This window comes from Suncus etruscus, chromosome 7 (genome assembly GCF_024139225.1).
Source record: "Suncus etruscus isolate mSunEtr1 chromosome 7, mSunEtr1.pri.cur, whole genome shotgun sequence".
Lineage (NCBI taxonomy): Eukaryota > Metazoa > Chordata > Mammalia > Eulipotyphla > Soricidae > Suncus > Suncus etruscus.
In genome coordinates this window covers 1,105,566-1,177,654 of record NC_064854.1, presented here as the reverse complement: position 1 = coordinate 1,177,654, position 72,089 = coordinate 1,105,566, and the positions used below count along the sequence as shown (strand labels likewise).

The window sequence follows — 72,089 nt, the reverse complement described above, 5'->3', positions numbered from 1 at the left end:
TATAGGCCCATTTTAAGTTTGATTGCTTGGGTCTCTTTAGTTTATTGTTGTTGACTTTGGTTTGAATATTTAATTCTGTTCTTTTTGAACTCCACAAATGCACCTGATACCACTTAAACCCTGGCCCCATGATTTCAGTTGTTTTCCTTCTTCACTCAATTTCTTTTCTTCTCCTTGCTATACTCTGGGGTCAACTCCCATTGCATTTCTTCATGCAGTTGTTCTAAATACCACATATTAATGATATTATTCTGTATCCTTTTTCTGGCTTACTTCATTTAGCATAATATCTTCCAGTTCCTTCCATATTGCAGAAAATTGGATGATTACATCATTCCTTACAGTTATGTAATGTGCCATTGTATATATGTGCCAAATCTTCATGATCCACTCATCTGTTTTTTGACATCTTGGTTGATTCCAAGTCTTAGCTATTGTTCCGAGTGCTGCAATGAATAGCAGTGTCCAAATATTACTTTAGATGAATTTTTTTTCTTTTTCTGTCATAGTGATAAATACCCAAAAGTGGGATTGATGGGTTGTATGGCAGCTCAATGTGAGTTTGGTGAGAACCTCCTCTATACTGTTTTCCATAGGGGTTGGATCAGGCAGCATTCCCACCAGCAGTGGATGAGAGTTCCTTTTTCACCACATCCCCACTAACAGAGATTGTTCCCATTATTTTTGATATATGCCATCCCCACTGGTATAAGATGATACCTCATTGTTGTCTTGATTTGGATTTCTTAATCAGTGATCATGAGCATTTTTTCATCTGCCTGTTGGCCATCTGTTGGTCTTCTCAGAGAAGTGTCTGTTTATTTTCTCTCTATATATATATATAAATATATATACATACATATATATACATATGTGTGTGTGTGTGTGTTACACCCAGCAGCGCTCAGGAGTTACTTCTGGCTCTACACTCAAAAATTGCCTCCAGCAGGCTTGGGGACTGTCCCGTCCTGCAGGACTCCGTTATTCCGTGAGTGTATTATCAAGGTCTCACTTTATTGAAGAGTACAGGCTCTTTTAAGCACAATTAAACAGGGGGTGGAGAGGAAGCAAAATGGAACAGCCAGCATTACAGTCAGTCTCCACAGGGAGCATCCTGTGAATAAACTTTGTATGCTATCTTTACACAGGAACCATTTTCACTCTAAGATAGTAAAGCTTCAAAGATGTCTCAAGCTTTCTGGAATGTGCAACTGATAGAATGCTGTGGCATTTCTTTGAGCTCTTGGGCTAGTTAATAGCTAATGCCTTAGGTTACTCATTCAGGCCACAGAGTAGCTTGTCCTGCAGAATTCCATAACAGGGTTTGGTCTCTGGCAGTCTCTGACAGGGAACCATATGGGATATCAGGATTTAAACCACCGTCCTTCTGCATGCAAGGCAAATGTCTTACCTCTATGCTATTTCTACGGCTCCCTTCTCCCCATATTTTGGTGGGATTTTTAGGTTCTGTGGCATTAACCTTTGTATTTCATATATGCTAGATATTAAACCTTTATCTGATGTGTTGAGTGCAAAGATTTTCTCCCACTCAGTTAGTGTTTTTTAATTTAGCGGCTATACTTTTACCATATAGAAACTTTTAAGTTTTATGTAGTTCTATTTATTCAGGTTGAATTCTATAGTTCTTGCCATCTTGAAAGCCTCTAACAAGCATAGTGCCCCTTTCTACTGATACTACACAGCTACACCTACATTCTAAATAGAATAGGAGAAAAGAAAGATCACAAGACCATTTGTGTATTTGGATGTAAAATTGTGAAAACATTTTTATCGTTAGATACAAATTCATGGGCTTCATCTTTCTGATTTTCTGCAGTTCATTCACAGTACACCTATTGAAGTTATGTTATTTTCTCAGACATTCCCCCTGGGTAAAACTTTTAAAATGGCTCTGGATTGACTGTTTATTCATAGCATACATTATCCATGAGTTTCTGTAAGGATGGACAGCTGTAATTGAAGTACAGTATTAAGAAGTAAGGAAATTTAAAAAAAAGGATATTCAATAATCATAAACATAGGTAATAATAACTTAAATATTTGATAATTAAAATATGTATCATATTGATATAAGATTTCAATAATTCTGCAATTGGGTAAAGAGTATATAGAAGTTCATTGAAGTATCATTAAGTCTTCATGTAAATCTCATTTATTTCTAAGGAGTTATTTGAAATATTTGAAAAGATATTATATTAAAAACTATATAGTGATTCAGGAGAAAGCCCTTAGCACTTTGTATGGCATCAAAACAAAATAAAAGCCATGATAAAAACCCCAAATTCTGTAAACTTTCTAAAATATGTAATTGTAAAATCTCCATAAGCCATAAACCCACCCCAGGGAGATGAGGAGAGTGTCCCTGAAAGGAGTAACCCAAAGCAAGAAGATGAGTGTGAAACAAACACCTGTGATCCAGGAATCTTCCACCTCAAGGAGCAAGAGGAAATGGGGCTCCCAAATAGGACAACCCTGCTGTAGGCGCTTTCTGTCCTACAGCCATCAGTGAGATTTTGGTGAATCCACTTTAGGAAGAGTGGGTTGCACGGATGGCAAAATATGAAATCTAAAATAATGAAACCACACACAGAGAATGTGGGGTCAACACGTTTTTCTGGCAGGAGTGCGACAAGTTTGATTTTTTTAAGCAGGGGAATTTATAGGGTTAAAATTAGCCAGAGGTGAAGAATAATTATAATCACAAAGCATAGTACAACAGTAACAATACCGAAGCTATGGGTGTGACTGTAAAAATTCTAGGTTACGAAGGTAACTTTTAGCAAGCTTACTTTAAATGCAAAATTAGGATTTAGGAGGGAGTAGGAAATATCTAGGAACTTGATCTTTACTGGACTGGACTCTATTGTTTTAGAGGTTAAGTAAAGGGAGGAGCCAAATACCCAAAAATGAGTTTCCTTATTTCTAAAGGAGGGTCAGTAGTCAATAGCCAGGATCTGCATTCTGGTTATGCCCTTGATTACCAGAAAATGCAGCTGCAAGGACATATTTGAAAAAGAGAGAAAGAGTATTGTCTTTGCTTTTAGGGCTGGCTATTATCCAGAAAAGGGGTTCTCAAATAATCTTTGGTGCTGGAATTTCTGAACCAAATTATTTGATAGAGGCCATAATTTTGCCTGATAGTTACAAAGGAGAGTAGCCAAATACTGACTGAAAATGTAATGCCAAGCATCTCTTTGGAAATTCCTCAACCATCCACGCAGGGAAAAAAGGCATCTACAACGGACCTTTTGAGGAACCCCATGGGGGTTAATTTAGTTCTCCCCACCAGGAAAATCTGAGGATACATCTGGTGGGATGAGCCCCCCTAAAAGATTAGGTATGCCCTGGCACAACCCTATTGGCAGGGGAAGTAAAGGTTAAAGCCTGTCTGGAACTTGTCCCATCTAGGTGAATCTTTGACAAGTAAAGAAGGCAGGGAAAGAGCTTTTAAAGGTGAAAACCGTATGCTTCAAGAATGGAGAAACCCTGAATCTCTTAGGCCACGGGAATTCCCTTTCTTCCCCAATGCTTACTGTGCCCATGCAAAAAAAAAAAAAAAAAAAAAAAAGTGGAGGGAATGCCAAACCCTACCACTCCAGCACCCATACTTTTTCTTGTTTTGTTTTGATTTGTTAGTTTTTTACTTTATTTTCCTTCTCTTTGTTCTTCCACTTTTCTCTTTCTTTTTCACTCTTGTAGTTATTATTTAGAGATTTATTTTTATTTTTATTTTTATTTGCCGGGTCCATTTTTTTTCTTTTTTCTTCCATTTTTCTTTTCTTTTTTCTCTCTCTCTCTTTTTTCTTTTTTTGGTAGTTGTCACCAAATTTTTTTCTCCCCTTTTTCTTATCCTTTTTATCTCCAATGATGGTGGAATAGATGCTCAATCTACAACAAGCTGTAAAGTGGAGACCAGTTGCACTAGCATTCTGGGGGGTAGAGGAAGGAGATATGGGATGCATACTGGGAACAGGGGCGAAGGGAGGACAGCACTGGTTGTGGGAATGCCCTTCATTCATTGTCACTATGTACCATAAATGATGCAGTGAAAGATTTGTAATGCACTTTGGTCAAAATAAAAATTTTAAAAAAAGTTGAAAACCGGCTATAACCCCATATATAATTATTTATGATCCATAAATAAATATAACAACTAGTAATTATACTAGTATTTGTTTGAAATTTTATGACTTATTTTACTCTACTTTATGTCATAATTTTTTTCAACTTAAACACTTTTTTATGTGCAATATTTTTTTTTATTTTTTATTTTTAATTATGAGAACAAAGATGCAAAAAAAGACACAAGGTAAAGTTACAGTGGAAGGACAATTACCCATAAACAGAATTCTCAGAAATCCCCTTGCTGATATCTGAACTTTGAACTTTTAGCCAAAAAAACATTAAGAAAAATAAAACAGACCCCATGTAAAATTACTTTGTCCTACAAGTCCCCAGATTGTAATACATAATATTTCTTAGCAGCACACAAAGCAATCTAAAGCCATAAAACTTATGTAACTCCTTAAACATTGAAGGCAAAGTACTTTTTTACATTTCCATGCACATGCATATTAGTTTAAGTTAACCTCAAAAGTTTAAGTGGGTTGTTTTTCTTAAGGATTAGAGTCAAAGGAGCACAGTAAAAACAGTGTTAGAGTGGCAATTATTATTTGCATAGGCCCATCAAATTATGAGGGACATGGAAAGGAAAAGCTTTGGCCTAAATACAAGGAGACCCTACCCCTGAAGTTTCCTGGCATAAGACCAACTCTAGGCTCCAGGCAAACTACTTTGTCCAATCCAAGTCATTGTCTGTAGTGCCAATACACTTGAATTTGCATATCCTAAATTGAAGTCAGGATGGTAGAGTGTCCTCTAGTTTTACCTCACAATTAAAGGGCAATGCAGAGAGCCCTGTCCTGTAAGCAGGTCATTGTTGTTGTCAAGTCTTCTTATTGTTAAGGGAAGTCTCTTTTTAGCAGGTCCATGTCAGAGCAGTGGTAGAGTCTTCCCTGGTAGAAGATTGCTTCCAGGTGTTGTTATAAAAAACCTTGGATGTTTCATAGATAGCTTCCCTGGTTCAGGGGTAAATGGAGGATGTCCATTCTTCTGAGGCCTGTGCCAGGTCATTATATCAATGTTCAGGGTGTAAGGTCCTATTACACTACAAGATTTTTGTGTTCCAATCTCTATTAGATAAGAACTTATTTTATGTATAATATTTTTTCACTTTAATGTGCCTATGCAAAAAAGGAACAATGCCATATGGCATTATCGGTGCATATGAGAGCCATAAGAACAAGTCCAACAATCCCCATGACATGGTTCAATCATAAACTGAGGGACTCTTTCACCAAAATTCCATATTAAACAGCTCACAAAGAGAAGAAAAGATAAAAAGTGGGTAGAATCGTCACAGTAAAAGAATATTTAGTAGAGTTATAGCTGTCAAAGAAAATACACATAAAATATTCAAAAGACATATGTGTCCATTTTATGTCTTTTGAAACAGTTGGGGGTTGTTAAATCCAATGCACGACTTTGGTCTGTGATTAGGACTGTGTAGTACTGAAGTTAAAAAGAGTAAATGTGGGGTACTGATGGCTGGGGTGAGAGAGTTAAAGAGTAATAATGAGCTTTGTAGGGATGTGCGAAAGGGCAGAATCTGTTGGGCAGGAGGTCAGTCTTGGTGCCTAACAAGTCAAGAACTGAGGGTAAAGAGGTTTAATTGAGGGGAAGATAACGAATCCGGATTGGGATATGAGGGAGTAGAAGAGGCTCTGGTGTGTGGGGGGGCAATATATCAGAGGGGCTATATGCATTGTATAAATGAATTGTTTATGGATTAGGCTTGGCAGTCAGAGAGGACCACTGTATAGGAAGTCATGTCTACATATACACTGATTTTAGAGACCTATTTGAATGTTATCCTCCAAATCTAGAGCATTCTATTTTCTTTTTCCTAGAAACAATGAAGAATTAAGAACATTTTTGGCTTTCTTTTCCGGAGGCTAGCTCTAGCCGGCACGGGATCTGGGGAGTCCCAAGGCCAAAGGCTCTCTCCCTAGCTTGGGCATGCTGGGAGCCTTGGTAGGCCCCAGCCGTCCCCTCTCCTGCCCCCCCCCGGCCTCCAGGTCTTCCTGAGGTGGCAGCCCAGGTGGCCAGACAAGGTGGGTGTCGGGTGGTCCCTCCTGGAGGGGGTCCCAAGTTTTCCCCGCCCTTCCCCCAGTGAAGAGGGGGGAGGGCACAGGGAGGAGGGCGGTTTTCAGTTCTCTACCGAATTCTTTCTTGATCTGGAGGCTAGCTCTAGTGCAATTTCTTCCCAATATACATGTGCCCCCATGATTTAATAGTATATCCCATCCTTATGTTATATTTTGTGTATGTAGAATGTCCATATGGTATTCTGCCCTTTCACGCACCCCTGTAAAGCTCATTTTCACTCCTTAACTTTATCACCCCCAACCATCAGTACACCCCATTTACCTTTGTAACTTTAGTACTTCACTGTCCTAATCACACATCAAAGTGGTGCACTGGACTTAACCCCCAACTATTTTAAAAGACAAAATGGACACGTATGACTTTTGAATATTTTATGTCTATTTCCTTTGACAGCTATAACTCTTACTAAATATTCCCTTATACAGTGAAGATTTTCCCCACTTTTTATCTTTTCTTCTCTCTGTGAGCTGTTCAATATGGAATATTCTGTGAAGGAGTCCCTCAGTTTAATGGTTATGTTTAACCATGTCATGGGAATTTTTGACTTGTTCTTGTAGCCCCCATATGGGCCTATAATGCCATGTGGCATTGTTTCTTGCTTGCATAGGCACATTAAAATGGAAAAATACTATACATACAAATAAGTTCTTATCTAGTAGAGGCAGGAACACAGAAATCGTGTAAAGCAATGGGTCCTTACACCCTGAACATTGACATAATGAACTGGCACAGGCCTCAGAAGAATGGGCATTCTCCATTCACCCCTGAACCAGGGAAGCTAACTACGAAACATCCAAGGTCATTTATAACGTCATCTGGAAGCAATCCTATACCAGGGAAAACCCTACCACTGCTCTGCATTGACCTGCTCAAAAGAGACTTCCCTCAACACTAAGAAGACTTGACAACAATGACCTGCTTACAGTACAGAGCTCTCTGCATTGCCCTTTTATTGTGAGGTGAAACTAGAGGATGCCCTACACCATCCTGACTTCAATTTAGGATATGCAGATTCCTGGATCTTTACTACAGAAACATGATATCAGCAACAGAGACTGTGTGAAAAATAAAAGTGTATTGGCACTACAGACAATGACTTGGATTAGACAAACTAGTTTGCCTGGAGCCTAGAGTTGGTCTTCTGCTAGGAAACTTCAGGGGTAGGGTCTCCTTGTATTTAGGCCAAGGCTTTTCCTTTCCATGTCCCTCATATATTGGTGGGCCTATGCAAACAAAAACTGCAACTCTTAACACCATTTTTATGGTGCTCCTTTGACTCTAATCCTTAAACAACCCACTTAAACTTTTGAGGTTAACTTAAACTAATATGTATATGCAAGGAAATGTAAGAAAATACTATGCCTTCAAAGTTTAAGGAGTTACATAAGTTTTATGGCCTTAGATTGCTTTGTATACTGCTAAGAAATGTTATAATGTACTACAATCTGGGGACTTAAGGCACAAAGTAATTTTACATGGGTTCTATTTTACTTTTCTTAATGTTCTTTGGCTGAAAGTTCAAAATTAAGGTATCAGCAAGGGATTTTCTTCTAAGAATTCTGTTATGGGTGATTGTTCTTCCACTGTAACTTTACTTTGTCCTCTTTCTTTGCTTCTTTGTTCTCACAATTAAAAAAAATTATTTAAAAAAAGGAAAAGAAAGCAAAAAAATGAACATTTTTGGGTGAAGTTAAAACTATATATGCTTTTGGTCAGTCAGCATATATAGTTTTTAACTTCACCAAAAAATGTTCTTTTTTTTTGTTTTCGTTTTTTTTTTTCCTTTTTTTTTTTAAATAAATTTATTTTTAATTGTGAGAACAAAGAAGCAAAGAAAGAGGACAAGGTAAAGTTACAGTGGAAGAACAATGACCCATAAACAGAATTCTTAGAAGGAAACCCCTTGCTGATACCTTAATTTTGAACTTTCAGCCAAAGAACATTAAGAAAAGCAAAATAGAACAAAAACAGGGAGCAAGTGTTATAGAAGACTGAACACCACAACAATGATGGATAGGAACCTCTAGAACCTAGAGACTCTATCCTAGACCCTGACCTATAACCTGCACAAATACCAAGATCGCTAGCTACAGTGGCTTGATTTTCTCACACACAACCCAGAGGAAACTTTTTTGGCATCACAAGAAAGCCTTTGGGATGGGATAATGAGTATATATGGAGCCAGGAGTTGATCCCATGATGGTATGCTTCAAGGATGGAGAAACCCTGAATTTCTTAGGCTACAGGAATTCCCTTTCTTCCCCAATGCTTACTGTGCCCATGCAAAAAAAAAAAAAAGTGGGAGGAACACCAAACCCTACCACTCCAGCACCCATACTTTTTCTTGTTTTGTGTTGATTTGTTAGTTTTTTATTTTATTTTCCTTCTCTTTGTTCTTCCACTTTTCTTTTTTTCATACTTGTTGTTATTATTTTGAGATTTATTTTTATTTTTATTTGCCGGATCCATTTTTTTTCTTTTTTCTTCCATTTTTTTTCTTTCCTTCTTTCTTTTTTTTGGTAGTTGTCACCAAATTTTTTCTCCCCTTTTTCTTATCCTTTTTATCTCCAATGACGGTGGAATGGATGCTCAATCTACAACAAACTGTAAAGTGGAGACCAGTTGCACTGGCATACTGGGGGGTAGAGGAGGGAGATGTGGGATGCATGCTGGCAATAGGGGTGGAGGGAGGACAGCACTGGTGGTAGGAATGCCCCTCATTCATTGTCACTATGTACCATAAATGATGCAGTGAAAGATTTGTAATGCACTTTGGTCACAATAAAAATTAAAAAATAAAACTATATATGCTTTTGAAAATAAATACTAGTAAGAAAAGAACCTCTGAATGAGGTCCAGCATATATACAACAGGAGTTTGTTTCCCCAACCCTCCCCACCAGGGCCCGATTTACCAGGCCCAGCCCTGAAGACCTATCTGGCGTGGGGGGATCTCAATCCCCTGGACTAAGTGGTCAGCCCAGGGAGACTATGGCTAGCTGTCCTGACCAGATCCCCCAACATACCAGTGGAAGACACCCAGAAGTCCTGGCATGTGGAGTCTTCTGAGTGTAGCTCTTGCCTCTCCTTAATTTTAATTTTAATTGATCATTTTTATTATTACTTGAATTCACTAAATTTTCCTTTTTTTTTCTTTTTCTTTTTCTTTTTTTTTTTGGTTACACCAGGCAGTGCTCAGTGGTTACTCCTGGCTCTGATCTCAGAAATCACTCCTGGTAGGCCATACAGGACCTGCCATAGCGGACCAAACGGGATGCTGGGGATTGAACTACCATTAGTCCTTGGTCAGCCACGTGCAAGGCAAATGCCCTACAGCTGTGCTATCTCTCTGGCCCTTGATTTTTTTTTAATACAGTTAGTTTATCATTGTTTTGTCTTTGAAACCTATTCTCTCTTCTTCTTTTTACTCTTTTTAATTTTTTTTTCTTTTTTTGGTTTTTGGGCCACACCCGGCAGTGCTCAGGGGTTACTCCTGGCTGTCTGCTCAGAAATAGCTCCTGGCAGGCACGGGGGACCATATGGGACACCGGGATTCGAACCAACCACCTTTTGGTCCTGGATCGGCTGCTTGCAAGGCAAACGCCGCTGTGCTATCTCTCCGGGCCCTCTTTTTAATTTTTTAATTTTTAATTTTCTTTAAATAATTTTTATTATGATCAATGTGAATTACAAGTCTTTCATAGTAGAGTGTTCTTAACTCTAAGTGGCAAGTACTCTTAATTCATGGAACAATTTTCAATCTCGTTTGAAGCTAATATTTCATCTTTATTTGGGAGAGGTTGAGCCACAAGTAATGGAGCTCAACGCTACCTCCTTCCTCCGCATTCATAGATCACCCCTTAGCAGCACCTGGGGACTGTATGCAATGCTGAGAATTCACCCTAGATCATGATGTTCAAGGCAAGTGTCTTACACTATATACTATAGCTCTGACCCATAGTATCTATCACAACATGAGAAAGAAAATATAAGTATTTATCATATTTTAATATTTAAATATTTATTTGATTATAACATTGAAACTATTGTTTTATAAAATAGAATTTTCTATGTTACACAATTCCTCTAATTTGTACTTATTTTTAGTGAACAAAACATTGTTTCCATAATTTCCAAGATTCTCTCTATATATCTTTAATTTTAATTTGTTTATTTCTATGTAATTTGTTTTCAGAGAAGTTTTTTTAAATATATATACCTTAATGATAGAGAGAAACTGAATTGATCACGAGTAGTTCAGCTATTTGAGACTTAAATTTGGATCTTTAGTTGTCAACACTATATTTATTTAATTTTATTTATTTATTTATTTATTTTTGTTTTTTGGCCACATCTGGTGACACTAGGAGTTACTCTTGGCTATGCACTCAGAAATCGCTTCTGGTTTGGGGACCATATGGGACCCCAGGGGATCAAACCATGGTCCATCCTAAGCTAGCACACACAAAGCAGATGCCTTACTGTTTGTGCCACCAATCAAGATCCAAAACTGTATTTTAAAAAGATTTTCAAAATGATACACATGTCATTATTCAACATATTTAACATTTCCCTTCATACAACAATATAAGATGCAAGGGGCAGTGGATAATTTTTATTTCTGGCTCTAATTACAGTCCAAATCTCAGTGTTTACATTAGGATGTAAGACTAAAGGTAATTCCAGAAGTTTCACAGTAATAGTAAACTATATTAAGAATTTGTTAAAATATTTAAAATGGTTATCTTTTTATTCAATAAAATTAAATACCTTGATAACATTTTATTATTTATGATTTATGTGATTAATAGGCTTACACATATGCACTTTGACTCTTGACCTTTTAATTTCTATTCTTCCAATTTTATTATAAGTCCTATAGAAAGTCCTAAGAAGGCTTTGTGGCTGCCAAAATATCAGTAGGATTACTCACCTACACTCCTCAAAATCTTCCAAAACATCAAAGGAAAAAAAATCCCTCCTAACAGCTTCTATGATGCAAACATTGTTCTAATACCAGGAGGTATTATTCTAATACCAGACAGAGATTGCTGGATCCTCACACAAGGCCCCACTTGCTAGATCTTAAGAGTAGTTCACCATAACTGATGGATGAAAAGGCTAGACCTGACATCAAAAGTCTGTCTAAAGAGAGAGCACTAGTGGTTTGTACATGCTCAAGGGGCAAGGCAGCCTCTAACGCCTCTTGCTCACCGCTTTTATTGGTTATAATTACAAAGGTGCAGTTATCCGGTAAGCAGGATAGAGAGACCTGACTGAAATTGGGGATGATAAATAGAAGGTTATATTCTAGACAGCTTATAGTTAAATAAATTAGGAATTTCTAGGGGAGCTTGGGCATATCCAATCTTATTTTTAGTGCAAGTCAGGCCTTTGCTATTGTGGCTTATGAATCATAAGTCTTCCAGTCATAAACCCTATAGCTCTTTGTAACACAGTATTTCTCAGCTCACACATATTTCCTTTTGTTTTACCTAAGGAAACTGTGGGTTTCAGTAAGAATAATACAAATAGGCTGTATATGTAGCCTTCACAGCAATGTTAAGCCCTCTGATCACGTTTCAGGCCTAGCAAACTGAATTAGGAGCACTAGAACAAAAATGTGACAAACAAAAACACTCAGCATTGCAGTCAAAATAATGTGTAAATTGAGGTCACCAAAACATGTTCTTGGGCTTAACTGTTGCATATTGTTATTGTTATCATTCCACACACTCAGTTGAGTTTTTCTCTATAGGGCAGCCCACTGATGTCTTAACAGTTATTGCGATGCCTCTACATCAGAGGTCAGCCAGAGAAACTGAGTGTCATTTAGCTATTTTTTTTGCCTTTCCCTAGGAAACCTGGGGCTGATTTCACTTGGGTGTGACACAGATACTTATGTGTTGCCAATCACAATTTAGGGTTTGATGAAAAAAAGCCATTATACCTCTCACTAAGGAATGCAACTGCTAACTCCAAGCTTCATAGCCTGGATAGTTCTTTGGAATCAATTACACTTTGCTAGGTCATTTTCTAGCTGATTAACAAAATGTGATGCTTGGATGTGTAAGGCAAGGGCACCGGTGGCAGAGGCTGCAGTAGTTATGCAACAGAAAGAATAAGAAGGTAATTAAGGATCCTGTGAATTCTCTTAGGCCTCCATTGTTGCAGGACTGTTTTAAAAATTTCTAAGTTAAAGGATCTCTCTCAATATCAAGTTAAATGCTCTGGGATCCATAGAGAGGTCTGTCCTCTGAGAGTAAAGAAGGAGCTAACATCATGATAAGTAATTGCCTTGAGTAATGCAATTAGCATATATAGCCCCTTCGCCTGGAATAATGGTATAATGTATAGTAAGAAAACAGTATGCTTAGAAATAAAACAAAGGAATAGAAGGTCCATATAGTAATTCACATAATGATCAACTATAGTGACCCATAGTCGTGGGATGGAGATAAAAAGTAATATATTATAATTTCCTGTTTTACACTACGCGTTGTAATGCATAGTTACTGAGGATAGTAAGACAAATATATTCCTGCCATAGGTATAGACTCAGTCTTCCTTTGTAGTTTTATTCATTCATTTGTATGGAGTCTATCTTTTAGTTAGTTTGTTTTGGGGCCACACCTGGTGACTCTCAGAAATTGATCCTGGCTTGGGAGACAATATGGACACTTGGGGATCAAACCGTGGTCCATTTTAGGTTAGTGTGTGCAAGGTAAATGCTCTACTGCTTGCACCACCACTCAGGTTCCTGGAGTCTATTTTTATTGTCTTAAAAAACCTCATCAAGGTGGAGAATGTGGAGAACTATACTTTTGGCCTAATTTAGCTTTTCAGATATAATATTGGATTGGATATAATATCCTATAATGCATAGATTTGACTATTCTGAATAGGCATCTCCTGTTGGCTAGAAGTGAGGTGAACACAGGATCTTAATTGGAAAGAGGGAAATCTCACAAGGGCCTAGCTATAGGCTCACTTCTCCTATAACTTCAAGCCTATCTTGTCTAATCTCAATTTGATGTAGTTGGAGGGATGTGGGCATTTACTTTTGAATTCTAAAAAGGTATGTTAACAGCAAAACTCCTGTTACATATGAACATGAGATTAGCACAGCAGACCTTCCAAGTGGGGATACTGTTGAGAGCCTAATAAATAGTTGTTGGGCAAGGTGTAGAGGGTCTTTTGGGCAGATAGCTGGCAGCCTCTGGGCTTTAGGGGTTGCTAGCAGGCTGACAAAGGGTTCTGCATCTGACCTTCTCACCTTTTACCCTCCTGTCTGTGTGGATTATTTGCCACAGACAAATATTACCAGGATTGTTTTCCAGTCCTAGGGAATAGGGGAATGGGAATCTCTTTCCCGCTCTGGGAGCTCTTTGAGGATCTATCATTAATCAGTCTAGAAGAAAATATAACCCTACAAATGGCACCAGAACAAGCTGAACCCCAACCTTTAATAACTGTAAGTGAAATGCTTTATTGGAAATTTCCCTTAGTGATCTTTGGATGGCTTATGTGGTTAGTCCAGTGGATTGTACCGCCTTGTTTTAAACAGAATGGTTCAGAGATATGGAAAGTTTTTGCTGTATGGTGGCTGTGGTCTGCATTTCAAACGAAAATTTATAATCACATATCTGCCTCTCCTTTACTAGTTCCATCCTTCATAGTCTCTGGAATTACAATCTTGGCTGATATCATCATAGTGAGCTTATTGATTGGCTGGTTTTTAGGAGATAGAAAGATTAGAAACAGTGAATCTAAAACCACTACAGACAATAAGGGTCTTTTCTAATGAAGACTCAGGCCACAGTGCAGGCTGGCAAATCCAACCCCGCCACAAAAAATAAAGGCATTTATCCTGCTAATACTAAGGTTCAAGACAATACTTTAGAAACTCACAACCCGTCCCTACACCAACCACTAGTGAACAACCTCCATTGCTAAGTCCACAGGTGGATCCTGCTTCTGTTGACATAATTGAATTACATAACTGCTGAATCAGAAGATGAAACACCAAATACATGTCTCCATGCACTTAACTCACAATCCAGGCCTCAGAGCCCTATTCAGAGTAATTTTGTTCCCCTGGGCTCAGCCCCTTTACCTGAAGTAAATGTTTCATTCTATGAATCCCTTGAGATGGAAGACATATATTAGTTTAAAAAGTCATGTAAAGATTACGGCTCAGCATCACAATACTGCGTAGGGTTACTAAAATTTTGGTGTCAAAAACCAGCTTGGATTCTCCATGACTTCCAAAATTTACCACACATATGCTTATCTTCCACTCAGAGAGTTCAGTGGGAGATGTTTTATGCAGAAGTAAAAGCAAAACTCTATAGACTGGATGGAACTAAAAAAAATGGGTGGCAGGGGTCACTCGTATGAATTATTAATGGCAGAAAATCAATACGCAGATGTTCAAATGCAAGCTGCTTTACCTAGGGAAGTCTTAGACATAATTAAGGATACTGCATTAACCTCATGAGAAAAAAATTGACTCCACAGGAAAATGTTCAGGAACCTTTTTAAAAATCACCCAGGGCATCCTTGAACCATACGTAGTAGAGTAGGTGGGAAAGGAAGCAGAGAAACTGATATTGAAGAGAAATATTATAAAGATCTCCATATACCTAACAACTAGTGAGTGCTTAGAGATATAACTACACTGACAACTATCATGACAGTAGTAATGAGTGAGAGAAGTAGAATGCCAGTATCACTCATCTATGAATTTTAAGAAAAATAAAAGACATTATTGTAATAACACCCAGAGACAATAGAGATGAGGGCCAGAAAGACCAGCCCACAATATAAATCTTACCACAAAGAGTGGTGAGCGTAGTGGGGGAAATAACTATACTAACAACTATCATGACAATGTTAATGAGTGAGAGAAATAGAATACCTGTCTCGAATGCAGGCAGGGGGTGAGGGAAGAGGGATATGGAGGGCATTGGTGCTGGGAAGGTTGCACTGGTGAAGGGGGTGTTCTTTTTATGACTGAAACCCAACTACAAACATGTTTTTAATCTTGGTGTTTAAATATATTAATTTTAAAAACTGTCTGAGACATAATATTTATGTCTCACATTTTTGCAGTAAAAATTAGCAGATACAATTTAAAATTGTTCACCTGTACTCCTTAATCTCTTATAAGTAAAAAAAAAATGAAGTTAATTTGATATTTTAAGGGTCCTTGAGAGTTATTGAGGCATCTAAACAGATTGTTGCGTCAGTTTTTTCAGAAATGTGAAGTTTCTCTTTGCAGTTGCAAAAAGTCATCATCCCTACGGTAGATATTACAGTTTTAAAAATAGCATAGCATAACTTATAAAGATTGTGATTTTTAAATTTGTTAATTTCAGCTAGAAGTTGAAGTTATATTAGCTCTAAATTACTTAGAGCTCTAATGTAGGAAAGAAAAAGATGGAGGAAGAAAAGTGATCCTGAAAAATTCTACAGACTAGCAGACATACGTTTTAAATGAGACCACTTTGATTACTTGTTATGAAAATATGTAATTCTTCATCTAACTATAAGTTATACTTTCACTTTCTTTCTCTCTCTCTTATGTTTACTTCACAACAAATATATATTCCATCAATCATTTTTGTAGGACAAATTCAATGAAGATTATCAGAACCTAGAAAAATATTTTCTTTTTTTTGTTTGTTTTTGTTTTTGTATTTTGGGCCATACCCGGTGATGCTGAGAGGTTACTCCTGGTTATGCGCTAAGAAATAGCTCCTGGCTTGGGGACCATATGGGATGCCAGGGGGTCGAACTGTGGTCCTTCCTGGTCAGCCGCATGCAAGGCAAATGCCCTACTGCTGCACTGTCACTCTAGCCCCAGAACCTAGAAATTTAAAATTATTTTCTTCTTAGTGTTTGGGGGTTTGGGTGTGTAATTATTTTTAAGACGTCACTTTTTTTTAGTATAACTGCTAGAACCAAGACTAAACCAACAATTAGTTTGTTTACCTTAAAAAGTTTAACCCCTTACTACCTTTCCAAGAGCAAATGGTTTTCTAAGTCCCATTTCAGTAGTGAGTTCACTCATTTTACAAATATATGTTGTATACATACATATATATATATATGAATATTAAGGAGCTGTTATCTTTATTATACTTTAATTGTCCTTGACTCTTATCTTTGAAAATGTGACTGGTGAGTTTGTAAATCTTTTATTACCAAGATATTACTTATGTAATTCAATGGAAAACAAATGTTAAAAGTTTATCTTTCATTATGCTAATGACTTTCTCTTGAATTTTATTTTCTTCAGTTAAAAATAAAATTTTCTGTGAATTTTCTATACTACTTTCAAAGTTAATGTCTGATTATTTTATTATCTTAATGGGAAAAATAAGCATGAGGTTGCAGGTGAAAAACCTCTAGACATCTGAAATATTCCATGATACCTAGTTCTGGCTACTTCATAAAACAAGTTCAAGTGTACATTAGAATGCCCTTCAAGGTTTTTTAATAGAAAACCACATGCTGTCAATTTACCTACTAGAGAAGCAAGAGAGCATGTGTTCCACTTACCTATAAAGATAAGTTTCAGTTATTGTAATTGTAAGCAAGACACATAACCCTTTGTCTTTCAAATATTAGAACATCATTAAAATTTTTGTTGGCTGCATGGGTAATGGGTGATACTGGATTTCTGGATTCAGTTATTTATCAGTTATTCATTGTTAACAATCCTGTAAATAAAAAATAAATTAACAATTTTGTTGGGCATGTAACCCTCAATTTAGAACAAATTATAGACTTGAAAGTCATGAAAGTCATTTTATTTTGAGCCTCTGGGAGAGAAATAGTATACCCTCTCAAGACCAGAATGTGCTTATACCCAATCCCCTGAAACAGAAGTTCTCTTCTCCAGCATCTCTTGGTTTTATCAATAGCTCTGAAAGATGTATAAATAGTATAAAACAGAATTTAAAGCACAAAGTTAATCATATGTTTATATACACATATATGTATACACACACATATATATATGAATAAACCAAATAATGTATCAAAGGAAGATGATGGAATGAAATAAAATAGGTTAAATTTTTCCAGAAGCAGTAATTTATTCAAATCAAGTATATTATAAATTTAAGGAAAAATCGTTGTGGTAATTCAGACCTTTAGGGTTTCTTGTTTGATTGGTTGGGTTTTAAGCCATACCCAGTGGTGCTTACTCTTGGTTCAGCTCAGTGATCAATCTTGGTGGAACTCAAACCCACGACAGCTGCATACAAGGCAAGTGCTTTATCCACTGTTCTATCTCTCTGACCCCAGATACTTTGTTTTTTAAAAAGACTATCTAACTCGATGGTCCAGAAAATATAATAAAATCATTTTTTATTATCGTAACATTAGTTCATATATTCATATGTATCCAATATTGGAATGCAGATGAATTATCTTTCCCCATAAACTGTATAACAACATATAGAATATTATAGAATAATACAGAATATACAGAATAATACAGAATATTACCATGTCATACAGGATTTACCAAAACCAGAGTCACATCAATGAATATTGAGTATGTACATTTTTCTTATTATTTCTATACATAGAGACATTTTATCTTAATAAGGCACATGTTCCAAAGGAGATGATATAAGGTTTTTTAATAAGTATTATTTACTTTCTGTAGATTATATAATAGAAATGTAAAATGCATTGTGGTTCACATTGACAAAACTGAAAAGAAGCTATTTGTCTAGAAATACAGTATAAATCCTTTAGTTCAATGTTGTTTCTTCTTCTCTCTCTCTCTCTCTCACTCTCTCTCTCCTTCCTTTCCTCTCTTCTTTCTTTTTCTTTAAATGCTTATTACATGATGATGTTCCAAGTACCTTCTCTTATCTGCCTATACGATTTTATTTGTACTTTTATGTGCTTCTTCAGTTGCAGAGATTAAGTTCCCCTTAAAAACAGTTGAAGTGTTTTGCAAAACTCATTAGGAATCACCCTGACTTATAATGCATGCCCTTTTATTTTTACTGGAAACTGTTCTAAAACAGATAACCTTGAAGTATATGTCATTACCATGACATATAAAGATTGTGTTTAAATGTCCCAAAAAATCCTAAGAAAGTTTGATTATTATTTATCTCATTAGGCATATAATATAAAGCTTGAGATGACTAGCCTTTGAGAATCTAATCTGATCAAAGTTGGGTTTCCAAATAATGCCTAGAATGGGGTCAGTGTCTTCACTTGGCTTTATTATCACATTCCCAATACATTGTCCATGGGCAAAAAGATACTTATTTGTATCATGTGTCATATTTCAAAACCTTTCACTCAATAGGGAAAGCATCTAGAACTACTAGTGAAATATCCTTCATGACTTATATTTTGACTTTTCCATAGAAGAAAATAAAAATGCCTTCAGAAAAAAATCTATATTATTAAATTACAATATTCTCATTTTCTAAACATTTAAGTTACTACATTCAGCAGTAGAAGGATACATGGTTTAGAAAATTTTGACAACTATTTTAAGGAGTTTGTATTCCAATGAAAGAAATAATCAGTTTACTACAAATTCTTTATAAAAAAAATTAAATATATATATAGCATTGGTTTTTTGACAGCATTGTTAAGACTGACTCATATTTCCAACTAACAGTGACGATTTGTGATAGAGTTGCATAGAAATAATGAGAAAAATATCTGGATTTCTCCTCAGATGATAAATAATTTAAATGCTGAAAAAATTAAATTCACAAAACTTATAATGGTTGGACTTCATAAGGACAAGTAAAGCCATTAACGTGATATGTATTGTTTTTAGATTCTTAAAAATAAAATATGAGATTGAGAGTGACCGATGTTACTCAGTCCAGTTGTTGAATTCTATATTTAGATTTCTTTTTCTTTCAAGTTTCTGTGGTTGAGCTTAATGATTTTAGTGCATGTGAGTAAGAACAGATGATTGTGCCTATTACATTTAAAAACCTATAAAAATAAAAATAAAATATGCATCTCCCATCTTTTACTGGGCAGATAACTATATTTCTTCCCAATTCAAAAACTTCCTTACTGTGCTTTTGGTTCCTACAACCATATCCTTTGGTTTATATAATCCTAGACAATATTAAATTGTCATGGTGTTGTGCAAAAGAAAGCAAATAAAACAAATAAACAAGACAAGCCAGGGAGCCCTTACTGGGGTTGGAAACCCCTCCCCCATTCCAAAATACGGAGAAGTAGAGGCAGGGAAGGAAGAGGAGAAGAGAGAGGGTGAGAGTGTGTGTGTGTGTGTGTGAGAGAGAGAGAGAGAGAGAGAGAGAGAGAGAGAGAGAGAGAGAGAGAGAGAGAGCGAGAAAGAGAGAGGGGGGGAGCTGATATTTTAGCAAAAAAGAATTAAAAAGTAAGCCTAGAATGATCAGCTTTTCCTTTTCTTTCTGGAAAATTCTTTCATTGAGAGAGAGAAGGACGGGGTGGGGGGGGGGCTGTCATTTCTGTTTGCCAGCAAGAGCGGTGTGTCTCCTTGCTGGAGGGAGCGCTTGCTTCTCTGCTACTGGGGGTGGGGTGGGGTGTCTGTTCAGTAGTAAATTCCTGCAAAAATCATAGCCTGGGATCTTTCTAGTTAGAGCAGTTAATAACTGGGTAAGCTACATGCCCCACCAATGAGTGTTTCCATCCCCTAAAAGTAGTGTCTCTCAACCCATCCGAACCCGCTGCACACACACACACACACACACACACACACACACACACACACACACACACACACACACACACACAAACTTGGTCCTCCCTCCCCTCTCCATCCTGCACCGTTATTCCGGCGCTCGCTTGCAACCTGCCCTCTGGGCTCTGCGCTCCTCGCACCCAGGCGTCCCTTTCCTCCGTGAGGACAGACACAGTCGCAGTCGTTGGGGCCAAACAAGAAACCCGAGGGTCCACAGAGGCCGTCGCTGCCCCTCCTCTCCCGCGGGACGACGTGCCGGAGCCCCCGCTCCATCCATCCCCAGCATCCTTGAGCTCCCTCTCCAGGAGAAGCCTCCTGCGCGCTCTGCGCTCTGCGCCCTGCGTTCTGCGCCCAGGCAAAGTTGCCGGCGGAGTGGGGCCGGGGGAGCTGCCTCGCGCCCAGGCTCGCCTTCCTTCTCCCCAGCTCCGTCCCCAGCGTCGTCCCCAGCCCCAGCCTGGCTGGGCGTGGGGGTGGGGGGCGGCGAGCACGCAAGGCGAGCGGCTGACGTGGACCAGCTGCAGGTACCACGACACTCCCCGCGCCCGCCGCAGCCGGCTCTGGACTCGAGTCGCTGCCTCCATCCAGCAGCTGCTCCCCCTCGGCGAGGAGAGGCGAGGAGAGGCGAGCGAACCCCACTTTCCCCTCCCGGAGCCTGGGGGGTCCGAAGAAGATTGGGGATGTGCAGCGCTGAGACACCTCGGTAGAAGTGCCAGCCTTGCTTGGAGGGGCTCTTGGTGACACTGATGTGACCCCCCCCCTGCCCGTTGATTTTATTTTATTATTTTTTTTTGGAATGATGGGGATCTTTTTGGCATATGTTGGATTTGTTTTCTTTTCCGTTTTCTACGTGCAGCAAGGGCTTTCATCGCAAGGTAAGTCTTCCCACCGGCACAGAGAGACATTTGTGGATGTGTTTGGGTGGGAGGGTGGGTGGGTGGGTAGGTGGGTGTCTGGACGTGTGTGTGTGTTTGCTGTGTGTGTTTCTACCGTGCAAGGATGTCCAGACAGATGTCATGAGGGAGGCTCTCAGCAGCTAACGGTTCCACAGATGATGCTCTCTTTGGGAATTTTTTTCTTTCTTTTTAAAGTTCACAGTCAGCAAACTAGATGTGGGGAAAAAAACAGTTTAGTTGCTGTCTGGCAGTGAAGGGGGTTTCTTGGCAAGTACACACAGAAGGGCCTGTGTGTGTGCTTTCATATATGTGTGTGTGTGTGTGTGCGTGTGTGTGTGCTTTCATCTGTGTTCATGAACGGTGAAGGCTCATGCATGCATAATCATCCCAAACAAACAAGCCCTAGGGATGGGGCCTCGCCATTGCCAGCCCTCCTTCTGGGTTGAAGATCGAATGAGCCCAGAGTTTCTTCGCCTCGGGTTCCCGTGGCTTGGTCTTGCATGCGTGCTGATCCAAGGACAGGCTCCTTTCCGAACCCATCAGCTCGCACGAGTTGCATAGGACCAGCAGCCTGCTGAACTGTTCTGGACTTCTCCAGCTGCAGTGGTGGTTTCAGCACCAGGAACAGATCAGATCTCTGCTTCCAACTGCATCACTTCTCTTAAGCAGAAATGCATTCCCATCCTTTCAGCAGAACAGAAAAAAAAATTCCTTTTCAGATCAGAATGTCTTCTAAAGAAGCCCCCATTTCCTTTCCATGTAAATTCAGTTTCATTCAGAAGAGACTATTTGGGGGAATTTTATACAGTTTTGAAAAGAGGCAATGCTGGTGTCTCCTTAAAAAGTGGAAGGGACTGGAGGGAGGAGGCATGGGGGTGGAGGGGTGGGGGGGTTTATCCACCCTAAATCAGTCCTGAAGACCCCTTGCCTTCCTCTGCAAAACTGGGCATTGTAGCTGTGCTCCTCTGCCAGCCACAAATGTCTCCAGGACTTTAAGGAATGATCAGTTCCTCCCAAAGTGCCCCTCAGACTGGACAAGAGCAAGCCTCCCAAGCATTCCCTGGTAAAGAAAATGCCTCTAAGAGCAAGGAAACGTCTTATTTTTGTGAGCCTGGGCACGACTCCATGGATCTTGCAAACTAGCAGTGTCAAGACTGGCAATGGCTGTACAAATTCTGACTAATACATGCAAAACCCTCTAATCCAAACTAAATTCAAGTATGTCATTCTTCCATTCTGTTGATTATGACCATTCATAATGAGAAGGTTTTATGGGGGGGAGATAGGGAGGTTCGGTTGAAAAGAAAGAAAAAAATATTCTTTGAGAGTGTGCAACTTGTTTTACTGCTGGAATCTTCAGTATTGTTAACAATTTCTTTGATCAATACAGATTATACATTTTGCCAAGTAGTCGTGACCCATTCTGCATCCCATAAAATATTCACTTTGTCGTGGACTGTTTAGAAACTAGGAGGCAGGAGGTCTTTCATAGATCAAATTTAGACAGATGTGTCTAAATTAATCTCACTGGATTCCCCTGTATGTTAGGGAAAAGACTGCAACTGCACCCCCACCCAAAAAAGTGCCTGGCTCTACCGGTGGGCAGCTTGGGGCCCAGAGAGGATTTCTTGGCAGCCTCCTTAACCTTTCCTTTCTCTCGTTTTGATCAACAACCTGATTTAGATTTGGGCAAGGTCCCAGAATAGAACAGGAAGAGGGGTTTGATGTGCCAGGAGAAGCCCCGGGATTATATAAAGGGTCTTTTGTCCCAGTTTCCTAAAGTCCGAGAGAATGTGTGGCGTGCCCCCAAGGAGAGAGAGATGCTTTCCTTGGCTTGCCCAAGGAAAGGCGAGCGCTGGAGCCGCTTCACAGGGCTCGCTTCTGCTTTCAGCCAAGTTCACCGAGCTGCCGCGGAACGTGACTGCGACCGAGGGCCAGAACGTGGAGATGGCGTGCGCCTTCCAGAGCGGCTCCGCCTCGGTGTACCTGGAGATCCAGTGGTGGTTCCTGCGGGGGCCCGAGGACCCGGAGCCTGGCGCGGAGGTGGCCGGTGCGCAGGTAGCGGAGCCGTGCCGGGGGCCGGCCGAGCGCCCGTCTTCATCCCCGCGCCCCCTCCTCTCTCTGGGCCTCGAAGTGGCCCCCAAGGGGGGATCCTGGGGGGCGAGCCCGTCTTTGTCTGCGCGTCCCTCGCGTTCTCGCCCTGCCCCGGGCGATGCCACTCGGGGTCTGCTTGGCATCCAAAGTGGTACCTGGGGATGGCCCCTGGGGGAAGAGGTGCTCAGGGGACGCTGGGGAGTGGGCCCGTCTCTGCGCAGGCCTCGCGTCCTCTCCCGACCCCAGGCGGACGCCACTTGGGTCTGCTGGCATCTCAGTGTGGTCCCTGGAGTTGCCCCCCTTGGGGGATGCTCAGGGGACGCCGGGGGGTGAGCCCGTCTCTGCGCGGTCCTCGCATCCTCTCCCTTGGCATCTCAGCGTGGTGCCTGGGGACTGACCCCCTTGGGGAGGGGGATGCTCAGGGACTCTGGGGAGTGGGCCAGTCTTTGTCGGGTCTGCTAGGTGAAAGTCAGAGCGAGGGAGCAGAAGAAAATCACTATTCTTCCCCGTCCGTCCCCCCCTGCAAAGAAGGAACCCATCTATCTCCTCAGATCCCTGGCTAGTGCCAACGACTGATGAGAGCCCGGCTTGTCTGTCCGGCTGGCCTCGCGGGAAGCTGTCAGGACTGATGGGGGGGGCAGACATTCAGCCGAGTTTCGCCCTCCCGGGAGGCGAGTTCTCGGGTTCCCAGGCCAGAGGGGAAGAAGGGAGGAAGGCAGAGGGGAGGGGGCAACCGGAGAGAGGCTTGCTCACTGGATCACTGGATCACTGACCAACCGGATCACTGATCCCTTGACCACTGCTGGGGACACGGGCTGCCGTGGAGGCGAGGACCAGGCCCAGCAGAGAGCGGAGGTCCAAGGAGGCCAAGCGCACCCTCGCCAACTTGTCCCCGGGCATCGCCCCTTGGCACGCGCCCGGGGGGGGGGGGCTCCCATCCCACCCCAAAGCCCCTTCCTGCGCCCGGGAAACTCCTGGGGGGTTCACCCTTGCCGAGCAGCCTTCTTTCTGGGCCCCGGGCCCCTACGAGCCCCCCAAGGTCGGTTCTCCTGAGCCTTGCGCACTCTGCCTCCTGACCGACTCCAAGCAAGGGAGCGCGCTGCAGCCGGGCGGGCCGGGGTGGTTCTGCGGCGGCTTCGCGCGCCCCCTGCAGCCGGCCGCCTGCCCGAAAGGCCGGGGAGTCGCCTCCCAGCAAATGCATTCGGTTCCGCGCGCAGAAATCGCTCCTGGCGAGCTCGGGGGACCTTAGGGGACTCCGGGGCTCGAACCCGCGACCTTCCGTGCTCGGCCGCGTGCCAGGCGGACGCCCAACCGCTGCGCCACGGCGCCGGAGCCCAGCCATTGCGTTCTCGCCCTGCAGGTGGAGCTGTTGCCCGAGCGCGACCCCGACAGCGACGGGACCAAGATCAGCGTGAGTATCGCCGGGACGCCGCCAGGGGGCGCACCTGCCAGGCACTGGCCAGGCCTTGGGGGTCTTAAGACAGGGCTGGGCTCCTCGTTGGAGATCTTTGAGGATTTTCTTTTGTAATGGGCAGTCTTTTGTATGGGCACTTCTTTTGTATGGGCACTTCCCTAGAGGAAGTGATTTTGCCAAATTCGGGACACTAGTGGACTCTAAGCTGAGCTGGGTGGAGAGTTGGTATAAGGGAATTATATTTTTCATGTTTGATTTGAATAACCACTAGAGAATTATTTTGCTGTTTCAAAATTTATAATTTTCTTGCCCCTTCTTAGTGGCATCATGGTAAAAAGAAGGGCTTTCCCTGCTAAAATCCATTCATAGTCAGAGAAGTCATCGTTCTTTAATAGGAAGTAGAAGGTTGAGAGGCAATAATTTTGTAATGCACAATTATGTCAAACATTCAAACAAGATATTGATTAAGTATAAAAGCAGTTTAATTATCAATTAGTAGCATGTATAACGCACACTGAATTATTAATCACAGTGTTAAAATAATAGAAATGACAACTACATGACCAAAAGGCTATCTCAATATAAAATGAAGATAAGCCTGTTGAAATATAGGGATATATTTTTTCTCTTCTGGTTATTAATTTTAATCATTTTGTATGAAATTAGAGAATATAAAAATCTTATTTTTAACAATGTCTCAAATAAAGCCATGCAAATCACTTTATGTTGATAAGTCATTTAGATAGTAAATATGTTTCCATTGCTTGAAATAATTTTACAGTAAAGCACATATTTAAAATAATGGTAAAATGAAAATGGAGTGTAAAAGGGCAATTACATACATTTTTAGAGAAACTTAATCTGAAATTTTTATGACGGCAGAGAGTGATGTAATTGGGGTTGCATCATAGTTCAATGTGAGAGTATGTTGATAGGATCAAATTTTGTGATCTTGATAGTTAATCCCAGATTTTAAGAAAAAAAGCAAAAATTTGATATAAACCAGGAACTCTAATTTTTAATTTATAAAATTACTGACCTTTAGAAATTTCAATTGACTTATTTTTATGTCAGAAACTATTATTTCTAGGCATTGTTAGAAACATGTATACTGGTAATATCCATAAAAAACAGTATTTTCTAACTATGTGATATAATTGTTTGTATTTATACTTCTTAAATATTTTACATAGGTGGAGTGGGTAGGTTTGTGTTGACAAACCAGCTTTCACACTTCACTCATTCCGTATCCTCTAAAGTAATAAAATAGGAGAATAACTCTAATGATCCTGACCCAGGAGAATTCTCAATCTGATACAAATTTATATCCACACTGCTTACCATATTTTAGACCAATAGTTGATAAAAAATATGCAATAAATTGGAGATAGTTCTAGATAGAAATTAAAATAGAATGTTTCTCATTTCCTGTGAGCTGTGTGATTAAGAGAGGCAAATTTAGTGTTCCTTTATAAATCCAATTTTCTAACTGTTCTAAGCAATAGTTAGGTTCAATAACCCCAAAATACTATAAAATATAAAAATCAAGAGTAACCATGTATACAGGAATACAATGAAATAATAGAAAAAAATTAATTTAAAATTTGATCTATAGTAGAAGAAATTTTATTCATTTATTTATTTGTTGGTTGGTTGGTTTTGGTTTGGGGCCACACCCAGTGGTGCTCAGGGGTTACTCCTAGGTCTGTGCTCAGAAAATCATCCCTGAGAGGGACAGGGTACCATATAAGAGACCGGGAATTGAACCTGGGTAGGCGACATGCAAGGCAATGCCTTACTCACTGTGCTAACACTCTGGCCCCCAAGAGGCTAAAATTTTAATTAAAAATAATGCTCTTACAAATAAAAAAGATTAAATAACCTTATCACTTCACCTCAATTCACTATAAACATTTAATAAAATATAGATCTAACCTCACATTTTATTCAGATAATAAACTTACTTTTAATAATTATATTATTTCAATAGTATTTGTATTAGATATGCAATCTTAATGGAAATTAATACATACATGGTTCAAATATGATACACATTTTGTGTACAACTATTACAATTTTCCTTTAAAAATTACCATTTCCTAATTATTTATGACCATTTGAAAGGACAAGTTCAGAGGCATAACATTTCACTCTTTATCTTTATCTTTCAAAATAGTTAAATCTTTAAATTCTGAATTCCTTATCATTTTCTTAGACTTAACAGTCAAATCTATCTCTAATAATAAAGAGATCTAAGGATATGTAAATTTTTGCCATTAGATACAATCTTCTAATCACATGTAAATAGAAGATTGATATTAATCTAGCAAATGACTACTACTAGGAATAAATAAATAAATAAATAAATAAATAATAAACCAAATGTATTGATGGTAACTCAAGATTTAGTACCTTAACATATAATTTCACAGGGTGTGTGTGTGTGTGTATTCAAAGCCAAAAGACTTCAGATAATATAAAGCTGAAATTTAGAACATGCCATCTTAAGACTATAGTCTACACTGCACAGAAAACATGGAAACAAAAAATCTTTATTTTCCCAGTCTATTTTGTCAGTGTATTTAGTAATCACTTCAGCATGAATCTAAAAACAAATTCTCCTTTAAACTTGAGTTTGTTTTCAATGACCAGAATATTTTGTGATCTCTCAAAACTGTAGCCTGCAGTTAAAAAAAAAAAAAAAAAAAAAAGGTGTAAACGATAGAGTTGCTCTCATTAGGTCTGTTTAATTGATCTGAGCTAAACAAGCCAATCCCTGATTAGAAAATAGCAGAGTTGGTATCCAAACGTAGGAGATCAGGACCACACGGGTAATGGAATTTGGTGCTGACTGGATTGAACCAATTAGTCCATGATTTTGTGAAGCAATTGTTAGTAGATTAGAGTCAATTAGATCTGTGTTCTGATTGCTGAGAAAATAGAAAGCTCTCTGACTGTGCCCAGTAGGACCCTCTAATTTCCAGCATTAGTAAGCTAAGGATAAGGTCTGAGAACAAAATCAGGTGATGTAGCACTTTACTTTTTTACCTGCAATTTTTCAGACAGTGAAAGTCCAAGGCAATGACATATCTCACAAGCTTCAGATTTCCAAAGTGAGGAAAAAGGATGAAGGCTTATATGAGTGCAGGGTGACAGACGCCAATTATGGAGAGCTCCAGGAACACAAGGCCCAGGCCTATCTCAAAGTCAATGCCAACAGTCACAATCGAAGGATGCAGGCCTTTGAAGCTTCACCCATGTGGCTGCAGGACATGAAGCCCAGGAAGAACGTCTCTGCAGCTGCCCCCAGCAGCCTCCACAGCTCAACCAACCAGCGAATGCACTCCACCTCCAGCCCTCAAGTGGTAGCCAAAATCCCCAAACAAAGTCCACAATCAGGTATGGAAACTCATTTTGAGCTTTCATTTCCCACTCACAAACCTTCCACAGGAAGATCGGTCAAGTAGAGCAGACAGATTTATGTATGATGATGATTATTTTTTTTTAAAGTTCAGTTGAAGTAATGGTGTGCTGACACAGAGAGACCCAAGCTGGCCTTCATAAAAGGATGTGAGTTGTCCATTAGTCATTGGCAGTGCATCACGTTCAGGAGCTCTAAGAGCTGGACTTTTTATTCTTTCTGTATTTATACATTATAAGAACAATAAATCATGTCACGCTGGTTGCATTATAAATGCAGGTTCATTTCCTTACAGATTTATGTATCCTTAATGACCCAAATTAAGAGACTTTCACTTAATCAAAATGTAAATGCAAAAAGACACCATATTTTCAGCGACCCATAGCTTACAGCATGAATATTCTCCAAGGGCTTTTGATTGTGAAGGGAAAGCTTCAGCTGCCTGTAATGAAAGTGATGATGAGAATGGAAGGAAGTAAGGGAGGGGGGTTTGCAAAGCAGTAAATAGTGAAGAGATAAGGCAACTCCTGTAAATGTGCCTTTGGTGCCAATTTAGAAGCTTTAGTCACACATTTCCTAAGTCAGCTGTGCAAGTTAAAGCTGTTCTGAATAGCATTAATTTATGCAATCATTCAGCCAATGGAAGCTCATTGGCGTCTTAACCTTGGTGTGGGATAAAGGTCTCTTAGATGAGCAGTACCCAAAATGAACCCGTGAATATTTTCGATATTTTGCTCTTATTGCATACACTTGTCATTTTTTGGATTCAGAAGACATGAACATATTTAACATATTGTTTTCTCTTCATATTTTTATCATTGGCCATTGATGCTACTATTGCGGATACAAACCATACTGCTGATATTTAAGGTCTCAAAATATGTGTTTATTTCATTGAGGTGATTTCCAATATTTCATATATTATGGTTATATTTGCTTGTGAACAACTTTTAAAAGAATGGTTTCCAAACTTAGTTCCTTCTTTATGCTTCATATGCTAATAGATATTATTTGTTGGAAACTTGTCCTAGGGGTCCTCTGATTTGCTTGCCTTTAAATGGAGTTGCAGTATTGTCTTAGCATGTTTTTGTATTGGAAGTTTATGTCAGACTAAGAAATAGCTAGCTTGACTTTTCATAAAACCAATTTGCGTGGCTTTGTCTTATTTTCCTCATAAGCACCTATTTTGTTTCCCAAATTAAAGAACACAGAGATAAACAAATTTGTATGCACCTCATCATAATTTTTGTGACCATTAACGGATCAGAATCATTCATTCCTTTAGCATCATTGCTCTCTCCCTTTCTTTTTTTTTTTTGCTCTCTTCCTTTCAATCTTACGAAATTATCTAGACTTAGAGAAAAAATTATAGAGTCGCATCAGCAGATAATTTACATAATAATAGTTAAGAACTCCAAATTATGTCAGTGAAATTATTAGCCTACAGAAGAATATCCAAGCTACATATCATAAGTGTGTTCTATGAAATAGGAGCAAGTTGTTTCAAAGGAATAAGTAAAAGCATAAAACACAATATTCTATTTATAGACTATTTATTCTGGATTATGTAATGCATTCTAAAATACTTATTTGATTTAAAAATCTTTCTTCGTATAGGGCTGAATCACTGGTGGATAACTACTAATAATTTTCAAATGAAAATCATTGCTCATTTTCTATCTCTCCACCAGCCTCACTGATTTTCCCCAGAGTATGAGAGAAAATTATGCTGACTCATGAAATCTTATTAAAAGTCCTTTTCATTAAAAATTGTCAGTTTATAACAAATATTTATCTGAAACAGATCAACCAGTGAATACTGGAAAACTTTATGTTTGCTTAATATTTTCTAACTTTTAGAAATATACCTTTCAGACCAAATAACCCATTTCATCCATGTGTAAGTGTATGTTTGCTCAATTGTTTATAGATCCTTGGAAATGCAACTTAATATTATGGATAAACCAGGTTCTCAATGACATCATCTCATTCAATGTTGGCCAGTTTTCCTTGTTTCTCATCTGTGAAATATGTAAATAGCTTGAAAACAAGTTCTCTCGGGATCTGCTATATATGATACTGTATGTGATAATTTACTACCTCTGGTACAGTATCTAAAATGAATATTTATTATTTTCACTGTAATACATAATACTGATTTATATTTCAATTTATAAGTTTTAGGTTAAATCAAATAAAATTTACTTCATACTCATGCTTCATTCATTTATTCACTCTCCAGGTCATTTACTCATTACCCAGTTTGTTTATTCATTCATCCATTCTTCAGGTTATAGGTCATATATTCATTCTCCAGGTCAGGCACAATCACACCCCAAAATTAGCATGCTTTCTAAATTGGGATCAACATTTATAAATTTGATTTGTCACCCATCCATTTTATTCTATTAAACCTCGGGAGGTTGAAGAGAAGATACGAAAGATGTTGCCTTTGGTGCTCACATTTTCCTTGACCCCACTCAATTCTTACTTGATGCAATGGTACTACTTCTGCTAGAGTATGACTGATACTAAGTGAATGACATCCCATGTTTGTGATAATGTGGTATAATTTGCCTTTATTTTCATCATTCTCTTTTATGCAGTTGATTAAGTTTCATAAACTAAATAAGAACAATGAAATTTTTTTTTTGGTTTTTGGTCCACACTTGGGTTTACTCCTAGCTCTTTTCTCAAGGATCACTCCTAGGAATATTCAGGGAAACATTAGTGGTGCTAGGAGTCAAATCCATGTTGATTGCATGAAAGGCAATCACCTTTTCTGTTCTACTATTCTCCATCAAAAAATAATCAGTCCTTGGCATGTAAGTTGCCTGGATATATGATGCCAAAGCACATGTACCCTCGTCTCCTTTCTTGAGACCCTCATTTCCCCTCTTGAGATCTGTGCTTTCCTGCTTTTATGCTGGGTTGTGTACCAGGGCTCTCTGTGCCTTTAAAGAGGCTTGCGCTCTATCTTAAGTATTTTACTTCTTACTGTCTCTCTTATCTACTCCTTCCCCTTCCTCAGTCCCTCCATATAAAATCTGTTTTTACTTCAGAATTAAAAAAAATCAATTCTTAGTATTGCTATTTTACTATCAAAGGCTTTCTTTATATGTAGGAAAATATGAAACATAGTCAATTGCTATCTATGTATTACAAAATAAAAATAGCTATCATTTGATATTTCTATTTTCATATATCCTAGACATTTTTCTAAAAATCAATAAGTTCTCTATTTAAATTTTTAAATCTTTAAAGCACCTTTGATTAAATTTTTTATTCTACCACCATTTTGTAATCAATAGCGATAAGCAAAATAACGAATAAAAACTATAAACCTGACAAATTAACAAAATTTGGACTTTAAGTTAGTTTTTTTTTTGTACTTTAAAAAAATTGCCTTTTTTGTATACTCAGCCAACATTGTTCACATCGGTGTTGTCCACAGATTGTTCACATCTTTTTTTGTCTGTTCTGTTTATGCAAAGTATAGAAAGAGAGGGAAAATTAAATAAATATAATTGATTAAGACTTAAAACTAGAATTTGAAGAAATGCTCTGTGTATATTTCCTGAAGGGAAGAATTCTGAATTTGGTCTAAGAGAAATAGACACACACCTGAAGAGAGAGCAGAGGAGGCAGCAAAGAGGGTGCAGAAACCACTAGGAGGGACATATTGCCATAGGAACTCAGCATCTTCGTGCAGCACACGCCCCTTCCTTTCTTCGATCCACGAAGTCTTCACTCCTAACTTATCCCAAAATCCCAATATCCTTACAAAAAGCCATGAAAGGGGACTGAAGCCATTGGTTCTTGCCTACAGCAGCAGACACAAGTTCAATTCTGGCCCCCTATATTGTATCCCAAATCCTCCAGGAGTGATTGGATTGATCCTAGCTAAGTAAAAAGCCAGAAGTTAATCTTAGCCTAGCTGGGGGTGCCAGGCAAAACCTCACAGAAATCAAGTGAAAATGTTTATAAAACCCTATCTCCCCAGACTGGTACCACATTCCTCAAATTTTGCCCATCCACTGTTGACTTCCTCCAGAAGCTTAACTCTCTGTTCCCAGCCCAGTCTCCATCAGGCTTCCTTCTCCCTGTCAGGGAGTCTTCTATCCTATGGAAATTCTCTCCTGCTTGTCATTCTTCTCCAGATTTTCCAGTTACTGTGCTTCTGGTGTGTACACTCAATTTCTAAGCATCATTTGTTCAAAAGCCTCTCCATGAATAATTGAGCCTGTTAGCCTTCTTCTCTCTGGCTTTTACTCCCTCATTCCTCTGAAGTGCAGCTTCCCCATTCTCAATAACAGCTGATCTTCTCACCTAGTTCAAGGGTTTGACTACAGATTTTCCTATAGGAAACCTCCAGTCACAGTTTAATGTGCAGTTTCTCTCTGAAGTTTCAACTAGGCTTCATTCTTTTTTCTTATGAATTTTTTAAATGTAATTGCTTTATTTAAGCATTGTGGTTACAAATTTGTTCATTATTGGGTTTAAGTCAGACAATGTACACCAGTCTTCTTCACCAGCAAACGCTTCCTGTCACTGTCACAGATGTCTCATGTTTCCTTCCCACTCCCTCCCACTGCCTTGCTCTGGGGCAGGAAAATTGCTTCTCTCTCTCTCTTCCTCTCTCTCTCTCCTTCTCTCTCTCTCTTTCTCTCTGTCTCTCTCTGTCTCTTTCCCACTCTCTTTCCATTTTGACACTTGGTTTGTGCTATTGTTAATAAAGGAGTGCCTTGCCTGTTAATTTCTCCCCTTTCAGTGCCAAGTTTTAGTCCAGAGCAATCAGTTCCATCTACATTATCCTAGTAGACTCTTGATTGAATCACTATAAGATAGACAGTTACAAAGTGGTTCATGATTGAGTTTCAGCCATAAAATATTTCAGCACCATCCCTTCACCAGTGCACATTTCCTGCCACCAAAGTCCCAGTAACCCCCCCACACACACTCTACCAACACCTGCCTCTATGACAAACGTTTGCCTTCCCTTTCTCCTATCTTCTCTTCTTCTTCTCTCTGTCTCTATCTCACCCACTTTTGCTTTTACTTATAGGCACTGTTCTGCAGTGTTGCTACTGAAGGAGTAATATACATAAAAATCTTGTCCCCTGAGCATCACTTCACATCTCTCCCACAAATAAGAATGTATTGCATGAAGATGACTGCACACTGTCCAAAATCACTACAGAGATGTGATGAAACCTGTTTTGTCTCTACCCTAGAGCCCAGAAAGGTCTATGATCACTTTTCTAATAGGCACCAATAATGTTATGCAATCAGTGCAATGCCAATTCTAGGCTGAGCCCGCAACCAGCAAGCACAGGAATCCTAAGCAGGAGCCTCCAAAATAGGAACAAAGAGACCTTGGGATCACATTCGGAGACCAAGCCACCCACCACCACCAGCTTCTATCAAGTGGCAGCAGTAGAGATGCCACAACCAGGTCTAACCAGTCCAGAGCCCCAGAGAGAAAGCCGAAAACATCACACACTAGGTTATCAGACACTTTGTTTCATAGGTCACACTCAAACCTCGAAGAATGGATTTATTATCTTTATTTTTCTCACAAAAAATAAATAAAACTCTTCCTCAAAGGTTTCTCAAATTTTTTTAATAATGACCTCACTTTTATTGTTATCTGCAAACACATAGATAGTATTGTGTTCTTCTCTTTGTCATTGAATCATTCAGTTCAACTGAATATCTCTTCAAAAATATCCCTTAAAAACTATGCTTTTGCTATCCACCAAAAATGGCATGGCGTCTCAGAATTTTCCCACCTATCTTTTCTCAACTTGCATAGCTCTTGAGATTTTTCTCAGCTTCAGTTATGATTCAATGAACAGATCATAGCAAAGCAAGTACTAAACAGTTACCATCTTCCAAAGCATGATCATTAACTCTGATTGCCTAATTTCCTTCTCTATAATGTTAAACTTGGATTGTCTAATGTCCTTCCTTAATCCTCATATGAATCTCCCTGCTTTACAGATTTTTCTTACCTCAGCTTTGTCTAAGCAGCTTAATTTGCACATGTCTTGACCTATCTGTTGAGTTTCTTCACTAGTTATTTTAGCAAGTATTAGAACTGTTTGTTCATTAAGGTCTCTTCTTGGGAGCCTTTATTGTACCTTGCACTGCAAGAGATGTTCTGGTAATTTCATTCTTTTCATCTTGATTTTTTTTTTGCTTCTTTGTAATTGATTTAATAATTCTGTAAAATACTATCAAAGTATTTGCAGGGGCCGGTGAGGTGGCGCTAGAGGTAAGGTGTCTGCCTTGCAAGCACTAGCCAAGGAAGGACTGCAGTTCGATCCCCTGGCATCCCATATGGTCCCCCAAACCAGGGGCAATTTCTAAGCGATTAGCCAGGAGTAACCCCTGAGCATCAAACGGGTGTGGCCGAAAAACAAAAACAACAACAAAAAAAAAGTATTTGCATAGTACACCTCATCCACTATAAACTGAGTCCCACGTTCTGGGAGTCCTGTCATCTTAGGGATCCTCTTCAAAGGACAGATCATGGCTACAAAGACTACTCTTGGATCTGCCTTCCTCCTCCTAGTGCTTATAACTGATGGAATGTACCTTGGGAGGAGAAGCAAAAGAGAAAGGGATATGTATTTTTGCTTTCATCTTTTCTTATAATATATTTCATAAGTGCATAATAATTTCAAAATCCCAAGCCAAGCAAAACACTTAAGCTATTTCTCTAGTCATGAAGTATGGATGACTTGTGTCAGACTCACCAGTATTGTCAAAAATTCACATTCAAAATTAAGCCTGCTTGCTAGGGAACCACAATTTTTGGATGTTGAACCAAAAGAGATATTTGATTATGAGCAATAAATCATAAGAATCAATAGGTCTAGAAATCTTTTTGTAAATGATAAATTAGCATTTGTTATACAATATAGGCATGCATGTTTTATAGATGTTGTTTGTCTCTTGGATTTTTCTTGGCCTTAGGATGGACTTTTACAAAAATTTCTCATCATTTCTGTGAACAGCTGGCATTTACAAGAAAACTGGCCAGTGTTAGGGTGTAGTTATGTTTCCACACGTGAAGTCTATGGTTACACAGCAGGAATGCTAGTTCTCTGGACTCCAAAATATGATTATTGTGTTTTCACCATGATGTGAACCTGAGTGTTGAGCGGCAGCTGCTGCTACAGCTGCTGGAATCCAAGAACTCATGGAAGCCCCTCTGCTGTGGATAAACATGGCAGATTTCCAATATGGCCAGATTTGCAGGAAAAACATTAGCACACAGGACTTAATGCTGGGAAGAGAGGGTTTTCCAGGAGATTGTTCTATGACTTGATATGAGTAAACAGGGCTAATGTCTAAGTCAGCTATATAATTGGGGTGGGGGCACACGCTCAGGGAGCATATGAAAAACTGAGGGGGTTGAACCCTGGTCAGCTGTGTGCAAGACTAATGCCATATCCACTCTGCTGATGCTCTAGCCTCGCATGTTGATTTTTCCTTTAAAGAGGCAGCTTGCCTACTTGTTTACACAGGTTAAATTAATTTGATTGTCTGCATTCCATGACTTAAATAACTGCTCTGTAAATTGAAATGTTTATTAGATCCAAAAACAGATTTGAGGCAATGGGGTCAAGGAAACTTTAAGATAATGCAAACCAAGGAAACTTCTAGAATCTATTTGACCTCAAGTAATATAGATTAAAGAGTCTATTCTGGTTCAATTCTCTTACAAAGCAACATTTAACTTAATTCATTGAAATGATGTAAATCGCTACCTCCAAGAACCAGGGCTAGTGTCATTTGTAGGAAGGGCTGTTCATTGCATAACTGACACAGCAGTTGACTTGGAGATGGATAGTTATGGTGACATGGCGTACAATTGCTCGCGTTGAAGTTCTTAAGCTAATACTTTAATGATTCTGAACATTTCTGGGCGCTTCTGCAACAGCAGGTTTTTAAGATATAAGACTAGAGGAGTGAGAAATTACTTTAAAAAACAGGGGAAATAGTACAGCAGGTATCAAGTTTCCTTGCACTCGACCTACCTGGTTTGATTCTGGGCATCCCATGCGGTTCCCTGAGCATGATTTGAAGTAATTCCTGAGTGCAGAGCCAGGAATAACCCCTGAAGTACCGCTGGATGTGGCCCCAAAACCAATGAACTAAAAAACTCTGTTGGTCAGTTAAGGCCTAAAAACAGAAATACTTCTTCCAAGGAACTCTGCTGCCACCTAGAGCCTGACCCTGTGCCTTCAGCTCAGTGGCAAAGGCAGAAGTAAATTCGTTAAGACCTCTAACTCTGCCTCAGTCATTCGAATTCCAGGAGCGGAACTTTCCACTTGTGATGTTCACCATTATCTGCTCATGGATTTGGGGATTTTTTTTTATTAGATGGAGCGAATATCCTCAATGAGTACTAAGGATAAATAAATTGAAATACATCAATGGTGCCTGGTATTGAACAAACTCAATAAATGGTTACTAGCTGTTGTCTGAGCACGACTTATCATGCATGCTTATGCATTATTATTATTATTATTATTATTATTATTATTATTATTATTATTATTAGCATTAGCATTAGCAAAAATGATGTGGAAAAATTCACCTGGCTCCCATGGTGAATATTTTCATTCTTAGTTGATGAGTTAAAGAAGGAAGTGCAAGTCTTCATTCCTGTTTATCTTCTGCTGGTTACAATTTTAGAACTTTCTTGGGTTTTTTTTATGTAACAATTTATGTCTAATTTTATTATTACCAAAACATATTAGCCACCAGCTGTCATTCCCAAGATTTTGTATCTAGATCCTTTTTTTTTTTTAATTTTTATTCATTTACTTATTTATTTTGGTTTTCAGGCCACACCCTGGAGTGCTCAGGGGTTATTCTTGGCTCTGAGCTCAGAAGTCACTCCTGGAAAGCTCAGGGGACCATATGGGATGCCACAGACAAAACCTGGGTGGGCCACATGCAAGACAAATACCCTCCCCACTGTGCTATTGCTCCTACCCCCATATATCTAATTCTTAATGTGAAAAATAATGAAATTTAAAAGTTTTAAGCTTACGAACATTGTACCATGAATACAGAACACATATTTGGAAACCACAAATTTGCAAACTGGTTGCTATTTAACTTAAATTCAAGGTTAAATAAAAAAGACAACCAGGGCTTGGAAAAATAGTACAAGATTTAAGGAACTTGCCTGGTACAAACCCACATCAATTAGATCCACCACACTCTGAGATCCCTGAGCACAGAACCAGTTGCAAACTCTGAGTACTGTCAGATAGATTCCTCCCCCTCCAAAAAATAAAATGGGTGAAGAGCTGAATAGATACTTCTATAAAGTCAGGAGACACATAAGAAATATACCCATCATCACTGCTTACAAATCACAACTATCGCCTCATTTAGTTAGAAATAATAAGTGCTAGCAGATATGGGGAGAAAAAAGGAAACTTCATTCATTGCTGGTGGAAGAAGCAAATGTTTCAGCCTCTAGGGAAAATCTCTATAAGAGAATTTCTCAAAAGTTATAACTAGAACTGCCATCTAATCCTGCAATTCTAGTCCTAGGCTATTAAAGAAAACCATAAAATCACTGATCCAAAAGGATACACCTATATTCACTGCAACTCTATTTTAAAGATTAAAAATATGATTAGTGAATAGATTAAAAAAACATGGTATATAGTAGGTCTATGTCATATTTGTCAGTTATAAACAAAGGTCAAGTTTTATTTTTGCTACACAGATAAAACTGGAAGATACTGTATTAAAGTAAGTTATAAGGAAAAAGACAAATATTAGTCATTTTACTCATGTGAGGCACACCAGGAATAAAAGCAAGAAATAGGCAATGTCCTGTGAAAATAAAACTTTAGGCTGAAACTAGAAATCAGGTTATCAAAGGTGGGAGAAGGAGTCAAAGAAGGATCCCTTAGACAGTGATGAACTTTATACCTCTATTGGCACTTTGTTGATGGCTATTTGTGTGAGGTACCCCTAAAACATATTAACATTTACAATATTTTAGGGGGTCACATTCAGTGGTGCTCATTGACTACATTTATACTCTTTTTTTTTTTTTTTTTTTTTTTTGGTTTTTGGGCCACACCCGGTGACGCTCAGGGGTTACTCCTGGCTATGCGCTCAGAAGTCGCTCCTGGCCTGGGGGACCATATGGGACACCGGGAGATCGAACCATGGTCCGTCCTAGGCTAGCGTAGGCAAGGCAGGCACCTTACCTTTAGCGCCACCGCCCGGCCCACATTTATACTCTTGTAAACTAAAAACATCTTGTTTGCCCCCCAATTCACAATACAGACCAGGCAAAGGGCTTGGGTTGAGGTGTATATGGGATGCATTTACTGTACCTCCTCTTTCTATACAGTCAGTGTAAAGAGCACAGCCTGTGATAAGAATTGGGAGGCCTTATCTTTTCTTTTCTTTTTTTTTTTTATTTTTTTTAATATATAAATCCTTCACCATTGCAACATTCCCATGAGCAATATCCCAAGTGTCCTTCCTCCCTACCTCACACAGGCCTGTACTCTAGACAGGCTTTCTACTTCCCTCATTCAGTCACATTTTGTTATGATAGTTCGCAGTGTAATTATTTCTGTGACTGCACTAAACGATCCCTATTGTTTACAATAGCCAGACTCTGGGAACAGCCTAGATGCCCCTCAATAGATGAATGGTTAAAGAAACTATGGTACATATACACAATGAAATATTATGCAGCCATCAGAAGAGATGAAGTCATGAAATTTTCCTATACATGGATGTACATGGAATCTATCATGCTGAGTGAAATAAGTCAGAGAGAGAGAAAGACGCAGAATGGTCTCACTCATCCATGGGTTTTGAGAAAAATGAAAAATGAAAAACATTTCATTTGATTCATGATTCTCAGAGACAAAATAGAGGAGGACTGGAGGGTCCAGCTCCTGACATGAAGCTCACCACAGGGATCGTTTAGTGCAGTCTCAGAAATAATTACACTGAGAACTATCATAACTAAAAACATCCTAAAATAAATATATAAGTCATTTTAGTTAAGTCAGGTGTAACTAAAAGTGAAGCAACAGATATGGAAATGCACAATACATAAAAAAATTGAATCTTACAAATTCCATAATTATATAATCCACTCCAGAAAATAAAGGTGATGGTTTAGCATGAATAGAAATGAGACTAAAAGATACATAAATAAATTCCCTACCTAATAGTAACACACCTCAACAAATTATTTGTGGAGCTAGAAAGATAGTGCACTGGTTAAGGAAGGTGCTTTTTTCTGGTTAAAAGGTTTAAAAGGTTAGTAACTTTAGAAAAGACTCATTACATAACAATGTAAAAAATACAAAATTTCAAAGTGAAAAATACAGATTACAAAACTTTAAATTTATCTGTACTAGTATGCATAGAAAAGTGTCAAGATGTACAGATAGGTACAGAAAAAAATAAAGTTATAGTTTCAAGGCAGGAGAGATAGTACAGTGGTGAAGATGTGTGCCTTTCATGTTTGCTTCCCAGCACCATGTGACCTCGTGGGCATTCCAGGCCTGTGGGCACTGCAAGGCATAGGCAGCATTTCATGCCCAGCTCCTCCCAACGAGCTTGCACTTCGTTTACCATGAACCCACTTAAGGGATCTTCTGAGCACAATTTGGGAGACCACAAAAAAAAAAAAAAAAAAAAAAAAAAAACAAGAAAAAAAGCAAAACTCAAGGTTTTCTTTGTTTTCTTGTTTGTTTCGGTCTTAACCTGTAGTACTCAGAAATTACTCTTGACTTTACAGAGATCTCTACTGGAAATGCTGAAGAGACCATATGCTCTGCCAGAAATCAGAGCTGAGTCAGCTGCCCGCAAGTGCCTTAACCCCTGTTCTATCACTATGGCTCTTAGTTATAATGATGAATTTTTTACTTGTATTAAAAGTTATACAATGATAACATTGCTTCTAACAAACAAAAAGTATGACTTAAATTTTACCAAATTTAAAAATTGGCCAATTACAGAAAGAAAAATGATCAATCACATAAAATATATCTAATAAAATAAGCAAGTATGGTTCTGAGTAATGATGGAATTCATGACAGATTTAAAAAAATTAATATACATATTTATATCTCTCCATGCATGTATACATGCATACAAATGTATAAATATGGTATATTATTAAAGTACTTTAATAAAGTCATAAATGTTAGAAGTTTAGTAGATAATTTGATGGTCAAACTTCTTACATTTTTAAACAGAGTAAATGTAAACTTGATAAATTATACTAAGAACAAATTAAGCATCCAGGGAGTCCACAAATAAAGAATTGTGCAGTCATTTTTTTTGTAATATTGTAACCCCAGGCTAAAAAAGATCAAAGTTAGGAATGATGTTGTAGTCACTGGCAGCATCAAGAAAAACTAATATGCTAGAATTTTATAACTGCTCATTATTTTATTTCATATAAATGCTTCAAAAAGAGAACATTTATACAAAAATTCTGAATTCATACCATAAACCACACCTCTCTAGGTTAACTTTTTTTTTTTTTTTTTTTTTTTTGCTTTTGGGCCACACCTGTTGGCGCTCAGGGGTTACTCCTGGCTATGCTCTCAGAAATCGCTCCTGGCTTGGGGTTTATGGGACACTGGGGATAGAACAACATCCGTCCTGGATCTGCCTCCTACAAGGCAAATGCCCTACCACTGCGCCATCGCTCCAGCCCCTAGGGTTAACTCTTAATGTTTGGATTGAATCATTATGCAAAGGCTAGGAGGGATTTTTCATTCCAGGAATCCAGTAGCTCTACACCACTGGAGTATTAATAACTAAAAATAAATTAAACATTTTCATAGACAAAGTGTTCTAGAGATGACTTATGCAGCCATCATTAAATTTACTTTGCTCAAAAAAATTTTAAATATAAAATCTTAAGCTTTGCAAAATGACATATTCATTTCGATGTTTTACATACAGTCTGAAGAGCAATATCTCCAGCCATTTATAAAGCATTTTAATTTTTTCTTATTAAACAAATTTATAGACTAAGAAGGCAATTTTCTCACTTCTAGCACTATAAATAGATCATTTAAAAATTCTACATTTATGGAGCAAGCAGTAAAATCACACACTAAATAGGAGAAAAATAGAATTTAAAAACTTACTCAATTTCAAATGATATAAAAATATAAGGACTTTAAAGAAATAAATTATATATTGATGCTGCTGATTTTATTACAGTACCTAGAATTTGAATCAGATTATGTGGTATGTAGGAGTGGATTGAATGTTCTGTTTTGGTATATGTATGAATCAAATCTTTTATGACAATAATACCACTACAACATTTTCATGTTGTTTGCCTGATCTTTAAGACCCCAAACCACCTATTTAGCAATGAAGAGAAATAATTAGAGAATAGCATCTGGTCCATCCTGAAGTATATACTCACAAAAATAATTTTATTATTGTTATTGTATTTAATAATAATTTTTGCTTAAGAAATATAACTTACACACCTAGTCATTAGTTACTTTCACCATTTTATTGGTATGCATTGATTAATAGGATTAAAACATTTATTAAAAAGCTTGAGATAACTAATTCTGATGGTTTTGATGCTAATTTCAGCTATTAAGATACATTTTAATTATTTTGTAATAGCTAAGCTAAGGAAACAGTGCTCAAATATTTTCCTTATAATGCAAGAAACAATAAAAGCATCACAGTATTGTATATACAAATGGAATTAGGTTTTCAAATAACTTCTTCAAAAGCAAATATAATTTATCAATTCATATTTTTCTTTAAGTTAACTGGACCACCATATTTATAAATTATATCAATATATTTAACTTTTTATTTGTATGAGATTCATGACATATTCACAGATGTGTGTCTTTCATTCTTTCTCTTTTTTCCTTTTATATTTCTTGAGTTCCTCAGTGTCATTGTTTTTAAATATAAGGTAGGTTTTACTTATTTAATAAGGGACTCTTTATCTGATCATGTTAAAATGACTTGCAGAAAGAGTGTGGGTGGGAGAGTATTTTCCCAGGAAATAAAGTACAATAACTGCTTCACTCAATAGCCAGCTATACCAGCTGTGATGCAATTTTTCTCAGCTTTCTTAACAGAAGGTTCCTGTGATCTGGGTTTAGTCTTCAGTACTACTATCCCATGATACCCATGTCTCCATAGCTTCCTTAGTTCTCTACCCACCTGCAACGAACTTACTTAAGCCCATACTCAAATTTCAGCCAGCAATATGGTAGAACAATAAATCATGCAGACGTGCACGCAATCCCAAGTCATAATTTATGATCATTCCAACAAATTCTGAATGAACATGTACTTTTATAATATTATTTCAGAATCTCCTCATCTTCTTATTGAAGGCTGGGATGTGGCCCTCAAAAAAAAGGGGGGGATTAAGAATTTATAATTAGAAAATAAATATGTATGCATTAGGCATATTTAAATTCCATTATAAATGTATATACTTTCAAACTCTTTAACAGCATTTCTGTATCTGTGTGTATATATACACTATATATATTTATGTATATTGATATATAGATCTAGACATACTGGGAAAGTAAGTCAGTTTTATTTATGCCTAAAACAATTATTAACTATGTGTGGTATCAAAACTTTATAGTTTAAAAATTGTTTTCCCAGCCATCCTGTGCTCATTTCCATTGTGTGAAAACCATTTTATTTTCTTTTTTCATAAGCAAAACTGAGAAAGCATCATTTTCAGGTGTGAAAAATCATCAGGTGAAGTTATTAAGAAATCTTTATAGACCGTAGACTCAAACAGAAATTGTTTTGGAACTCAGCAGAATCACCTCCTAGCTGTGTAAAACTGGACAAATTATATAAATTCCTCAACCTCATCTCCTTCATAAAATTATTGTGAAAATTTCCAGGGATCACTGTCAGAAATAACGAATTAGTGTGTTAAGAAAGCATTAGCTGCTGATATCATAATTAGCATCCTTTCCTGTACTAAAGCCAGGGTTGTTTGGGGTTTTTTTTTTTTTTGAGTGTTTGTTTGATGAAAAAATGTGTTTCTGTCAGATACACTGTGATCTTAAGGTGTGGTTTACAATGTCACCATCGCATGTCTTCCCTTCGGTCACTAAGAACCTTTGTCGGCCGGGGATGACTAGTTAGTTATAAGTCTGGAACATTCTATGGGAATGAGTCATCTTTTTATGCCTGCTGTTCAGACATTGTGAGTGGAATGAACTGCACTATTTCCCTAAGCTACAATAAGAATGCTCATAAGTAGAATAAAAGCATAGATTTGCTGACTAAAGGAAAGCAGAAAAGGAAATTTAAACAGCTGCAGCTAAGATGGCAGGACACAGTAAAATCAGTAAAATATGTAAATAGGCAATTTATATATTAGGTCAGATAAAGCATATTACATTTTAATGGCTTTTTGGAAGAAATTGATACTGGATCCATTATAGCTCTAATAAAAATATATCATTTTCAAAAACTACAGAATAAAATAATTCTGTTATTTGACCTTTTCCCCTTAAATAGTGATTTAGAATGGGCAAACCTGAATAAAAACTGCATTAAAAGCTAGCTTGAATTTTCTCATACAGCTCTTTTCATTTCTGAATGCTGGCATCTGTAATAAAAGAGAAGTATATCAAAGGGACTGTCTGTTCTGGGAGCTGGATTGGACTCTTCTTTATAAGCTTGGCCTCTTTGCAGACAAACAAAAGAAGGGGAAAAAAGAAAAGTTATTTACCGTTGTGTCTTTTATTATTGGAGGACTTCCTTTTTTAGACTCTTTCACATGATATGCAACATTAGTATTCACTTCTACAAACTCCAGATTGTTGAGTCAGACTACGGAGTCACAGCAGGAGAGAAATTGTTTTCTCTGGCTTTTATTGCTTCTTTTGATTTCAGTGAATACTCAGATGTCAAAAAGAGAAACACCTGTGGTGGTTCACACCTATAAAGCCTGATCTGATCCCTCAACTAAACAAACTACAAGTTGTATTCACATAAAAATTATTTCATTAGAAAATACTTATACTCAAGAAAAATTGAGTATTTAAGAGCTTGTTCAAAATGGATGTATTTGGGGCCGGAGAGATAGCACAGCGGCCATTTGCTTTGCAAGCAGCCGATCCAGGACCTAAGGTGGTTGGTTCAAATCCCGGCGTCCCATATGGTCCCTGGTGCCTGCCAAGGGCTATTTCTAAGCAGATAGCCAGGAGTACAGGAGTAACCCCTGAGCACCGCCAAGTGTGGCCCAAAAACAATAACAAAAAAAAAAAATAGATGTATTTTAGGTTGTCTGAAAAGTCCACTTAATTCTTTTTTTTTTTTTAACTAAAATGATCTTTTTTTTTTTTAATTTTTATTTTTTTATTTAAACACCTTGATTACATACATGATTGTTTTTGGGTTTCAGTCATGTAAAGAACACCACCCATCACCAGTGCAACATTCCCATCACCAATGTCCAAGTCTCCCTCCTACCCACCCAACCCCCGCCTGTACTCTAAACAGGCTCTCCAATTCCCTCATACATTCTCATTATAAGGAAAATTCAAAATGTAGTTATTTCTCTAACTAAACTCATCACTCTTTGTGGTGAGCTTCCTATGGTGAGCTGGAACATCCAGCTCTTTTCACTTTTGTGTCTGGAAATTATTATTGCAAGAATGTCTTTCATTTCTCTTAAAACCCATAGATGAGTGAGACCATTCTGCGTTTTTCTCTCTCTCTCTCTGACTTATTTCACTCAGCATAATAGATTCCGTATACATCCATGTATAGGAAAATTTCATGACTTCATCTCTCCTGACAGCTGCATAATATTCCATTGTGTATATGTACCACAGTTTCTTTAGCCATTCATCTGTTGAAGGGCATCTTGGTTGTTTCCAGAGTCTTGCTATGGTAAATAGTGCTGCAATGAATATAGGTGTAAGGAAGGGGTTTTTGTACTGTATTTTTGTGTTCCTAGGGTATATTCCTAGGAGTGGTATAGCTGGATCATATGGGAGCTCGATTTCCAGTTTTTGAAGGAATCTCCATATCGCTTTCCATAAAGGTTGAACTAGACGGCATTCCCACCAGCAGTGGATAAGAGTTCCTTTCTCTCCACATCCCCGCCAACACTGTTTGTTCTCATTCTTTGTGATGTGTGCCATTCTCTGTGGTGTGAGGTGGTATCTCATCGTTGTTTTGATTTGCATCTCCCTGATGATTAGTGATGTGGAGCATTTTTTCATGTGTCTCTTGGCCATTTGTATTTCTTCTTTGTCAAAGTGTCTGTTCATTTCTTCTCCCCATTTTTTGATGGGATTAGATGTTTTTTTCTTGTAAAGTTCTGTCAGTGCCTTGTATATTTTGGAGATTAGCCCCTTATCTGATGGGTATTGGGTGAATAGTTTCTCCCACTCAGTGGGTGGCTCTTGTATCCTGGGCACTATTTCCTTTGAGGTGCAGAAACTTCTCAGCTTAATATATTCCCATCTGTTAATCTCTGCTTTCACTTGCTTGGAGAGTGCAGTTTCCTCCTTGAAGATGCCTGTAATGTCCTGGAGTGTCTTGCCTATGTGCTGTTCTATATATCTTATGGTTTTGGGGCTGATATCGAGGTCTTTAATCCATTTGGATTTTACCTTCGTGCATGATGATAGCTGGGGGTCTACGTTCAATTTTTTGCAAGCGGCTATCCAATTGTGCCAACACCACTTGTTGAAGAGGCTTTCCCTGCTCCATTTAGGGTTTCCTGCTCCTTTATCGAAAATTAGGTGGTTGTATGTCTGGGGAACATTTTCTGAGTATTCAAGTCTATTCCACTGGTCTGAGGGCCTGTCCTTATTCCAATACCATGCTGCTTTGATAACTATTGCTTTGTAGTACAGTTTAAAGTTGGGGAAAGTAATTCCTCCCATATTCTTTTTCCCAATGATTGCTTTAGCTATTCGAGGGTGTTTATTGTTCCAAATGAATTTCAAAAGTGCCTGATCCACTTCTTTGAAGAATGTCATGGGTATCTTTAGAGGGATAGCATTAAATCTGTATAATGCCTTGGGGAGTATTGCCATTTTGATGATGTTAATCCTGCCAATCCACGAGCAGGGTATGTGTTTCCATTTCCGCGTGTCCTCTCTTATTTCTTGGAGCAGAGATTTATAGTTTTCTTTGTATAGGTCCTTCACATTTTTAGTCAAGTTGATTCCAAGATATTTGAGTTTGTGTGGCACTATTGTGAATGGGATTGTTTTCTTAATGTCCATTTCTTCCTTATTGCTATTGGTGTATAGAAAGGCCATTGATTTTTGTGTGTTAATTTTGTAGCCTGCCACCTTGCTATATGAGTCTATTGTTTCTAGAAGCTTTTTGGTGGAGTCTTTAGGGTTTTCTAAGTAGAGTATCATGTCATCTGCAAACAGTGAGAGCTTGACTTCTTCCTTTCCTATCTGAATTCCCTTGATATCTTTTTCTTGCCTAATCGCTATAGCAAGTACTTCCAGTGCTATGTTGAATAGGAGTGGTGAGAGAGGACAGCCTTGTCTTGTACCAGAATTTAGAGGGAAGGCTTTTAGTTTTTCTCCGTTGAGGATAATATTTGCCATTGGCTTGTGGTAGATGGCTTCAACTAGATTGAGAAAGGTTCCTTCCATTCCCATCTTGCTGAGAGTTTTGATCAAGAATGGGTGTTGGACCTTATCAAATGCTTTCTCTGCATCTATTGATATGATCATGTGGTTTTTATTTTTCTTGTTATTGATGTTGTGTATGATGTTGATGGATTTACGGATGTTAAACCAGCCTTGCATTCCTGGGATGAAACCTACTTGATCGTAGTGGATGATCTTCTTAATGAGGCATTGAATCCTATTTGCCAGGATTTTGTTGAAGATCTTTGCATCGGCATTCATCAGCGATATTGGTCTGTAATTTTCTTTTTTTGTAGCATCTTTGTCTGGTTTAGGTATCAAGGTGATGTTGGCTTCATAAAAGCTATTTGGAAGTGTTTCCGTTTGTTCAATTTCATGAAAGAGTCTTGCCAGGATTGGTAGTAGTTCCTCTTGGAAAGTTTGAAAGAATTCATTAGTGAATCCATCTGGGCCTGGGCTTTTGTTTTTCGGCAGACCTTTGATTACCGTTTTGATTTCATCAATGGTGATGGGGGTGTTTAGATATGCTACATCCTCTTCCTTCAACCGTGGAAGATTATAAGAGTCCAAGAATTTATCCATTTCTTCCAGGTTCTCATTTTTAGTGGCGTAGAGTTTCTCAAAGTAGTTTCTGATTACCCTTTGAATCTCTGTCATATCAGTAGTGATCTCTCCTTTTTCATTCCTAATACGAGTTATCAAGTTTCTCTCTCTCTCTTTCTTTGTTAGGTTTGCCAGTGGTCTATCAATCTTGTTTATTTTTTCAAAGAACCAACTTCTGCTTTCGTTGGTCTTTCGGATTGTTTTTTGGGTTTCCACTTCATTGATTTCTGCTCTCAGCTTTGTTATTTCCTTCTGTCTTCCTATTTTTGGGTCCTTTTGTTGAGCACTTTCTAGTTCTATTAGCTGTGTCATTAAGCTACTCAGGTAAGCTCCTTCTTCCTTCCTGATGTGTGCTTGCAAAGCTATAAATTTTCCTCTCAGTACTGCTTTTGCTGTGTCCCATAAGTTCTGATAGTTTGTGTCTTTATTGTCATTTGTTTCCAGGAACCTTTTGATTTCCTCCTTGATTTCATCTCGGACCCACTGGTTATTGAGTATGAGGCTGTTTAACTTCCAGGTGTTAATGTTTTTCTTCTGAGTCCCTTTGGAATTCACAAATAATTTCAGAGCCTTGTGGTCAGCAAAGGTAGTCTGCAAAATTTCTATCCTCTTGATATTATGGAGATATGTTTTATGTGCCAGCATGTAGTCTATCCTGGAGAATGTCCCATGTACATTGGAGAAGAATGTGTATCCAGGTTTCTGGGGGTGGAGTGTCCTATATATATCCTCTAGGCCTCTTTCTTCCATTTCTCTCCTCAGGTCTAGTATATTCTTGTTGGGTTTCAGTCTGGTTGACCTATCCAGTGTTGACAAAGCCGTGTTAAGGTCCCCCACAATTATTGTGTTGTTATTGATATTATTTTTCAGATTTGTCAACAGTTGTATTAAATATTTTGCTGGCCCCTCATTTGGTGCATATATGTTTAGGAGAGTGAATTCTTCCTGCTCTATATACCCCTTGATTAATATAAAATGTCCATCTTTGTCCCTTACAACCTTCCTGAGTATAAAGTTTGCATTATCTGATATTAGTATGGCCACTCCAGCTTTTTTATGGGTGTTGTTTGCTTGGATGATTTTTCTCCAGCCTTTTATTTTGAGTCTATGTTTGTTCTGACTATTCAGGTGTGTTTCTTGTAGGCAGCAGAAGGTTGGATTGAGTTTTTTGATCCATTTAGCCACTCTGTGTCTCTTGACTGGTGCATTTAGACCATTGACGTTGAGAGAAAGAATTGTCCTGGGATTTAATGCCATCTTTATATCGAAATTTGGTGTCTTTTGGTTAGTCTTGTCTTAAATTAGGTCTTTCAGTTTTTCTCTTAAGACTGGTTTTGTGTCTGTAAAGTTTCTGAGCTGCTTTTTGTCAGTGAAACCATGTATTCTTCCGTCAAACCGGAAAGTGAGTTTTGCTGGGTATAGTATTCTGGGTGAAGCATTCATTTCATTCAGTCTTGTCACAATATCCCACCACTGCTTTCTGGCATTGAGTGTTTCTGGTGACAGGTCTGCTGTAAATCTCAAGGATGCTTGCTTGAATGTAATTTCCCCTTTTGATCTTGCTGTTTTCAGAATTCTGTCTCTATCTGTGGGATTTGTCATTGTGACTAGGATGTGTCTTGGGGTGGTTTTTCTGGGGTCTCTTTTGGTTGGTACTCTTCGAGCATGCAGGATTTGATCACCTATATTCTTTAGCTCTGGAAGTTTCTCTTTAATGATGTTCTTGACCATTGATTCTTCCTGGGAATTTTCTTCCTGGGTCTCTGGGACGCCAATGATTCTTAAGTTGTTTCTGTTGATCTTATCATAGACTTCTATTTTCATCTGTTCCCATTCTTTGACTAATTTTTCTGTTGTCTGCTCATTTGCTTTAAGTTTTTTGTCCAATCTCTCCTGCTGTATGGAATTGTTATGTATCTCATCTTCCACAGCACCAAGTCTATTCTCAGCTTCTGATACCCTGTCCCAGAGCTTATCCATTTTGTCATTCACTTCGTTTACTGACTTTTTCAGTCCTGTTAGTTGACATGTTATTTCAGTTTGGAGTTTTGTCATTTCTGCCTTCATATTTTCTTGGTTCTTATTAGTGTTCTGTTCAACTCGATCCATGGTTTCTTGAAGTCTGTTGAGCACCTTCCATATTGCTAGTCTAAAGTCCTTATCTGAGAGGTTGATTAGTTGTTCAGTCATTATCTGGTCCTCAGAATTGTCATCTTCATTCTCTATGTCTGATGCTGGCCTGCGTTGTTTCCCCATTGTCACACTTGTATTGTGGGTTTTTCTACGTGTTGTGGTGGTATTCATTGTCTATATGGTGTAGGCAGCACACTCCTCTGGCTCCTCCCTTTCTGGATGGGCTGGCTTGCCTCTAAGGGAGGGGAGTCCTCCGTGGATGAAGCCTCACACTGGGTCAAATCTTAGGCCCGAGCATGCAACAGAGAAGACAGTCCAGAGAGAAATGCTTGCTTCTCTGATATAGCACAGTTCTTATTGTGATTTTTTCTTATTGTTGCAATGGTGTTCTTTTCTTAGAAGGAGCGCAGGGCCGCGTAGCGAAGCGGAGCGGCCGTGCTCTGATGGAGCCTCTTTTGCTCCAATCCCAAGAGTTTCACACAAGAGGACAGTAGACAGATATTTACAGTTCACACTCACAGTTGGGCCCCTCTGCGCAGGCTTAGATTCGTGTCTTTTCCCCGCCTGATGTCCCAAGCAGGGAATCCAGCTTCTGCAGCAGTCTGCCGGCCGGTTTTTATGTTCTGAATCCCGCCCTGGAAATGGCCTCGGGATAGGGAGAGCAGATTTCTGGAGCCTCTTTTGCTCCACTCCCAAGAGTTTCACACAAGAGGACAGTAGACAGATATTTACAGTTCACACTCACAGTTGGGCCCCTCTGCGCAGGCTTAGATTCGTGTCTTTTCCCCGCCTGATGTCCCAAGCAGGGAATCCAGCTTCTGCAGCAGTCTGCCGGCCGGTTTTTATGTTCTGAATCCCGCCCTGGAAATGGCCTCCGGGATAGGGAGAGCAGATTTCTGGAGCCTCTTTTGCTCCACTCCCAAGAGTTTCACACAAGAGGACAGTAGCTAATTCTTAAAATTAAATACCTACATCCTCTTCTGATCTTTCTAATTCCCAAGAGCATCAGTTGTAGTAGTTTTGGTTTTTGTTTGTTTGTTTTTCCTGTCATTAATAGCAACACATTAAACAGTTTACTTTATCTTCCTTGGTTCCAGGCTCCCAAATTTGAATTGGAAACAAGGTCTTGGAAAGAAGGACATAAAGCAAAATGGTCTTGAGGAAAACATTTAGCTCTATAAGTTTTTAATATGACTTGAATTTAAGTTCTAATTAAAAAATCATTAGGAAAAAAATCATTGGGCAGTGGCAGGGTCTAATATAGGTGCCAAGTTCAAAGGGCTTTGCATAAGACAATCCTTGCTACTCATAACACATACTAGATGTTGGGTTATTTCATTCACACAGAATAATGACCTGGGCAAGAAGAGTGCATTATTGTGAAATAGCACTTCCAGATTGCAAGCATAGAAAGGAAAATTCCAAGGACTGATCCATAGTCTAAAGTAAAAATTGCTGCCAGGAAGGGGTATTTTTCCTTCTGATAAAGGAACAAGGGGCCTGGCAACTTCCCAGTGAGAAATTGTACTTGTACCTGAAAGGTAGAATGAGCCATAAAGTGACAGCTTTGTTGAAGCCATGGAACAGTGAATCAACATGTGACCACTGAGGAATCAGTGCCTCATATACAATGTTGAACTTTTAATTAATTTCTTTTTAAGAGACACTATGGCCATGCCCATAGTACAGGCATTTCGGTGATTATCTTGCATAGAACTAGCCAACCCTTGAGTGCAGAGTTAATAATAGCCCCTTAGCATTACCGGGCATGACACAGGAGGTTGTTACTTTAGGAAGTGCAAAAAAAAAAAAAAATTAAAAAATAGAATATTTTGAGTTTATTTTACTTTGTTTTTTTCTTGGTCAAACAACCGGGGGAGGGGGCAACATAATTCTGTCTGTGAGTCTGAGATGAAAAAGCAGTCATCAATGTAAAGTCTATACTACTTTAATGCCTTAGGCTTTTCCATTTGGAAAATGAAGAGAATACTTCCCCTGCTTATAATGACAGAGTTAATTATACCTAACAAGTCACTATGAAATCTGTCAAACATAAAAGTTGGGAAGGTTTAAGTTTTAAAGAGAAGTCAGAGAACATCAAAAAATTATATTTCAAGTCAGAGAAAAATGTCTTGGTTCTATTATGCTAGTCTTTAGAAAGGGCTACTACCCATACATTTTCTTCATGTAATTTCAATTAATAGCATCTTCCTTTATTCACCACAGAACATTTTGCATTAAGGGTGAAATTTAAAAGTTCTTCACACATTGTCTTAGACATGGAGAACAAGTTTTTAAAAGATAAAATTGGCTTTTTCTAGGCTGGAGAAGCCTAGGTTCTCACTTCAACATGAATATTTTGTTTTTCTTTGTCTCCCCTCACACTTCTCTAAGTTTCTTTCAATAAATAAGGTAAAAATGCACCCTTTGCCTTTAATGAGGTCATAATATAATCAGTGAAAACAAGAACAATGTAATAAATTATGGGCCATTGCAGGGTAGGTTAAACCTTAGGAAAGAGATTGTTGTAGAAAAGATAAATTACAAATCTCTAAACAGTATGAAAAAAAAAAAAGGACAAGCAGTTTAATATGAAGACATGATCGCTAAATGTATAGTCTCAAGAAGACAGTAAGAGTTTATTTTGGGGGCCGGGCGGTGGCGCAAGAGGTAAGGTGCCTGCCTTGCCTGCGCTAGCCTTGGACGGACCGCGGTTCGATCCCCCGGTGTCCCATATGGTCCCCCAAGCCAGGAGCAACTTCTGAGCACATAGCCAGGAGTAACCCCTGAGCGTCAACTGGTGTGGCCCAAAAACCAAAAAAAAAAAAAAAAAAAAAAAAAAGAGTTTATTTTGAATAATCTGGATATAAAGAAAAAGAAGCCATATTAAACAAAATAGATTATTCTGTTCTAACACAATATCTGGCATAGTAGCAAACAAAAATATAAAACAATAATATACAAAGAAGTGTTATATTTAATTTAGAAAACTACCTCATAGTTTGAGTGGCAGTGGAGAAAATTAAAATTTTGGGTTTTGACTGCATCTAGTATGTCACAAAAGTAAAATGTTTCTATGCAAAAATACAAGAATGGGATATAATCAATGGTGTGACAAAAGTTTACTTTTTCACTATTTTAACTTCCAGTATAGTAGAACTAGTCATGTTTAATAAACAATATTTTTGTTATTATGGCATATTCTAAATAAAATAAAGCTGATAAAATATCCATGATGGTTATTTTTTTCCAAATTTGATGGTACAAATTATTATATTTTATATACAACCTTAACTAATCTTTGGGAAGCAAGATAAAACTACATATCTTTTTATTCAAGGCATGACTAAAAGAAAGATTATTTCCTACAATTTGACTTTAAATCAGGCTTGCTTTAGTGGTACTGTAGAAAAAATATATAATTGACCTTTAGAAATAAAGTTAATCTAAACAAAGATGTATCAGGAACTGCATGCACCTAGAATGGATGAATGATTGCAATGATAACACACAATCTATGTACAATGATATACTCATATCTAATGTGAGTTCAATATTTCAGTTCGATATAGAAATACTCTGCATTCCAATTTTTTCCAGTTCTTTTTCCAATTATAATGTTCATGTAAATTTTGTTTTAACTTGCACATGCTGGACTCAACATAGGAAATGTTGCGTTAAAATGAAGTAGTAATTTACTCTCAGAGAAATAAGAGATGAACATTTCTACAAAGTGCTGATTGATTAAAAAGGTCATTGGTTTAAATTTTAACCAATAAGAACTGCTCATTTTAAAAAGGAAATAATTATTTCAAAAAAGTGCATGATTTCAAAAGTGATTTTTTCTAGTCTTACTTTTTTTTATAATTTTATTTTGACCAACAAAAGTGATTTTTACTCATAGTATTTCACCTTTTTTTAAAAAACTGTTATTCAATATTTGATAAGATTTTTATCAAGTTCTGTTGGCTATTTAAGAAATCACATAACAATTTCCTTTTAATTCATTTAATTCCTACTAAACTATCTTGAAAATATAGCAAAAACATACTTAATTTTGAAAAGCTCTGATGCTAGTAGTCTGTACACATTACATATATTATTTTGCATATCTTTGTGGTTAGAGCTGCATGTGGACTGTCCTTGCATTTTGGACCTTGTTCCTCAATTTGATGAAGAAATATCTCCCAGAGATCCATTATTAAGTGTTTGGTCAGAGATTTTTGTGAGGGAGTAGTGTGCTAGCAATAAGACACTTACCAATGAAATAAATGCTGGCAATACTTAAGTGACTGAATTAAAAAAAAAAAGGTGGCATAAAACTACCAAATGGCCATTTCAGAATATTTGTTCTTTAGTAACTTGCTAAGCCTGAGTTCCACCATTAAGTTTCTTTTATTGCCACTATGTACCGGAACATGATTAATTGACCTATACAGAAGACTGATTCCCCTACCCTCTATGTCTTCGAGTCTAATTTACTTTTGTCCACTTAAAAAAATAGCTCCCAAGCATCACCACTGTGACTTAAAATATCCAAAAAAAAAACATAGAGTTTTAGCCAAAAATCATTTTCCTATAAAGGTATTTAATATCATTTACATAGCAAACAAAAATATAAAGTAAAAATGTCAACTATAATTTAATTATCTTCCATGTGGTCTCAGAGCTCTTTCAAAAATTTCTAATTTTGGATAGCAGTAAGTTTTCCTCAGATTCCAAGGAAAACGTTGGAGGGGAGTCATGTTCCAAAGCAAATGACCAAATTCACTTTTCTCCCCAGTTTTCTCGTCATGGGAAAGCCTGTTCTCTAAGTTGTTAGATGACCCTACTGTTTTAGTCTTAGGGGGCAGCGATGCAGGGTCTTAGCTTTTAGCTACTGATATAGGAACAACCAAATGACTTAAGGAATGATCCTCAAAGAATTACTTGAGGGAAAAGTATTTGGATTTGTTCCTCTCAGTGTTCCTGACCTTGGGATGGCATTGTTTGCAAACAGAACAAACAAACAAGACCGACTTCCTGGGACTGAAACACTCTGTATGTGTTGTTATTTGCAGTGCATGCCAAGACATTCATGAGCACCAGAGCCAAGCTGGCGAGCTAATTAAATATAAATGTGTATGTGTTTAAAACAGCCTAATAAGGAGCATTGGAAATCTTCAAGATGAGCGAATATCTTATAACTTCTTCCGCAGGTGCGAGGATAGCTACAAGCCATGGACTTTCTGTCCTGCTTCTTGTTTGTGGCTTTGTGAAGGGTGCTTTGCTTTAATCTAAAGTGCTGACTTTTTTTCCAATATCACTTTCTCTTCTTAAAGCAAAGAGCAAATCGCCTGTAAAATCTTCGGAGCGGACAGCAAAGTTGACCCTAAACTCCAAGCACCACTCTGCACCCACTGTACTCTAGTTACCTACCTACATAAGGATCACCTGCTTCCGGAAGCATACATGAAGAGGCTTACCACATGCTTTGTTCACAATATTTTCTTTGGCCAATCACTGATTCTTTCTTGCAAGACAATTAGTGTGAAGTAATAGGACATTTTCTAATAGCAAGATCTATTTTTTTCCTTTCTTTTGGCTACTCGGGAGCATCACGTCATCTACCTGACTGTCAGGGGTTGGTCTGAACGTCAATGGGATAATAAATATTTGCCATGATCACTGATTTCCAACAAAGAGACACATATCTTCAAGGAAGCAAACAGATCTAAAGGAAAACAGAATACAAGCTATCAAACAAAACCCCCATTTGAGGGTGCAGGATCAAAAATGACCAATGCTACAAATCAGCAAGAACCTGCTTTGAAATAATAACTAACAAAAGAAGTAGTTTTGTTTATCTTTGCTCTTTTTTTAATTTTTTGGATTTTTCTTTTTCTTGATTATATTTGTTGTTCAATGGTGACAAGTGTTGATTGTGGCCAATCCCTGTCAATCTTGGGAGGTTACTATAAATACATTTGAGTGTTCTCTCTTTCAATGTATTTTAATTCATTTTGCAATTCCTGTATATGCAAACTTGATCCATTCTGTAAATTGCTTATAGTATGTGTGATACAACTTCACAATAGATAGACTATGATCCTCATGCAAGCTGATTTTTATCATTATATATATAAATAAATGCATATGAATATCTCTATGTTGGACCACCAACTTCTTTGATAAAGCTTTTGTTTCTGCATATATGTCATATATTATGTGACATTCATCAGGCAAATAATTTCACTTCCACTGGTTTGACAGCTGCAGATGGTCTCTGTTGCTTCTACATTCTTCTGGAAAAAATTCATATTAGCATATCCAAAATTGTATCAGTCTCCGATCAGTTGATTTGTTGTGTGTCTGCTGTGTGAAAATTTGCTATGTTCCTTTATGTATGCTGTTAATTATGCTTTGGGGGTCTCTTGACTCTGAGGAATGTATACTATCTGGTTTTGATGGCTATTCTTGTCTTATTAACATTGTCCAACTACAACGTCAATTCTAGATTTGCCTAGGGAAGGTAAAGTGGTCATCATGATTCCCAATTTTCATGGAAGAAAGGTTCTTGCTGTGGCTAACACTGCTGCTCTTTAACCTTTATGAGTTTCTGTAGCTTTGCCATTCTGTTATTTGCTGCTAATTACAATTTAATGTCTCCTAACTAAAAGTTACAATGTGGCTGTTGGCTAAATATAAAATGTAAGCTATGACTGCTAATCCCTGACTGAAGAAGAGAAGGTGTTCAGTTTTTGCTAGCTAGAAGAATTATAATGTTAAATATGCCATTCTTATTTTGAATTTATGATAATTCAGACTGTTTTATTTGGAATCTGCTTTCCAATCTGGCAAAGACTGACAGGCAGAACTATTAATGCGTTGCATAGATACTGTGGAATAGATACGGGTTGAAATCTAAATGACATGAGCTTTCCTTCCAGGGACTTTTTTTTTAATAACAAAACCAGAGGCTCATCTCCAACTTCCAGAATAACTGAAGCTTGAAGGCAAAGAATATCTCTGCTTTCAAAGGTAAATGCATTGATTTTCCACAATTCAATTATGAATAATGTGCAGATTTTCATAGTATTTTCAGCATTCTATTCTGAGAAAGTAATGTTTCATGCACAATGTTTTATTGACACTTGTCCTGTTCATTTGGTTTATTTTTTCAGTCTAGTGAAAAGAATAAAGATTTTGATTATGCTATTTTCTTAACCTAAAAATTAATTTTCTCCCAAAGTTTAATACCTAAAATGCCTAAGATAATGGTGAAATAAATACCATCTATTAAATATTTCTAAGCTTTAAAGATCATGTACATTTAAACAGAAATTAACATTTCTGTTTCAAATTTAGTCAGACTGTGAAAATATGCTTTGTTATTCTTTTTATCTGTGATTCAGAATATGAGAACAATAAGTATTACAGCAAGACACACCTATGTTTGTGTTAGTTATGATTACTGTATTCCTAATATCAGGAACATGCTTAGTTGAAAGAAATTCTCATTGTGTTAGCATCTAAAACAATGGGAAATTTGTGAATATGCTACCATGAGTCTGACTCATTGATTTCTTTGAGAAAGAACAAGGAACTCTATTATTCCAAAACTTGAGTTAATATTGAGCCTTAAATATTAAAACAGAACACTAGAAAATCAAGGAACCTTCTAGTTGTGTCCCTTTGAGATTATTATCATGTTGTATGTAACCATGACTATCGAAAAAAATAAAAGTTGAAAAATGTTATCTGAATTTCTCTAACTTGTTTTGCATAAGAGGAAATCACAAATGATGAATTTGATGACCTAAATTCAAGTCAACTTTTTCCATTTTGTTTTAAAATTTGTCAACTACTTACAACTGGAAATAGTGCAAGGTAATAGTAAGAAAAAGATCTAGAGAAGAGGTTCTTGATCTGATTTCATAAGTAGATAAGCTTGTTGAAAAACCACTAAAACTATATGCATATATTTGCATATGTATATTAGTTGCATGAAGATAGCACTTCACGTTGATTCTGAGAGTGAATTGGTTGTAATTTGTTGGCCTAAAAAAAAGAGAAATCAGGAGCTTTTGAGCACCTGAAACTTGATTTTAATACCACTGATCTTGTTTACCCTAAAGTTGTTGGAAGCAAGATATGTTTAGGTTAAATAGATTAGGACAAGAAATGAGTTTACATATGTATTTTTATATGCAGCATGGAATAAAATATACTGGATAATGTTTGTGAAAATTTTATTTTAAAACTCATTACATATAGATCAAAATATAAATTTACATACGTGTATATATATATGTCATTCAAACAAGCAACCCTATGATTGTTTTTAGGAAAGATAGTATTAATGTAGTTTGAGGATTATTTTTATAAGAAAAAAACCACAGAAAGCAAATTTAATTTATCTGAGATAGTATGTAAACTGATGACTACACATCTAATTACAATTGTGAAACTACAAAATATGCACACATATACATTTACATATCAATTCTATGTTATTTTTATTCATTTTTCTTTTATTTTTAATTTTTTTATTTTAAAATGGGTGATAATTAGGGGAATAATATAATTGGCATATATGTAAAAGTTTTGGAAATAAAATAGGGTCTCTTTCACTAACAAGGTAAATATAGAAAGAGGAAATATCTTATAATTATTTAAAAAGGTAAGTTGAGGGGCTGGAGAGATAGTGTGGAGGTAAGGCGTTTGCCTTTCATGCAGAAGGTCATCGGTTCGAATCCCAGTGTCCCATATGGTCCCCTGTGCCTGCCAGGAGCAATTTCTGAGCATGGAGCCAGGAGTAACCCCTGAGCACTGCCAGGTGTGACCCAAAGCCACAAAATAAATAAATAAATAAATAAAAGGTAAGTTGAAAAAGAAAACCGTTGATGATCTAAAAGGATGTGTCTGGGAGTAAGGTTAGAGAATGTTTCTCTAAGAAATCAGCATTTAAGCAAATGTTGAATAATAATATATAAACCAGTAGGAGATATGAGAACGAAACCTTCCTGGGAAAAATAAAAAAGGTTAATGTATGCAAAATCCCAAATACTGACTACACAGGGCTTGTTCATGGATAAGCAAAGGGACAGAGCTGCAAAAAAAAGAGCAAACCAAATCAGACCAATCTAGGGGCAAAAAAGCACATAATATTTATTAAATTCATATATAGGTTGTGAGTTTGGGGCCTGCCACTCACTATGAGTAATGAGGTTGTATGTAAGATTCCTTTGGGATCAGAAACAAAGCTTCCAAGTAATCAAGTTATACTTTTCTATAAGAACTGCAGGATTATTGAAGCCTTTTAATTTAGTCAATCTAATTAAACATTAAATTAGAGAATTTAAGTTAATATTTTACTATGAGTTGATTGTTTTGAAGAGCAGGAAGAGAGAATGAAAGATAATTCGGTCTGCTTTAGTGTACTAATAAAATAGGTACAATAATTGCAAATGTATTTTTAAATAAAATCATGAGTATGTACATTGAATATGAAGCCCGGTTCGGAAAAAGAGATTTCTATCTAGACATTTGTTGACAAAACATTGTAATGTCAAAGGAAAAGAGGATGATCTGGATATATATCTAGAAAGATTAAAAATTCAAGTCTTAAATTTCTCCCCAATTCAAATCCCAGAAGACAATAAAACACAGTAGAAAAGATATATATATATATATATATATACTTATAAAAGCTAACAATCAGTCAAAGAAGTAAACAAAATTACTCTAAAATAAAGAGGCACATAAAGTCCTCTTTATGAAAACTGCTTTCATATCTCAATTGAGTTAGGCTCAACCTTTATTAAAATGGAAAATAAATAGAACTAAATAAATAATCTACCATAAGAGGCTTGAAATTGTGTTAAATCTAAAGAATCAGTGAAATTTTTAATTAACTAGAAGAAACAAAACTGGATTAACTGGTTTTCATTATATTCCTGGACTCTTATTATAATAACCCAGGTGAATAGAGCTTTTATGTCTCCTACTTCTTCAGCTTATCTGAGGGAATCTGGGGAAATGACTTCCAATAGCTGGTTCATTTCTCTTTATTGTTTTCCAGTGTTTAAAGAAAGAAATGTTCTGGAAACCCTCATTGATTTTTAACTAGGGGTTGATAATCTCTATGTGGTAATAAATCAAAAAAGAAAAGGATTTTAACCTAAAGCAAATATAGAGATCACAGACATGATAAAGACCTTTCCTTCCTCAACAATCATGTCACTTTAAAGGAAAGCAAAAACCGTATCTTCTTTCCCTTCCTTGGACAATCTCTTACTTCCTAACTTTCCAAAGACAATAATAGATTAACGTGTAACTCAATATTTTCCATCATGAAATATTATGTTCATCAATTTTGGAATAAAATACACCTATTATCTTATTTTCAAATTGGAGGTTATAAAACAAATTTTGTGCTTTGTGGTGATAACAAAAATGAAACATAGAATAACAAATCGAGTATATTGCATGCACAAAATAAGAATAATTACTGTGAATTTTGTTTCTTTCTATTAAAAATTCAGTTCTCCTGTGGCTACTCACTGCCTCCTCTAAAGAAACTAAAAATGTTTGGAGAGCTCCTGTGCATTGAAGAAACAAAAATATCTAGGATTTTGTTACCAGCCAGTGACTCAGAATATATTACTAATCCTTGTACTAGTCTAAGATTAAAAGCAGATAAGTATATTTCATAATTCACTATTGGGACATGAGACCATTATACCAAATAATTATATAAATGTATATTATATATAAATATATATCAAATAATTATAATTATTCCCATAGCTCCTAAAAAAAGTTGAAATATGTATCTTCAACAGTAGAAGTAAAACTGCATTAACTTCTCTGTCTCCAAAGATGATGATATAAATATAAGAAAGTACCTGAAGATTTTCCTCTTCACCAAAATAATCAAAAATGAAAAATAGTGACAGAAACAATGACACTATTAAAGTCATTGGTAAAGTATTTACCTTTTTTTTTTTTTTTGGTAGTACATACTATAGAAATGATCTCTGAGAGTATGGTCTTTTTCTCCGATAGTACAAAAGGCAGCTGAATATCATATCTTGGTTATCAAAAGTACAGTTTAGGTGCTGGGTTACCTACTGGAGTGAATCAGCAGAGCTATTAACAGTTTCTGTACAGTCAGTAATTTAGCAATTTTAGACTTACTGAAATTATATTATATATAGGAAATCCTTTTACTGTAAGATTTAATAAAGATTAACATAGTGGGGCCGAAGTGATAGCTAAGCAGCAGGGCATTTCCCTTGCACAGTGCCACCCAGGTTCAATTCCCTGCATCCCATATGGTCTCCGGAGCTAGTAGGAGCAATTTCTGAGTGCAAAGTCAGGAGTAAATCTTGAGTGCCACTGGGTATGGCCCAGACCCCTCAAAAATGATTAGCATAGTAATCCCAAACAATTAAGATTTTTAAAAATCACTATAATATTAAACATTAAATGCAGAAAATTATTTTTAATGTTCCTTTTAAACTGGAAGGGAAGAATATGGTCCTTGCTATAGTGACTCCACAGATATGAGCTACAATATAAATCTTCACCAGCCATTCAGAAATCCAATTTAACTATTACATTAATGACATCATGTTGGTAACATTTGAAGACAGGAAGAAATAGCATCCTTGAGGCCTTAACATTTACATCCTCTCTAATGGATAAAAGAAAATTTATATACTCTACTGGATGGAAGATAAGCTCTATTATTAAAAAGAATAGAGAGCTATGGAGAGCATCAAGATGGTACTTATGCATTAAAGGAAATAATAATTTCAGTCTCTTAAATGCTACTCCGGAAGAAATAAATACTCAGCGAACACTCTAGATTTAACAAGACTAATATTCCTATCAAGACAGTCTGACAACAGTAAGAGAGGACAATTAAAGGCCCAATATAAGTCATAAATGTAGGTAAAAAATCAACTACATAACCTGCTGGAGCTATAGTGCAGCAGAAAGTGTTTGCCTTGCACGCAGCTGACCCAGCTTTGACCCTCAGCATTACAAATGGTCCCTCACCTGCCAGGAGTAGTTTCTAAGAGCAGAGCCAGGAGTAACCCCTGAGTGCCGCTGTGTGTGGCCCAAACCACCCAAAATCTACATAATAATAACAAAGCAAATACATCAAGAAGTGATGCATCACATGAAGTAACTTATCATTTGGATTGGTCTGGGAAAGCAAAGGGGGAAAATAAACAACACAATTCTCAACTATCTTGGCTTGAGAATAAGATGTGAATCAAATTGACGGACTGATTTATTTATGAGGTGTAAGAAGCAGGAGGAGAGAAAAATAATAAAACAAAGAGATTATCGAGTATGTTATCAAGCCAGTTACCACGGTGAGCAGTTGGAGCTTAATCCCAAGGGGAAGCAAAACTGCACAGCATGAGGTCCCTCACATTCAGCCCAACCCAAAGGAGAGGCTGAAGTACTTAAATGGCAAGTTTCTGAGTAACTGATTGAGTAGCTCGCCCTGTAGGGAGGAAAAGAGAAAGAGGGTTAATATTAGACACTTTGAGCTTTGTTCAGCTGCCTACAGAATAGTCTCCTGCAGCTTCTATGAAAATCTTTGTTCAGAGAACTTCAGACGTTGGTGACTGGAAATTTGCTTGAACAACTTGAAAGGGCTCAAGTCAAGTTAAATATGGGTCACAGTAGCTCCTGCTCCAACAAGTATTAACAGAGTTAAAGATAAAAGCATGCATCTACCTCAGAGGATCAGAGAAAAGCATTTGCTGAAACTCCACATCAATTCATGCATGACTTAAAATTTATAACACCAAGGGGCCGGAGTGATAGCACAAGTGGTAGGGTGTTTGCCTTGCACATGGTGGACCTTAAACGGACACAGGTTGGATTCCCGGCATCCCACATGGTCCCCCAAGCCTGCCAGGAGCCATTTCTGAGCACAGAGCCAGGAATAACCCCTGAGTCCCACCAGGTGTGACCCTAAACAAAACAAAACAAAATAATAATAATAATAATAATAAATGATTTAGTGTTTAAAATTTTAAAAATCGGGAATATAAATATATTAGTTTCGTATGTGCAGCATAAAAATTTTTAAGTTTATAGACATTACAGAATGTTTAGTACAATAAGTCAACTTAGTTTATAATTTATAATCATGCAAAGTAAAACTATTTTTATTCTTGTGATGAGGACTTTTAAGATCTATTCTCTTAGCTACTCTCAACCATGCGACCCAGTATCATCAACTAGAGGCCATTCTATAGATGATATCCTCACACTCTCTTTTCTATTGCTGGAAATGTGTACCAATGGACTCATTTTATCCATTTTGCGTACCATCTACCCCAGCTTTAGTAACCACCCAAATGGTTACTATTGTATATGAAAATATTTCCATAAGATTATCCCAAAAAAGGGCTTCTGCCGTGACTGGCACACGCCGGGCAGCTCGTTTGTCCTGCGTGCGGAATCGACATCAAGAGATTTGGAAAGCATAATTTTTGGACTCCTGGACAGCTGGTGATCGTTGGTCCTGGTGCCCTGAAAAAAAAAAAGTGTCCTTTGCCTGTTGTCCCACCCTGACCCTCCAGGTGGGGACGCTGTTGAGAGCCAAAGAAATAGCTTAGGTTCCTGAGGTTGGGGGTCTTTTGCCAGAGTGGGCTGGCTGGCTCCAGGTGTTTTGGAGCTAGCAGCAGGCTAACAAAGGACTCTCCTCACCCAGCCTTTTAACCCTCAACCCTCTTGTCCGTGTGGATTATTTGCTGCGGATAAATATTACCGAGATCACCCCCCCCCCAAAGAGGGGGTAAGGGGATGGGAACCAATTTCTCATTCTGGGTGCTCTTTGCGGATACTCAGACAGTCAACAAAGGTGTAAACGGGACCCAACAAATGAGGCAACAGTTACCACCCTGTAACTATAAATCTATGAGTTTTCTCTGCTGAATTTTATTTTAGGTCCCACATATAAAAATGTCATTTAGTATTTGCCTTTCTCCGTGCGATTTACTTAATTTGTCATCATGCTCTCAAGTTCCGGCAATCACAAATTATAACAATTGCTTTTATTGGATCAGTTTATTGAGTGACCTGGAAGTTTTCCAGGCTTGAGTACAAACCAAAAGAAAGCAACAAGGTCACTTACCTGTCATGTACCAGCCTAGACTCATGCCAAGTCTTTCTCCAGGTGGTGAGGTTGGCCAAGTAGAGAGGTGAAAACACTTTTCCCTCCTTTTCACTTTGGCAGAGGCGGTTGAGAGAGATCCTACTACACAACCAACTTTGTAACGGTGTGTGGGCCTCATTCTACACCCTGTACATTGACCTGTGTGTTTCAACTTGAGATGATGTATGCTCTCAGCTTTTCCTCCTCTACAAAAGTCTGTGTTCTCTCTTCAATAAGTTTCCCTCTCTTTCTTTGCGCTCACATATCTCAGAAGTAAATTTCTTTCAATAAAGCTATTTTAATTCATTGATTTTTCTCCTTTTCTTTTCTGTGAGGAAAGGCAATGTTGTTGAAACATTGGGAAAGGTAAAGGCTGGCTTTCTTTTTCCTACAAAGAGCAACTCCTTGGTCCAACCTGAGTCCACCGCTCCCTAAAAACTCGGATGGTGGGGACCAGTTCCTGTTAAACAAAGTGAACTTCAGGTGCAACATGACAATTGGCTTTGGGTGGCTGGTGGGATGCCAGCATGCATGCTTCATAGGTGCTCAGAGATAACTTTACCAGTTCTAACCCACACAAGATATCTACCCCAGTTTGCCAAGCTGAGTTGGGCAGAGGTGGAGGCTTCTTCCTCCTCCTCACTTTAGCCAGATCACCTGAAATACTTGGCAAGAGACCCAGGTCACTTGCAATAAATATCATTATAAAAATCACAACAGTTCTGCACAGATCCTGGCCAGACTGAAAATGAATGAGGACCAATCCACATAAATAATCTTGATTGTGAGATTTTAGAATTTCACCGTTTTTAATGGATCTTAATAATCTTCAATTAAGTAAAATTAGGTCACTTTCCAAAGGACTAGCTCAATGGAGGATTTTTTTTTTTTTAGAAGTAAATTAGAACCAGAAAAAACGCAAAGTTGAAAATTGAGAGATCAGAGGAAGAGGGAAAAAATGAGGGCAGGAGGCAATGAAGATGGGGAAAGGTAAAGGAAGAGGGGGAAGAAGGAAAGGATGATGCACTCATTTTTAGGAAGTTAATAGAGAATGTGTATCATTGGGAAAAAGTGGGAACTAAATTAAAAAATTAGATGCTAAAGAATGTGTGGGGAGAACAGAGAAGAAAATTGTCTGAGAGGTAAAAGATTTGGCATGCGTTTTGTTGCCAAAATGAGCTTTCTACCCATTAGCCTGAATGAATAATTCTTAAAGATCAGGCTTGAGTTCAACTAAGAACTTATTAAAAATGTAAATTATGGGCCTTCCATAGCTGATTCAAAATCTCTGGAGTTGGGGCACAGGGATCCATAGCTTCAAAGAACTTTAGAAACATCAAAGTACTAGACCTTGGGCATGAACTGGACTGCTTGCTACTCAGCAATCCTTCAGATCATGAGATTTTTCCTGAATTTATTATAGGCATCAAACATGAAAATTAAATTTTTATGACTGTCATTTCTATCTTGAAAAATAATATATGTTCTGAAACAACATCTTAAAAATATAGAGACAAATATAGGAAAATATCATCCATCATTCCCCAATATGAAACAATACAAAAATTTATTTTTACATGTATACTTGAATGATATGCTATATGTATTTAAATATTCTTTTTATTTAATATTATAGAATCAATATTTCCCATATCACTAACTAACGTATCTTCCCAGACCCAACTTTACCCAAATATGCTTTGTAAAATGTGCCTCTTTCTATGAAAACTGAACATTTTTTCTCAGCACTGGGGCTGGTAGTGGGAAAGGACAAACACACACACACACACACACACACACTGCACACAGCTGTGTACTTAGGGTATACACAGCTCTCCAGTTCCGGGTCCTTGTGCTCATGAATTTCAGAATGCCTCTAGCATTCAGTGCAATATTTATTTAAGAAGATAAAAAAGGGGGTCAAAAGAAAGAAGAAATTAACAGGCAGGAGGCAAAGTCGGGGTGATCCTTGAGTGCAAAGTCAGTAGTAAGCCTTGAACATTGGGGGTGTGTGACCCAAACAACTAAAACAAAACAAAACAAAAAAGATTACTCTAGGGCAGAGCCACAAAATGTTGTACGGAGCGGTCATTTGAGGGCTGCGAGTTTGAGATCCCTGGTAGAGGATGTCCACTAAAGGACAAATGGATAGTGCAGACAGCGTCCATTTCATCATTTTAAAAATAGTTCACCTTTGTTCTCCTCCCTCCCATTCCCTTCCCTAAATTTACATGAACTCTAAAGTTCTGAGAATTGCCATGACAACTATAAACTGTCAGGGTGTTGGTGGCTATAATTTTAGTTTGTTGAAGCATTATAATGATCTATAACATCAAAAGCGGTCACTTAAGGCTGGCTAACCTTTGTTTTTCCTGCTTGTAGCAAACCTAGAGATATTTCAGGCATCCATGAAGATCATACTGCCAGAAACCGGGTCGACTAAGCTCTAGCAATTTGTTAAACAATGCTTCCTTTTTGCTTCTCTCTGTCATATCTCATAATCTCAGGATTCCATCCATAGCACTCACTATCAAACTTAATAACACTGTAATGAATTGACTTGTGTCTAGATGTTTTTCTTCCTGAAGTTTTATGCCATCCAAATCCTGCAGAAAGAAATCAATGACCATCTTGTTGTTTAATTATTGCATATAAAGTTTGCATGCATGTACCTTTTAATTCCAATTTCCCCCTCTACACCTGGATAAGTTTAGTTGTTTTTTGTGTATTCTTTAGGAAGAATTGTATTGAAGGTGAAGCAAGATAGGTCAACCAACATGCTTGGTGTAGCATAGTCAAAAATAAATGCTAAAACTAACAATTTTTGCTCATAAGAAAGTGCAGGAGAGTAGCCATGTTAGAAAACAATACTGTGTTACCTTGGCTGTGTGAATATTGAACAAACAAGTTATGTTCTTTTTACTTCAAATACATGCAATATGTATGCAATGAAACATGTACACAAATATCCAGAAAAATCACCAACTGGAGAACATAAAAATGTGTTCATATAAAGAAATATGAAGCAGTAGCAAAAAGAATAACTAAATATATATAAATATAAAGTACTCAGTGAAATTCACACTGAGGTCAATTAAGTGACCTCTTTTGATTATAGCCACCAACAAATTCTCAGAACTTTAGAGTTCAAGTAAATTTAGGGAAAGGAATAGGAGGGAGGAGAACAAAGGTGAAGTATCACCTTTGTGATGAGGAACTCAAAATGGGACTATTTAGTTTAAGCTCTGGGGTGGTGGTAATAAAATTGACAAGAAGAGCTAAATGGCTAGACAAGAGAAAAAAATAAGTTATTAAACAAGAGGGGCTGGAGAGATAGCATGGAGGTAGGGCATTTGCCTTGCATGCAGAAGGACAGTGGTTCAAATCCTGGCAGCCCTTATGGACCCCCAAACCTACCAGGAGCGATTTCTGAGCATAGAGCCAGGAGTAAACCCTGAGCACAGCCGTGTGTGACCCAAAAACAAACAAACAAACAAAAAGAATAAACAAGATAACTGGAGTTGGAGAAATAGGATAGAGATTAAATGCCATGCTTGCCTTGCACACAGCCAATCCAGGCTCACTCTCTAATATCCCGTACCAGCCCCTGAGCATCATCAAATATGATCCCTGTGTGGAGTCGGGGATAAGCCTGAGCATAGTCAGGTCTGACTCAAAAGCCCCTGAGAGGAAGAGAGGGAGAAAGCATGTGTGCGTGAAAGAGAGAGAGATCAAACTGGTCAGAATGGCATACACAGTGGAGGTATCCAAAGAGAGATAGCAGTTAGAACAGCCTTGAATAGTCATTTAATGTGTGTCTCTGTGCTGCTCAAAGAGAAAATTTCTACTTTCTTCAGATGACTTAATTCTGAGAGGTAAGTGAACAGGAGACATGTAGCTAGTTCTGGGAAGAAGTGAGTGATATATGAAATCATTTTGGCCTATAGCGAAAGAGTGTCTGGTTCAATTCTAGGAACTGAGTGACAGAAGTGGGGCTAGGGTTTCAGCTGGCTGTGCTACCAGAGGCAGTCTCAGGTATCATAGCTATGGGAGTTCAGCCAAGCATCTTAGGTGTAGGCTTATGCTTGGTCACTCTGCATATTATAAAAAATGCTAAAAGACAGTGAAGTTGCAATAACTGTGTTAATATATCAAATAAAGCATTCTTATTATTGGACCTAAAGTTTTTACTTTCTTTTAAAATTTTTTTTTGTTTTTTGTTTTGTTTTGTTCTAAGGCCACACCTAGCAGCACTAAGCAGTTGCCCCTGACTCTGTGCTCATAAATAGTTCCTGGCAGGCTTAGGAAACCATCTGGGATGTCAAGGATTGAACTAGGGTCCATTCTGGGTCGACCGTGTGCAAGACAAATGCTCTACTGCTGTGCTGTCGCTCCAGCCCCATTTTCTTTTAAAATTTTGATTGAGATTATAGTCTTCATTTGCATGACTATACTTAAGTAACGGGTTTCCCAAACATTTTATGATGGTGGCCCCTTTCCAAATGAACAATCAAGGGTAGACCCAAAAAGAAAATGGAAGTGAGTCCTTGGAGAAAAATATCAAAACCAACCTTATTGAGTGAGTGAAAACTTGGATGTATATATATTCCATATTTCATTACTCAAATTACTTTTTTACTTTTTTCTTGGCCATTTTTCCCCAGAAGGTATTGACTTAAAGAAGCAAACTAATTGTCAGAAAACTTATAGAGTTGTTAGGTTAAGAATGGATTTGATGGGTTGGTAGCAAGGACAGAGACCATTCTAAGTAGAAAAACAGTGCATACAACTATATAGGTTGTTTTTATAAATGAGGTTTGAGAAATAAGCGATTTTTTAAATATAATCTCGGAAAGTGTGGGTAGAATTTTAGGAAGCCAAGAATGGCTAAAAAGATTGAGGCAATAACAATATTGAAAACCACAGAGAGAGAGAGAGAGAGAGAGAGAGAGAGAGAGAGAGAGAGAGAGAGAGAGAGAGAGAGAGAGAGAGGTTTCTGCCCCAGAACCACCAGGGAATAGGAAAGGGGAGTATGGGGTGGAGGAAAACTGGGGACATTGATGGCAGGAAATATGCACTGGTGTGTAGACATCTGTATTTGATTCTTATATGACTCCCAGCTTTACCTTCCCCTATCACACCCTTTTGTTTTGGGACCACATCCAGTGATGCTCAAGGGTTACTCCTGGCTATGTGTTCAGATATCACCCCTGGCTTTGATGATCATATGGGACACTGGGGCTCAAACCTCAGTCTGTCCTAGGTTACCGAGTGCAAGGCAGACGCCCTACTACTTATGCCACAGCTCCAACACCCCATCACACTCTTTTTAAGTTATAAAGATGCATCAGATTTAAGTAGAAAACCACCTAGATTTAATTAACATGGTACCCTTAACTACATTAACCTTGCCCCTCAGGTGAATTACCTTTGTTTTGTTAATTCTGGCTAATAAAATTGGCTAATATAAGTGGCAGGGAAAGAAGTTCAGCAAGAAGCTTAGCTTGGCAGGCTCAGTAAGATCCAAGAGGCTGCTCAATGCCCTGGTCCTTATGCACCTTTTCTCGTGATTCTGTCTGATTTCTTGTGTGATGTCCCTCCTTGCTTCCTGACCCTTTCATTCCAGGATCAGCACAAACATGAACATGGTGAATACTGCCAACTGCATCCCTCCGGGAAACCAGTCATTTACATACTGGTGAAAAGTGTTGTACATTGTATGCCTAAAACTCAGTCATGAACAACTTTGTACCTGTAGGGAAAAAAGAGATGGAGGGCAGGTCCTTAAGCTATTCTAAATTGGATAAACTATTTAATACAAAATGTTTTAGGCAATAATATAGGGAAGCCCTGGTAATGTGTGCTTCGAAAAAAATTGTTCTCTGGAAAGTCAGCTTGCCCAAAAGATATGAAGACTTTTGAGATATAGGATCCATTCCATCTCAAAAGCCTAGCTCAGAAAACTACCGATATGCAGAATTCCAGACCTACAACATGACTGGACACCATGAAAGAGAGGATCTATTGATGGAATAAAGACCATGCTAAGATCATCAAAAGAAGACATGACCAACAACTACAAGCTCATCCCCTTAGCAACCATTCTAGCAACTGACACTGGAGTATATTCTGGCGAAATTTTATATAAACTAATATGGTAGAGAAAAGATTTATTCGCATCTCTCTAAGATGTGTACTTTCTTAATTTAAGGGTCATCTTCCCATTTCCAGAAAAATTGCCTATACATCCCTGCCTATAATGTTTATTTGCACATGCTCCATTCTGTCTCCAGAATGTGTCCTCTTTTGAGTACGAATTTCTTTCTTTTTCTCCTTTATTTCCCAGATAAACTTGTCTAACTTTATGCTTCCTCTCCTCCTGAAATTCTGTTTTGTGAGGGAAGGTGAATGATCTGGTAAGCCAGGGTAAAAATTTATGACTGACTTTTCTTTCCTGAAAAGAGCAATTGCTTACACCAGAATGGATCCCATGGCTCCCTGAGAAATTAGGTAGCAAGTATCATTTTCCATGCGAAGCAGAACCAGTGGAACCCAGGTATCGTTTGATGGGTGCCTGCACAAGTACCTTCACAACAAGCTCTAGACCTGGGAAGATGTTAGGTCTATATGGTACACATGTTGATAACAGATGCTCATTGGACCTAGATTTTCCTCGTGCATTTTCCTGAGTAAACAAGGTGAGTACAGAAAGAAGGGGTAGATTCTCTTTTTCAGCTTGCCATCTTTCTCTCTCTCTGCACTTCACATAAGCCAGAGAAGCCTACTCATTTGTCTGTAAGAGTTTCACACTGGCAATAGACAACAAACAAATAGAAAAATCTTAAAAAAAAATTTTTTTTGGTTTTTGGGCCACACCAGGCGGTTCTCAGGGGTTACTCCTGGCTATCTGCTCAGAAATAGCTCTGGCAGGCACGGGGGACCATATGGGATGCCGGGATTTGAACCAACAACCTTAGGTCCTGGATTGGCTGCTTGCAAGGCAAACGCTGATGTGCTATCTCTCCGGCCCCGAAAAGTCTGAAATTTATTTAAGCAAGTAATTTGCTTAATCAGCTTTGCCTTAGAATTAAAAACTTGAAGTAGTGAAGAAAAAAAGTTGGAAAGGAAAAACCAACCCATGAAAAAATTATTAAAAAATTATCTAGCAGAAAGAGAACCTAATTTAGTGCTGCAGAAGTAATGGATTTCAGATACAATACAGAAGCAAAACCAATAGGATTTTAACATTTAGCTCTTAAATGATTGTTCATTGTTCCACTATTTCCTTGGTCAAACTACATGGGAATTTGCCTGACTAATTTAAAGACTATATAGAAGGAAATAAATTTAAATGCAAACTTCTAAAATAATATCTTTTTATTGGTGGTATTTTTACAATTATTTCCCAAGTATGTTACTTCCTAAAATTTTCTCACAATATTCAGCACAGCTAAAATCGTTGCTAATATAGCCCAAACTGTATTTATTCACCAAAATGGCTTCTTCTTATAATGTTGTAAACAGTTTCTATGCTTTGTGTCTATTTTTCGTTCCTCAACAATATCTCTCTCTTTCTCTACCATGCTATGTGTTCCATATCACAGATATCAATCACTATGATATGATGAAAAGCATCTTCAAGGTACTTCTAGCAGAGGTTTCTTTGTTACCTGTTCTACGTAGTACTGCCCATAGAAATATTGGGGATGGAAAAAGCAGGGAAAATTATAAGGGAAAGGGGCCTGAGCAGTGGCACAAGCGGTAAGGCATCTGTCTTGCCTGCGCTAGCCTAGAACAGACTGCGGTTCAATCCCCTGGTGTCCTATATGGTCCCCCAAGCCAGGAGCGAATTCTGAGCGCATAGCCAGGAGTAACCCCTGAGTGTCACCGGGTGTGGCCCCCAAGCCTCCCCAAAAATAATAGGGTAAGAGATGGCATTCATTTTTCTCTCATATAAAAGAGCTGCTCTATAAGACCTTATATCTATATTAGAGCAAGTTCTCTCTCTCTTTCTCTCTGTTTTTTATTTTCTCTCCTCCCTATATGTCCTCCTCTCTTTGACCCATTCCCCTCACCCTCTTTTTTTAAGTTGGCATAGATATATAGATATTCTGGGAGTTTCTCCCTCTCCTTCTCCCATTGCTTATCCAGGTCCATAGGTGGGCGTAGAGTCCCCATTACATAGCTAGCTAGCTGAGCAGACAAAACTCTCTCAGTTTCCCTACATTCTGCCCACATCTATTTAAAGAGCACATTGATTAAACTGTTGTCAAATTGCTCAGATTGAGTGTAACATCTGTTTCCTGCTGGGATGTTAACTGATACAGAAATTGGTACTGGAAATAACTCCAGGAAACAGACTTTCTACATGGGATTCTGGGATTGGGTCACTCTCCTTGCCTGAGGGAAAGAGAACATGAGTTCCCGGGGAATCATTATTATTCAAATGAAAGCAGAATACAAAGAAGGGCAAGTGGAGGGCAGGTTGCTGTAAAATCAATTATTTGTAGCAAATTAGTGTATAATAATCATCTGAATTAAAAGATTATAGCATTAGGTGGCCTTATTTTTTGATAGCTCTTGAGTAGTGGTTCTTAGTTGACTATAATTTGGAACACAGGGAACCTTTAGCAATATCTGGGGACAGTTATGATTATCCCAACTTGAGGGTGAAGATTACTATCAGAATACAATTGGT

At 37.8% G+C, this 72,089-nt stretch overlaps 1 protein-coding gene and 2 non-coding genes across 7 annotated transcripts; 2 read left to right on the top strand and 1 right to left on the bottom strand.

Annotated features, from left to right (window-relative positions):
• Positions 1-20,694: 20,694 nt before the first annotated feature.
• VSTM2A (V-set and transmembrane domain containing 2A) lies at positions 20,695-55,369 on the top strand. 5 transcript variants are annotated; one of them, XM_049777231.1, is made up of 5 exons: positions 20,695-20,852; positions 22,765-22,931; positions 24,328-24,378; positions 27,444-27,780; positions 54,543-55,369. In XM_049777231.1, exons 1-5 carry the CDS (start codon positions 20,774-20,776, stop codon positions 54,629-54,631), a joined length of 723 nt encoding a protein of 240 aa, XP_049633188.1. In that variant the 5' UTR covers positions 20,695-20,773; the 3' UTR covers positions 54,632-55,369. The 5 variants fall into 5 exon arrangements, with proteins under 5 accessions (XP_049633188.1, XP_049633190.1, XP_049633192.1 ...); XM_049777233.1 differs by having other exon boundaries at positions 54,420-55,369; XM_049777235.1 differs by lacking the exon at positions 54,543-55,369 and adding an exon at positions 54,360-54,422.
• LOC126014748 (small nucleolar RNA SNORA51) lies at positions 38,110-38,242 on the bottom strand. Its single transcript, XR_007497746.1, has one exon. It is a non-coding gene; the product is annotated as a small nucleolar RNA SNORA51 (small nucleolar RNA).
• A 7,266-nt stretch (positions 55,370-62,635) lies between the features above and the next one.
• Positions 62,636-62,769, top strand: LOC126014850 (U11 spliceosomal RNA). The gene has a single exon (XR_007497818.1). It is a non-coding gene; the product is annotated as a U11 spliceosomal RNA (small nuclear RNA).
• The last annotated feature ends 9,320 nt before the right edge of the window (positions 62,770-72,089 follow it).

Excerpts from the sequence above, each read along its gene's own strand:
- VSTM2A (XM_049777231.1), top strand. The coding sequence starts at position 20,774 with ATGATGGGGATCTTTTTGGCATATGTTGGATTTGTTTTCTTTTCCGTT. Across the intron at positions 22,932-24,327 it reads CGGAGGTGGCCGGTGCGCAG|GTGGAGCTGTTGCCCGAGCG; the intron begins GTAGCGGAGCCG and ends CTCGCCCTGCAG. Across the intron at positions 24,379-27,443 it reads GCGACGGGACCAAGATCAGC|ACAGTGAAAGTCCAAGGCAA; the intron begins GTGAGTATCGCC and ends GCAATTTTTCAG.